The 62,723-nt window shown below is 44.0% G+C and overlaps 2 long non-coding RNA genes across 2 annotated transcripts in view; one reads left to right on the forward strand and one right to left on the reverse strand.

Moving 5' to 3' along the window:
* Nucleotides 1–18,528, forward strand: part of LOC309352267 — a 19,143-nt gene extending 615 nt beyond the window's left edge. Inside the window, exons 2-3 of the long non-coding RNA XR_014161213.1 lie at nucleotides 513–652; nucleotides 18,450–18,528. This is a non-coding gene — a long non-coding RNA (uncharacterized lncRNA). The remainder of the gene's footprint in view (nucleotides 1–512; nucleotides 653–18,449) is intronic.
* Nucleotides 18,529–40,595: 22,067 nt separating this feature from the next.
* LOC309352256 lies at nucleotides 40,596–59,192 on the reverse strand. The gene is made up of 3 exons (XR_014161202.1): nucleotides 59,022–59,192; nucleotides 50,268–50,372; nucleotides 40,596–40,712 (listed from the first exon to the last, which is right to left on the reverse strand). It is a non-coding gene; the product is annotated as an uncharacterized lncRNA (long non-coding RNA).
* Nucleotides 59,193–62,723: the final 3,531 nt, after the last annotated feature.

Below are 62,723 nucleotides of genomic sequence, written 5' to 3' on the forward strand. Positions count from 1 at the left end.
CAAAAAAAAATTTATTAATTGTCAAGGCGGGAGTTGTGAGCAGGTCAGCAATAACTCACAAGTTGTCAGTGAAATTAACTCTTTATTCAAAGAAACAAAATAGCTCAGGCCTGGTGAGCACAGCAACTCTTCCCAGTTAAAAGGGTTCAAATGATAAACTGGAGAGACTCAAACTCTCAGACTAGGTAATTTAATTAAATTGTAATGATTAGAGGAGAATTGTGGACTTCAAAATGGATGCAATAGGTAGAAACAACATAACAAGGACAATTGCATTATGCTTGCTACGATTCCTTTTACATATATTTCAGTCCACAAAATAATGCACAATTCTATTCCAAAATATGGAATTATTTACCACAGAAAGGCTTATCTTAAGATGTGGATGCTTCATAAAGCCATCTTAGATTTTGGGCTACTGGCTGTAAAAAAAACACCCTGCTCAAATTCAACCACAACACGTGGCTAAAAAGTATGATTAATGTATTATTTGTTTCTGTAAAAAAAAAAAGCAACCCACTTTCATCCTGAGGCCTTGGAGGAAGAATGATGCGATCGTCCAAAGATGGCTGTGTGCTACCCACTGACGACCATCAGCCTCTAACCCTGACAGAGCCTTCACTGACTCAGCCAGGGTTTTCTTCTTGGATTGGTAAGAACTGCTTTTCTAGGCACCTCTGGGAATATAAATGGCGTGAGAATTGGGTTTTCCTATGACATCCTTTGCTGAGTGTGTTTGAAATGATGTAGTTATCAGGTAAAAGTGATAAACTATCAGCCCAACTAGTTTTGTGTTATTAAACAAAACTGTTCTTGGTTGTCAGATTTTTCAGTACCATTAAAAAGACTGCATGGCTGTCAATTCTTGTTGGTAAACATGGCAAGCCGCCTGTTGGGGGAATTCCAAAGGAAATCCTAATGAAGCCTCACTACATAGCATGGGGATATGACACAAATCCATTAATCCCTTCCCTTTAGGATACTATAAGCTGTTCGCAGCTAGATATGAATCCATTGATCCATCTTGCCAAACATTGTCTACCCCAACTAATTGTGGGACCTGGGATTTCCTGTGTGCAAAACATCCTTCACCTGTGTCTTTTCTTTCCCCCAATTTATATGACTTTCTGAAAGCCCTGGAAGCTCACAGGTCCCTTTGGGACCATTTTATTTTCATTGAAGTTATTCCTCTTCTTATTACTATTACTATTGTGACACACTCCCTCAGTGGAGATGGGAGTGGGGAGCATGGCCGAGTCTGGGGTAATTTAACCTTGGTCACGCTCTGTCTCTAACAACCAAGAATTCAGTGATTATCTGTGTGTGGTAGCATATAATCTAAACCCTCAGCAAGGACACTTGGTGTTGGATGTTTCTGTGTCAACTTCTTCCCTGAACTAGATATAAATTAGAGCCGAATCATGATGGAAACAAAAAAAACATATTTTTTTATTAACAAACACTCAAGGAGGGTTAACTCATGATGACCACTCCAATAGCTTCATGCAGATGTTAAGTAATCTCAGAGACAGTATGCCACCAGTGGTAGCACCCCATACCTGAAGAGTCAGGGGGCTGAGAAGCACTCCAATCCCATGCTTCCTTCTGGAACCATTCCTGGTTATAAGACTGGAACCACTGCAGAACAGTGCCCCTGATTTTCCATTTCCCATAGATGGTCCAGAGGGATACCATGGTCAATGGTATAAAAAGCTGGTCCATTAAGCACAACAGGGTATAAATTGCACATTTATATATTTCTGTGTACCTAGGGAATGCCCTATCCTTCAAAGTGATAAGCATGTATGCTATGAGACAAAATTTAATCTATGTATGGACTATCCAGAATTCAATAATGATCATGGTTGTAGTCTGCAAATGGAATGAATGTGGTTCTGGGCAAACAGAAAGTGTCCAAAAGAGGGAAGTTGGATACCCATCCACCCATTTTCCAGTTATTCTAATATACTTTGCTTTTTTGCTTCCCTGAGGAGATTTATTATCTAGACATGCATGTGCGAGTTTGCTATTTGGGATGTTAAACTGGAGATATGTCACTGTTATATATACATCCTCTTTCTTTGCAACATCTATAGTATCTTAATTTGAGTTCCCTCCATCTGTGGAAAGTCTCTTATTTTTAGTAACTGGTTTCTTTTATATTTTGGAGCCAGTTCCCAGATATACATAGCACATAACCACCCTGAGGCTTTATTTTATGCCCAAAGATCACAAGTTCTCTTTAAAAGCATTCCCAGCCAGTGTTAGTTCCCTGAAATGGCTCCAAATTGACTCTGTAGCTCCTGAGGGGAGCCAGATGGCATCGCAGCTTCGAGTCCGTGCTGTAATGGGGCAGCCAGACAGACAGCAGACTGGCACTTCCTTTTACTGGGGAGCTTGGCCAGTGTCTGCACGAGGGGACAGAAAACTAGCCTGCTAAAAGTCCTAGCACATTTTCAGTGAGATGATAAGGGTGCAATCCTATACAGCAGTGGTTTTCAACCAGTGTGCTGTGGCATCCTGGGGTGTCATGAATGATAGTCAGGGGTGCTGTGGGGCAACCGTGGCCTGTGTCCCTCTTTCCTTCCCTCCGTCTTCTGATGCTCTCTCCCATCTCTGCCTCCCAAAGGCTTGCACAGTTTTTTACTGCAGCAGCCCTGGCTATAAGCTCCGTAGGTGAATGGTGCCTCTGAAAGGCACCTCTCTTTTGGGTGGGGGGCAGCTCAGAGACCACAGGCAGCAGCAGCAGCTGCCTGGAGGACTCCCAAGGAGAAGGGAGAGGAGAGGAGGCTGAGGGAACGCTCCACAAGGGAGGGTGCTTTTCAAAGGATGGCTGTGTTTCTGTTTGCACCTTGCTTTGGAAAGTGTGAAATAGACATGTTCACCTTGAAATGCAAACTGAATTGAAATTCTCCCCTGTCCCCATTTTCTTGCTCCTCTGCACTGGCAAAATCTCCCCAAGATATAGTTTTGGTTTCTCAACTACAGCGCATCTACAGCTTCCTGGATTTATTCCTATAGCCTGGGCCTCATCCCCACTAAGGGAGCAGCATAATTAGCTGTATTTAAGTCTGGAATGCGGGTGACGCTGTGGGTTAAACCACAGAGCCTAGGACTTGCCGATCAGAAGGTCGGCGGTTCGAATCCCCACGACGGGGTGAGCTCCCGTTGCTCGGTCCCTGCTCCTGCCAACCTAGCAGTTCGAAAGCACGTCAAAGTGCAAGTAGATAAATAGGTACCGCTCCGGTGGGAAGGTAAATGGTGTTTCCGTGCGCTGCTCTGGTTCGCCAGAAGTGGCTTAGTCATGCTGGCCACATGATCCAGAAGCTGTACGCTGGCTCCCTCGGCCAATAAAGCGAGATGAGCGCCGCAACCCCAGAGTCAGCCACGACTGGACCTAATGGTCAGGGGTCCCTTTACCTTTACCTAAGTCTGGAACAGGGGCGGCCCATCCCATTTCATCACTTGAGGTGAAATGGGAAGTGCTGCCTTGGCCTGCTGCTACTACCATACTCCTGTGAAGGCTGTGGGGCTGCTGCCTCAGTCCACCTAATAGCTGAGGTGGCTCCGTGTGGAAATCACATAAAACAGTGTGACATCACAGGCTGAGACATGGAAAATTCAAAGAGCCTGTGAAATATTTTTAGCAGTTAACCTTTAGCACTGGAGCATAGCAGATACGTTTCTTTGCTCCAGCATCAGCCCAATGGGCATTGTGGCCAGAATTTTGCTGCAATATGATTTGGAGGAGAATGTGAAACAAGGGTGTAGGGAGCTATAAGAGCCATAGCCACAAGTCATTTTATTATCTTTTTAGGAGGGGGGGTGGAATCTGAGTGTGTTCAAACTTTGTGCTCATTCTCATGAAAACGGCAGGATTTATTTATGAGATGACTGCATGGCAGTAATGAAGTCTTGTATAAATGTCACTGTTGTAATCCATAAAAGCGGACAGTTAGGGTAAAGGATTAGCAGGCTCCTAATAAAATATAGGGATGAAATATGAAACCGGAATGTGTGTCTTATTTAAAGATGACTCGGGCTGTTCAATAATGCATATGCTCAAGTTCATTTTCTTACTATAATATGGTACCTTAGGGTACTTGATATCCATTCAAGAGAATATTTCTTATTTGTTAGGCTTCAAACTCGGCACCCCATAGGCAAAAATATGCCTCAAGCTGGACTCTTTCCCTAAAATAGTTTTGTGGGGCTGTTTTACTGTAATCACACAGCAACATTCCATATAGAGGTGGAAAATGGGTACCATAAATTACAAGATTTGGACAATGTGGCTAAAATAAAAAGTGGTTTCTTGGGTGGATTGTAATGCTATCAACCAAATATACTCAGGTAGAATCACAGAATTGTAGAGTTGGAAAGAATGCCAAGGGTCATCTAGTCCAGGGGTCTGCAACCTTTAAGACAAAAAGAGCCACTTGGACCCGTTTCCGAAGGGGAAAAAAAACTGGGAGCCGCAAAACTCATCATTATAAAAATAACTTTTTTGTCACTTTTTTATTATTTCTTTGTTTGACCCCCTCAGAATTACTCCTCCTCATAGAAATAAACGTTAAATTAACAAGTTACCTTTTGTGTGTGTGTGTGTTCTTCACTCCGCTTCAAAACAGTGACCAGCGTACATGCCCCCTTTCAATGCAGTGACCAGCGTACATGCCCCTTACAGTGTAGCGGGCGGGCGGGCGGGAAGGTGACATCGGGATGGTGCGTGACTAATGCACGCACCGCTGCCATGCGATGTCACAGCCAGTACAGCGCCCGCCACAGTGGGGAGTGTCAGGGCGCACAATGCGCCTCCTCCCCTCGCTAGTATCCACCCCGGAGCCGCGGCAAAGGTGTAAAAGAGCCACATGTGGCTCCGGAGCCGCGGGTTGCAGACCCCTGATCTAGTCTAACCTCTACAGTGCAGGAATCACAGGTAAAAATTCCCTGACAGATGGCCATCTAACCTCTGTTTAAAAACCGCCAGTGAAGGAGAATGTATCACCTTCCAAAGTAGTCTGTTCCACTGTCAAACAGCTCTTACCACCTGAAAGTTCTTCCTGATGTTTAGTCAGCATCTCTTTTCTTGTAACTCGAAGCCATTGGTTTGGGTCCTGCCCTCTGGAGTGGGAGACAACAAGCTTCCTCCCTCTTCCATGCGACAGCCATTTAGATGTTTGAAGATGGCTATCGTATCTCCTCTAAGTGATCCTCTAATCCAGGCTAAACAAACCAAATCCCTTCAACCATTCCTCATAAGGCTTGGTTTCCAGACCCTTTTATCATCTTCATTGCCCACCTCTGCACACATTCCAGCTTGTCAATATCCTTCTTAAATTATGGTGCCCAGAACTGGACACAGGTGTCCAGGTGGGGTCTGACCAAGGCAGAATAGAGTGGTAGTATGACTTCCCTTGAGGTAGTGATGATTTTGTGGATACCTTGATATTCTGTTAGATATGCTACTTATAGAATACTTGGTAAAGTGCCTTTTACCTCACAGTATATTTCTTCTTACACCCTACAGCCATCTTCACTCACCCCACCCCACCCCACCCCGTGGGACCCTTCAGAACAAATATGGGGAGATTGTGAAGGCTGGAGAGGAAAGGGGTATCCCACCAGGAAAGTAGAAGTCCTCTTGTGCAATGATGGATATCATCACCAATTATTGTTAATACATTGTTATTTGCCGGTGGCAAGAAGCTAATCTAAATAAGCATTTTAGATGTCCCAAACATACATGATGCTGATTCAACTCTTCTTTTTAGGATATGTTGAAGGAACACAACTGGAACTGCAGCTTTTTAGAAGCCCAGGTTTATTCCCCTCTCTTGTTACCAGAGATGAACAAAAACTTTCATAAAGTAGAAATCTTACCAGAATTTTCTACAGCCCTTCTTTTTCTGTCTGCTCTTTCTCAATAAGTCATCACCTGTAATTTGGGAAACTACTGAATGCCAATTACAGTGGGGATATAAGTGGTCTTGAGTTCCCTTCATTATCCTGCTTTTAGAATTCTTCGTAAAGAACCTTGCCCTTGACACATCTTATCACATCACTTTCACTGACTTTCACAAAAGTTGTTCCTGGTACTGCAACAAATGTGAATCTGCTGTTTCTAACTAAAAGGATGTCCAGGCCTTTCACTGAGGGTATGGCCCTCCAAAAATTGCTGAACTCATCAGTACCAGCCAGCATGAGCACTGGAGAGTCAGGGGCACCCTATCCCAACAGTACATAGTATTTCAGACTGCTAATTTCCTGTAATGCAAATGGACAAGGGAGATTGAAATCCAGAAACATTCCATATATTTCACAGGGTCTTCAAATATATAAAGGCAGGCATAGGTAAACTTGGCCCTCCAGATGTTTTTGGCCTGCAACTCCCATGATCCCTAGTTAATAGGACCAGTGATCAGGGATGATGGGAATTGTAGTCCCAAAACATCTGGATGGCCGAATTTGCCTATGCCTACCTTTACCTATATGAAGACCTTGTGAAATAATTTCTGGACTATGGGGTTGCGGTGATCATCTCGCTTTCAGGCTGAGGGAGCTGGGGTTTGTCCACAGACAGCATTCACTACAACGCAACAGTAACAACTTTCTGTAACTATCCAATCACTGAACGTCACTTTCAATTCCTTATTTGCATATGCGGACCTGAGTGAAAACTATCTACAGTATCCCCCTGCTGGCCCAGGGTGAGAACTTCAGTACGTAACAGTGACAGAAACCAGAGAGCACGGAAACGTCGTTTATCTTCCCACTGCAGCGGTACCTGTTTATCTACTTGCGCTGGCATGCTTTCTAACTGCTAGGTTGGCAGGAGCTGGGACCGAGCAATGGGAGCTCACCCTGTCGTGGGGATTTGAACTGCTGACCTTCTGATCAGCAAGCCCAAAAGGCTAAGTAGTTTAGACCACAGCACCACCCGCTTCCTCATATGCCTACTACACACTCTATGCAGTACTATTTCCAATCCTCAACCTTGTCCCTGACTCAGAACCTTTTAAAAAGAACATGATGCTCATGTGCTACTAAGAGATAGACCTGCTAAGAGCCAGATGCCAACAGGATTCATTGAGGTCAAAGGAAAGGTGTGCACAGGTCTTTCTAAGCTCATCCTTCCCAATGGTCCACATTAGCCCTTTTCTCTTGAACTGACATTTCTTGTTTGCTTACTTTTCACAGAGCATCCAAATCACATTGTTGTCTGCCATTGCTTCCCAGGGCTTTCTGTGTTCTCCCATATTTTCCCCAGACCTGATTTGTGGTGATTTGTTGTGTGTGTAATGAAATGCAATTGCAGACCAGCTTTCCCAGGCTTAAGGCTTAGAAGGACTCCTGTGCCTTTAGTTTAAAAGCTTCTTGCACGTTTTATGGATTTATTTGATTGTAGCTGGGGGCCTAGTGGTGAATTTCCCTCCTGAATAGCCTTTCTGAATTTCTCAAAAGTCAGTTTCCATTCCTAGGGGGAGGGGGACAATACTTTTATTACTCATTTACTTTTCTTCCCATTTTCCCCCTTTAGAGATATATAGATAGATATAGATATACACACACACATAAACACACACACACACACAGATTATATATATATATACACACACACACACACACACACACACACACACACACACAGTGGTGCCCCGCAAGATGAACGCCTCGCAAGACGGAAAACCCGCTAGACGAAAGGGTTTTCCATTTTGGAGGCGCTACGCAAAACAAATTTCCCTATGGGCTTGCTTCGCAAGACGAAATGTCTTGCGAGTTCCTGCGGGTTTTTCCCCTTTTTCCCCCCCTTTTCCTGAGCCGCTTATCAGCTGATCCGCTGATAAACCGCTTATCAGCTGATCCACCTAAAAGCCGCTAAACCGCTAATAGCGCTAATCCGCTAAGCTGTCAATGGGCTTGCTTCGCAAGACGAAAAAACTGCTATACGAAGAGCCTCACGGAACAGATTAATTTCATCTTGCGAGGCACCACTGTGTGTGTGTATATATATATATATGAGAAAAATGTGGCTGTTTTTGGAGCAGCATACTTTTTCCTCCAACCTTCCACTGTGCCAGATGCACATTCAGTCTGGGAAAGAGAAGAGATATCCCCAAATTTCTGAGAAGCACCCTTTTTAATGATGGTAATCATCCCTTTTATGTCTGAAGGGAAAAGTCAAAAGGCAATTAATTGTATCCAGAGATCCTGTCAGTAGAGTTCAACCGGTGGCATGATCCCACTGATGGAAGGTGGGAGGAATATTTTACTGGGTGGTATTCAACTTTTATTTACAGTAGGCCTATTAAAATGATTTAATTTTTTTAACTAATGACAAATAGTAATTTTGTCATGTCAATCAGTTTCAGTGTGTCAATTCTGAGTAAAATTATGTGAAACATCACCCACCAATTTTCCCTATAGACTGTTGCACCCCACCCTCAAAATCTGTTCTATTATTATTATTATTATTATTATTATTATTATTATTATTATTATTATTATTATTAGTTCCCCACCCATTTGACCGGGTTGCCCCATTAAACATTAAACATAAAAAAAACTCCCTATACGGGGCTGCCTGCAGATTTCTAAAGGTTGTATAGTTAATTCTCTCCTTGACATCTGATGGGAGGGTTTTCCACAGGGTGGGTACCACCACCGAGAAGGCCCTCTGCCTGGTTCACTGCAACCTCACTTCTCGCAGTGAGGGAACTGCCAGAAGACCCTCGATACTGGATTTCAGTGTCCAAGAAGAACAGCAAAGGGAGCGATGGAAGGGGGATGAATTGAGAATTGGGAGAATATTGTTCCTGCAGTTCATGGGGGGGGGGGGAGAGAGAGAGATTTGCCCTCCCTTGGGAAAGAAGCATGAGAGTTTCTACTCCTGTAGGGAAGGGGTTGAGGAGATGGACATGTGACAATGGACAAGTAAGAGGGACTCTGGGAAGGTTCTATGGTGGTTCTTCCTGTCCCAGACCACTTCCTCTTTGCTGTGTGACACACACACACACACCCCACAAACTCATTGAGCAGTGTGGGCACTTTAGGAAAGTCAGCGGTATCCTGGGGCTAAGTAGGGTTTTTTGGTGGGCTCCCTAATTCAGTGCCCCTCTCTTTTAACCTGCTTCACACTCTTGGGCTGAACTGAATGGGCTCTTAGGGAGAGGTACAACTTATCCCACAGTTTGCATTGAGATTGGGCAGGTGAGGTTGTGGGGGGAGGGAAATCCTAGGTTTACTTAGGCAGCATTGCCAATGCATTGTGCCTGGGGTTGGGATGCCCTTTGAGGCCTGGCATGTGGATTTTGAGGGATATTGGTTAGCAGGGGTGCATGTGAGAAGCACATGCCAGGCTTTCCAGCAAAGGAAAGAGTCTATTCATCCCAGTCCTTAACAGGAAAGCCATAGCACAAAGGCTGCAGCACATTCCCAGGGGTTGGATTTCCCTCTTTCTGAATTCGAATAAGTCCTTACCTACCTGTTTGATCCTAACTTGTTTGATTGTATCAGCTTGGTTGATTGGAATGTAGATGTTCCTCTTTCATTATATTTTAATTAATATAGCCATAATCCAGTTGCACATCTCACATCTTCTTTCCAGTTGTGAGGAGTAAATTGCCTTCTCAGTCCTTTCTATCAACACAAGCCTCCATTAGCTTAGATGCCCATGTGTGGATGGAAGGACCACTTCAGAATTGCAGAAAAGCAATTCTTGATCCAACTGGTATTTTATCATTTTTAAAAATCCAATGTATTTAATGAATTCTTTAATGGATTCCAATATGCAATATTTTAATCTAAAAGGTTGTTCAAATGATAAAAGCAGATGAGATAGGATTACACACTGTTACCACAAGGAAAACAAAGTATCGATTATCCATTGGAATAAAAAATTGCAGTGGAATATCATTAGTCCTGCTCATTAAAATTTGAACATCTTTGCCTGAGAACCGGATTATAAAATATTTAGAACAAATTAGAATGCCACGCATTGATGAGTCGCAGCACTGATACTTTGTTCAAGGAGATATTTGAAGGATCACTTTTGAGATTAAGAATTCCGAGAGGAACCCAGCCTCTTGAAAGATAAGTGACCATATAAAACAAAGCAGGCTTCTCAAGGAGTGCAAGGCAGAGTCTTTGTACAGTTTCATATTCCAGTTCTTAAAACAAGACTGAATGTACAACAAAGAAAGATAATTAGGAGTCAGATTTACATACTTGGAAGACTCTACAAAGCAATTATTATTTTGTATAGGTGGGTTGAGTCTTCGGTTTTTTATTTTTTATTTTTATTTTTTTAAATAATTTTTATTAACTGGCCAATCACATCAAATTAAATCACATCGCTTAAATTCCAAATTACAAAGCCAAATTTTTAAATTTTGTTGGGGGAACCCATACTTCAAGATCCAAAGGGGGATTCAGGTCATCTTCTTATTACTGCGTTAATGTCCAAATCAGTCCCAATCAGTCCAGACAAAGTTCATAATTCTATCCAGTCTTATTTTGGTGTTTCCACATCATATCTTGTTCATATAATTTCTCTTTTTCCTTTACGATCTCTTCTGTTAGTCTCCTTAAGCCGATAAGCAAGTATAATGATCCTGTGTGGATTTCCCGTTCCTCCAAACTAAGTCCAGATGGTTTCCATATATCTCCTTCGTAGATAACATCGCTTTTTCCATCATAAATTAGGCATTGTCACTCTTAAGTCCCACCAAGAAGTTGATTTCTCTCTTTCTCCTCCCAGACCCAAGAGCTCCATCAATGCCTCTCAAAATGGCGACGGCATTTTTTAACTGCGTCATTCCAAAACTCTTAGCTTTCCAGCTTCGAGCTTGAAACATTGCTTTGGTTCGAAAGTTTATCTCCACACAGTCTTAAATCCACAGCTTAAGTCCTTAATTTCTGACTCATTAGGGGAGGGGATTCTTGTTTAATCACATAAAAAAAAGGAAAGGCAGGTTTTTCCCCCCTCCCCCCTCAGTCATTTGTCGTACCGTATCTTGATGTATCTTCTCATATTTTATTCTTGTCTTGTTATCAGAGATCTCTTCTGTCAGCAGTCTTTACTCCCCCTTTTTCCTTGAAGTATCTGCAATTTATCTCATCCAAATTGTTTCTTTTGAAGATTGTTGCAACTAGAGGCGCGGATCAGAGACAGCATCAAGGAGTGCCGGAATCCCACAAGAGGGCTTTGTGCCTAGTGCCCCCACCCCCACAAATTCGGGGGTGGTATAGGGCACAGCAGGCAAGGGCCATCCCCCCCACAATCCGGGGGGGGGGGGTTAAGGAGGCTAATTACCCCCATCATAGCCTCCAAATTACCTCGTGAGGGTCGGAGAGATGTTATTGTCAGCCATTTTCCAATGCGCCACCTAGTGGCCCCCCTGAGTCTTCGGTTTTTTAAAAAATGCCATTAACCTATTAAAGATACCAGAGAGGTTCCCCAAACTCAGGCCCCAGAAATGAACTTTGGAGACTCATAAAGTCTGACTCAAATGAGAGATGGGCCTAACAGGCCTGGGAATTCTTCTCCAGCTTGGATTTTTAAAGAACGATTGAGAGAAAAAATCCTGGCTCCCACTCCCTGCACCTTCCCCAAACACTTCCCTCTTCTTTTTACAGTACCTTTCACTGAAGCTGGACAGTACAGATAGCAGCAGCAGAAGTAAATGGCAAGAATATATTATTCCCCCCTCTCCTATTCTGCCACCATGCTCGGCACATGATACAGGGGAGATAGAATTCTCACACAGGCTCTTGCAACTCACAGGCTCCCTTGAGATAACTGCACCATAGTAACACCACCCCACACACATGTTGTTACCCAGAGGGAGGACTAAAATCTGCCTCCTGGTGAAATTTCCTCTTCTACGCTAGCAGTAAATGCACAGGAGCCCTGTCCTCTTTTATATATGGCACCCTAAATAGATTATAGCTTCCTTGAATGCTGGCTTATACTTTTCAAAAGTGTCTAAAAGTATCTCCTGGCTCATTTAAAAGAGTGTCTTGCCAAATGCAAGGTGGTCCTTTTAAAATAAGATTCAGAGGCAATACAAACACAAGTGAGAGAGAATATTAAATATTTTATACTAAACAACAAGCAATATATGCATACCAAGCGAGCACCTCAATCAAGCCCCTCAATTTGCCACCTGGAAGCCCTCAAGAAGTGGTGAAGTGACCCCCCCCCCCGGTAGCCTCAGGTTCTTAAAAAAAATGCCCAATACCATCTGATTTATAGATAGATAGCCTGTTAGCCAGTTTGGCTTGCCAGACTAAGTACAGATTATTCATTAGCCACCTCTCCCAGTGCCTTACATTCTCCAATGTCTAACATCAGAGAAGTTACCCAGCAATATCACTTCCTTCCAACAGATTAGGACTAGAACATTAAAGGCTGTTCTCAGCCATCAAAGAGCTTAACAAAAGATAGGGGAAAGGAAGGAATGGGGCAAGAAGAGGGCAGCTGAGTAAATACAAATATCTTCCAGATAGATTGCCCATTCAAAGAAAATAGCCACTCATATCTGACTTCTTCACTTGTAAACAAAGGGCAAGATTCACCTAATGAATCCCCTCAAGAGAATGCATGAGGGCTCCCACTGGTGCAATGTGTTTCATGTGACAAGGTATTTGAGAGCAGAAGCCGTAAAGGAAGCAGTAAAGGAGTCTAGAAATGTTGTGAAATGCTGAAAAGCTGCAGAATCATTTAGTTTCTGAATCACTGTGATTCATTTTGAGGATGACTCATTCTCTGTACAGTGGTACCTCAGGTTATATATGCTTCAGGTTACAGACTCTGCTAACCCAGAAATAGTGCTTCAGGTTAAGAACTTTGCTTCAGGATGGGAACAGAAATCGTGCTCCAGCAGCGCGGTGGCAGCTGGAGGCCCCATTAGCTAAAGTGGTCTTCAGGTTAAGAACAGTTTCAGGTTCAGTTTCCGGAATGAATTAAGTACTTAATCCGAGGTACCACAGAATAAGTATTGTATCTGCTGGCAGGCAGACTCAGTGTCAGTCAGTGAGTCAGTTAGTCAGGGTGTGTGTGAAGGTGAAAACTGTGCTCTGTGAAGCCTGTGCTCAATTGAGACTCTGTGTGACTCAGTAACTCTGTATATGCTCTGAAGCTAGTTTGATCTTCTGTTCACTATGCTGCTATTTGCAAACAAGTTTATTTTAACACAGTAAAGCTTTTATTCTTTTACTGAAGAAGACTCTGTATTATTAATTTACGCTGCGTGACAATGGGACTCCCCACTTGCATGTCCCAAAACGTGCCTGGGGAACAGGACACAAGGCAAGAAGAGGCAAGGTTTGTTTCATCTGTTGAGCTGAAATGCTTGAGTTGACGGAATGATGTTGGATTCTCCTCTTCCCTGTGTGAGTAGCGTCTGAAGCTGGTGTGTTGCTGATTGTTAAAGGGAAGGGAAGGGAAAGTTTTGTGCTTGTTAAATGGATAGGTCAAGCCATTGCCTCAGAGCAGATCTATTTTTCACAAGAAAAATAATTTAATTAGCCTATCTCTAATTGGCATGTGAACTTCACAATTATCCTTGGAGGAAATTAAGAACGGATAAACATTTCTTGATAAAATAAAGCCAATGTCCCAAATCACTTACTGTATTGTGATATCAGTAATGTCAACTGAGTTACTTTGGAGTAATTGATTTGAGAGCTGTAATTTAAATCTTGAATGCTAGAATGGTTCCCCGTGGCCCAGTCAAACATCCTATCTTTAACTGCTCCGGGACCCTGAATATTTGTATTCTGTGGAGTGGCCTTGTTAGGAGGGTCTTCCCTTTTCCATGAACAAAATCAAACCCAAATCCTTGAAGAACCAAGTGCCAACGAATTAGTTTTCCCTTGTAGCCTTTGGTAGGATGCAGCCAATTTGCAGATAATTCATACGCGCACACAATTCCTTGTTGTAGTGCACATTTATCTTCTACAGGAAACAAGCAAAGCTATTTATCCCAATTTTCATAACACCAAGTTGTGAAAAGCAGAAACAAAAGTAGCAATTCCTTTACTCAAAAGACAGCTCCCTGGCACAGAAATTTGTCCATTTTGCTGTTGTTGTGGAAGCTTTATATGCCAATAGACAATAGGTTTATTCTCTCTCACACACAACATAAGTGGAAGAGCAACAGGAAACTCCTAATGCCATGCAACAGAAGCAGCTGATGAGAAGGTGCAGTGTCATAGACCTGACTTCCTAGAGGTGGTCATAACTGTCATTTACTGAGGGGGAGAGAGGAAAGGTGAAGCAGTAGGGAGCTGCATTGGCAAAGCCAAATAGTAGTGCTCCTATATTGTGCTTGAACAGCACTCACTGCCTTGCCCTTCCCCGCTCCCAGTAAGAAGCAGTGATATCAATGCAAGAAGGCCTATGTGTACTGTCACTCATATACAACAAAGTCCAGTGCCACCTAGTGACTAAGCTATATAATAGCATCGTTGTTACACCTGACAACAGGGATGCGGGTGACCCTGTGGGTTAAACCACAGAGCCTAGGGCTTGCCGATCAGAAGGTTGGCCATTTGAATCCCCACGATGGGGTGAGCTCCCATTGCTCGGTCCCTGCTCCTGCCAACCTAGCAGTTTGAAAGCACGTCAAAGTGCAAGTAGATAAATAGGTACCACTCAGGTGGGAAGGTAAACGGCATTTCCGTGCGCTGCTCTTGTTTCACCAGAAGCGGCTTAGTCATGCTGGCCACATGACCCGGAAGCTGTACGCCGGCTCCCTCGGCCAATAAAGTGAGATGAACACCGCAACGCCAGAGTTGTCCACAACTGGACCTAATGGTCAGAGGTCCCTTTACCTTTACCTACACCTGAGAACATTCAAGTCCGCCCAGTTAGGTTCAAGTTAATAATTAAAACTTGCTATTTACCATTTTCTTAAGTTATATACAGCTCTGTAGCTCAATGTCACTCTAGGAGGAGTGTGTCTGCAACATGCAAGCCAGGTAAGTCTATTTTAGAAGCTAGTTTCTTTTCTTGCACCTCGGATCTCACAGAATGTCCAGACGTGCCATAGTTCACTATGGGATTATTACATGTTTTATTACCCAGGTGTCGAACATTTAGTATGGCTCTGTTCTGCTTTGAATTTTGTAGCAATTCACAAGAGACAACTCACATTCTGCATTTTCCCTGCCCGAAGAGTGTTCCTTTTCTTTGCATTCAGAATGGTTTGCTTTCACAACCACACAGGTCTCTACGGCTTCATTACTTTCCAGCAAAGGGCAATTTGTATCTTCAGTCTTGCCCATCTCAGTAGTGAGCCACCTCTGAGACCATTAGCACCTGAGATCTCCTTTCACATTAGCAACATTAGGGAGCATGTCGGTGGAATTTAAAGCAGAAATAATTACACTCACCACTGCATATGCTTGGGTGGGCTCATTTCGCAAGATATCTCCCAATGGAGATAAGAGTGACTTCAGGTATTTTTTGTGGGGAGGGGGTTAGTTTCTCCTTTTTCCAATGAGTGCCTCATCTCCAGAGTCATATCAGAATTGTTGAAAACTCTCTATAATGTAGGCTAGATTTCAGTAAGACCACTGTCTATAAGTCTGAATATACAATTGTTGCTGGCTTTTCCATTTTCAGTAGATGCAAACTCTAGCTCATGTTTTCTGCTTTTCTGCTTTCTTTCTCTCTCTCTCCTCTTCTCTTCTCATGCTCCAAATCAAACCTCCCCACTTTCTTTTCTTGTTACTACACAAATATATTCTGTAGCACCCTCTAATGTAGCTGGATTAGCTCATGTCTTTTGTCAATCTTTAGATGTTGGATCCAGACAACAGTCCAATCTCATATATGTGTATTCAGAGGTAAGGGTCATTGACACCCTAAGTATGTGTGTATAGCAAAGGTGGCAGACATGTGACCCTCCAGGTGTACTGGACTCAAACACCCTTCGGCCCCAGTCATCATGGCCAATTGTCAGGGATGGTGGGATGTGTAGTCCAGCAACATCTGAAGAGCTTAAGGCAGCCATCACTGGATGGCAGCCTTAGTGTCAGGAAGAGTGAGCCAGCAAGAACTCACATGGAGTAAGCCAAGTTAACTCTTTATTAAAAGAAACAGGATCTGCTCAGGAGTGCCAAGCCTATTGAGCACAGCAACTCCTCTTTGGTAGGTCTTGCCCCTATGAGGCAGTTGTGGAGACTGAAGGTCCCTGCCTTCCCACAGCAGCCTAAGTCTCCTCCTTTCCCGGGTCTTTCCCAAGCAATATGAGACTCTGTCAATGCACCTGCCTTTGCTCCTCCTGCTTCATAACTTTCCTGGTTCTGGGAGTTCCGGGTGGGGGGAGGAATCTTGTCCTGAGAGAGACACCATTGTGTCTTCACCAGTCTGACTCATCTCTGCCCCACGCCTCCCTCCTTTCCTGCTTCTGCTTCTGATTCTGGACTGCTCTCTGCCACAGACTCTCCCTTCTCACTTAAACCCTGTTACTTCTTCAGCTTCCAACACTCATCCTCCCAGTCGTCTCCCTCTTCTCCCTCTGACCACTCATCGTCATCCCACCAACAATCCCTGGGCCTTCTTGCCTTAGGAGTTCCCCAGTTGGTGCCTCCCTCTGTGTCTAGCCAGTACATGACGCTTATTTAGTTGACCTTAGGTCACACTGAAACTGTTGGGGTAAATTAATAAAAGTCCAAACTCCCACTGACGTCTACCCTTTCAACACTACCCTTTCAACTAACACTGCTATCCTATATGTTCCTGCTCAGAAACAAGTCATATTGCTTTCAGTGGGGTTTTTTCAGGTATGTGGGTTTAGCCTTAGTTGGATCCAGCAGATATTTTCAAGTTGAAACACTTCCAATTTTATAAAGTAATTTTATTTCTTCCTTTCTCCATAGCCTAATTATTGGATGTAGTAACACACCATCCATCAGATTTTCCTTTGCAAGTGTATTGATGAGTATTCGTCCTTTAGTCTATCTTCTATCTTCTGCTATCCAATCAACATTCAACACACCTTTCTTGGTTCTTTCACCACTTTTCCACTGCATTTTTAGTCTTTCTTTCCTCCTTGTCCTTTCCTTTGCTTTCCCTAAATTTATTTATAGATTGTGGGACACACACACACACACCCCAGTGATGTCCATTCCTTAGTCCTGCTTGCATTTTGACTGCAGTGGATGAGGTTTGAATGACGCTGCTCCCGAGCATCGCTCAAACCTGTTTTCAAAGTGACAAAAAGCCAGAGTGGAAATTTCAAATTAGACAGTGGCCCAATTGAAAAGCAATGTTTTCAGGCACTTATTGTACGAGGGGTAAAAAATAAAAGCAGGTGTGTGGAGCTTTTCAAGGCAGCCCTTGACAGGTGTAGCCCTCCACCACTAGCAGATCTTGATGAAACTTGTGCAGAGCAGGGTAACCTTCATACCAGTTCAATAGAGATGTCAGAAGTGCAGCCTGCAATCAGCAAGCTACAAAACGAAGCTGCTGGAAACAATCAAATCACAGGGAAAATGCCAAAAGCACTTGACATCACCACCCTAACAAAACTGACAGAGCTGCTCAGTGAAGTCCAGAGAGGCCTCTGGTGACCAGGGGCAGCATGGAAGCATTCTCAGAATACCCAAGTAGGGGTAGTCTTCTGTCATCGTAAATCTACAGCCGCATGGGCATCAGTCATAGGCTGGTTGGGATGTCAAAATGCTTAGAATATTCCACAGCACTTATAAATCTCAGATTTAGTACTCAAATCCTGAAACCCACATTAAAAAAAAAGTATCTCTTGATTCCAAGAGCTCTGGTACCTCACCTTCATTTATTTATTCCTTACTCCCACCATCCTAGTCAGATCATCTAGCCCAGGCTTCCGCAAATTTGGTCCAGGACCAATGGTCAGGGATGGTGGGAATTGTAGTCTCAAAACATCTGGAGGGCCGAGTTTGAGGAAGCCTGCCCACCCAGCATTTGAAAACACGTCAAAGTGCAAGTAGATAAATACGTACCGTTCCTGCGGGAAGGTAAATGGCGTATCTGTGCACTGCTCTGGTTTGCCAGAAGCGGCTTAGTCATGCTGGCTACATGACCCGGAAGCTGTACGCCGGCTCCCTCGGTGAATAAAGTGAGATGAGCACCGCAACCCCAGTTGGCCACGACTGGACCTAATGGTCAGGGGTCCCTTTACCTTTACCTTTTTAACCTAGCCCAGTGGTTCCCAAACTTTCCCCCCATGGACCACTTGAAAATTGCTGAGGGACTTGACAGATGGCATATTGATTTTTCTGCCTTTTGCAGCAATTGTAATGTACTGTGCTAGATACAGTATGATTTTTAATTGTATTCAAAATCTTTCATTTCTTATATATTGGATTTAAAAAAAAAATCCGTTACAGTTTGAATTCCATTTAAATTTGAATTTAATTAATATGATGGATGTGCCATCTCTTCTCTTCAGCCACAGAGATGTCTTGGCCCACCTGAAGGGAGCTCACAGACAAATGGTAGTCTGTGGACCACAGTTTCGGAATCTCTGATCAAGCTGATGTGAATTTCAAATCAATTATCCAGTGACTTTTCACTTGCGTGAAAACTCTTGAGAAGTGTGTGTCAAATGTAAATGAACTTTGCCTGCTAACTTTAATCTTGCATAGAACCTCAGTGGGAGGAATCTAATTTAACAGCAATCAACATATTAAGTGACTTTTGTGGAAATTACTTTTATCACATCCACTCACCTGACACCTGACTATAGGAATCTTGTTAACAGTGGCTAATCACAAATTGACACTTAACACTGAACTCATCTTGCTTGGGAGATGATGGAGCCAATGGCCCCCAAAGCTTAACTTCTCCTACTACCCTAGTGTCTCGTGGGCGAGGGGTGAGAGTTCTGCCTTTCCCACACTGTCATTTGTCATGCATCCAATAGAATCTCTATCCATCCATTGTCTGAAGATGTGTGTATGCTTCTTTATAAAAACTAAAGCTTTTGCTCTGTTTTTAGCTTCAGGGGTTTTATTTTGTTGCATTTATTTGTTGCTTTTAAATTGCATGTATATGTCGCATGAATTTTGGTCACACTTTTGTACGCTGCCCTAAGAATACTTTTGATGAAGAGCAATTAAAATGCACTTTATTTTTATTTATTAATGTGTGGGGGTTTTTTGGGGGGGGAGCTAGGGCAACCTCTTCTGATGTCAACCAGCCTGATGGTGACAGCAGTCACGAAATTAAAAGATGCCTGCTTCTTTGGAGAAAAGCGATGGCAAACCTAGACAGCATCTTAAAAAGCAAAGACATCCCCTTGCCAACAAAGATCCGTATAGTAAAAGCTATGGTTTTCCCAGTAGTGATGTATGGAAGTAAGAGCTGGAGCATAAGGAAGGCTGATCGCCAAAGAATTGATGCTTTTGAATTATGGTGCTGGAGGAGACTCTTGAGAGTCCCATGGACTGCAAGAAGATTAAACCTCTCCGTTCTTAAGGAAATCAGCCCTGAGTGCTCACTGGAAGGACAGATCATGAAGCTAAGGCTCTAGTACTTTGGCCACCTCACGAGAAGAGAAGACTCCCTGGAAAAGACCCTGATGTTGGGAAAGACGGAGGGCACAAGGAGAAGGGGACAACAGAGGACGAGATGGTTGGACAGTGTTCTCGAGTCAGACACGACTAAACGACGAAACAACAACAACAACAAAGTTTATCATAGGATCTCCAAGAAGGGTTTTTCTATTACAAGTACAAGAACTTTGAACAAACTGCAATGTGGTGCCATGTAAATTTTATGGGGCAATATTAAGAATTCAGTTAGGAGGTGGTGAAATCTACCTCTCACTCCCAATAATGGCATCATCAGGGATGGTGAGCCAATATAGCTCACATTGCATTGGTGTCCCCAACTTTAATCCTTCACTTTTTCCCCAACCAAAGAATGATTGACAGTCACTTCCATGGGGGGAAGTAAATTGCTATACTTCAGCATAAGATTGCACAAAGGACAGAACCTGTTCAGCAACAAGGAGATGCATATATTATGTGTTGAGCAGGCAAATCCCAGGGTTCCTTGTGGCATACAGGCCACTAACATCCACAAACACCTATCCTGCTGCAATGACAGACATTTCACATGTTAATAATGGCAGGGGGACACTCAGGATCTTTGAAATTAATGAAGCAACAGTCTGTTAATTCCTTACATTCGCTTTGTGAGAAGTGTGTTTACAGGAAGCATAAATAATGTTAAAGAACATGCCCAAAAGAATATTAGTAAAAGGCTATTTAATCCCTTCCTAATGCTCTGAATTTAAGAGCTTAGGCTGCACATTAGGAAGACTGTGTTTTCTTAATGATAATTTGCAGTCACATTAAACTGGTAAATATTTGAGTAGGTTATGTGTGTGATGTTTGTATACATCCAGATAATTCTTTTCAAAATAATTTCAGAAGACGCTGTCCTAGTTTAGGTTCATTTCATAAGTGACTCTTTTGTTTGCATATAAATTGCACGGTTAGTCATCCCTGATGTCTCAGAAGCTCGACCAGCTTCAACTAGATGTTGGGCGTTTAGCATCACCAGTCCCACGCTGTGGAATACTCTTCCAGCAGAGATTTGGCAGACATCCTCACTCCTAATTTTCAGGTGTTTTGGCTCTTAAATAAGCCAATCATTTTTTATGATTATTCTGCATTGTGTTTGTGATGTTTTATGCTTTCTTTGTTTATGTATTGTCTTATACACTGCTCTGGTATTTTGCACAAGGGGTGGTCTATAAATGGAATCATCTTAAAAGATGGTCCTGGTTGCAGGCAGGCCCCCAACCCAGTCCCCCCCCCACGTGGGCGGGGTAATGCCATCATGCCAGGGTGGCACCATGATCACTCCAGCTTCTTGGCCAATCACTTTTGTGTGGGGTGATCATGGGGGGGGGGGGTAATAAAAGCAGCAACGTGACGCGTGTCAGGTACCTGCTTCGTGCTGCCGAATACCCACCCTCCCTCCCTTTATTTTAGGTGTCCTCTGGCCTTGCTTTGGACTTTGGTTGGTCGCCTGTCTTGGGACGGGGGCCAGGTAGGGATTTTTCCATTTGGCAGATTGGCACTGGACACTTGGTTTTCATCTACCTCGTTTCCGTGCGCTGCTCTGGTTCGCCAGAAGTGGCTTAGTCATGCTGGCCACATGACCCTAAATCTGTACGCTGGCTCCCTCGGCCAATAAAGTGAGATGAGCGCCACAATCCCAGAGTCGGCCACGACTGGACCTAATGGTCAGGGGTCCCTTTACCTTTACCTAAGCCAATACCACTCACATTTCTGTAATCAATAAAGTTGGGGCCTAAAATTTTTGCCCATTAACCTTAAACCAAAATTCTGTGTCAGTATGAATTTTATTTTAACGGGGGGGGGGGCTGGTTTGGGGGCCTTGATACACAAGGTCAGGACCCTGGAGAGGAACACAGGTTTCAGGACCATGGACAGCAATCCTACCAGAAGAACAAGCTGTGTCCACACTGCCTTGCACAAACTGCCAGAGCTTTATAGTTTGGCCTGGGGGATCAAGAATGAAGCCCTACCTTCTGAGATCTGCAGCCTGCCAGTTAAAGGACAAGGGTGTATTGGTGAAGCAGTTAGTTTCTTCTAGGCAGTGATGTTCAGTGCTGTAGGGCCTGGGCTATAAAGCATTCCTGATCCCCAGAAGAATAAATACTATGATTCTTGGAGTCCATAGGCAAACATGCATCTTCTGGGTTTGGGAACTGGTCTGGCGTCTAGGACTGCTGTGTCTAAACAAGATGGTCTGGAGACCATCCTCCTCCTCGAAGCTACTATTGCTTAGAAATTCCAAGTCGGAGGATGTGGGGTCTGGGATCATGACATGCTCATGAGTTTGCGTACACAGACACTGTGCTATAATGGGTGGGTAGCTGAGTGGCCACGACTCCTGAACTATCACTGTACTACCACCACCACCAGGTAAGACCATGAGCAGGTGTGATGGGGAGCACAAGGCAACAGGATGCAGATGTGCTGCCACATGGGTCCCCACGGGTAAGTCAGTGTTGGGGTAGAGATGGAGAAAAGGCTTGTTTGGATAGAATTTTAAAGCAAACTAAGCTCATACACAGTTTCTGGACTTATATGCAGATCAGAATGCAGTTGCTAATCAGATTGCATGCTTTTTTAAATTTTGCTGTTCAGTTTTGGGTCAATTTTTTGTGCAAAATGGAATATTTTATAGGGATGAGGTCCACACAAGATCCATATTTTAGGGGGTACATGTGTACAAAATATGTCAAAGTGCATATAATTTAAATACATTTGTTTTCGTTCAGTTGTAAGTCTGTTCTATCGCATTTTCTGCAGTGGCAAAACTGGTATAGGCCCCCAATTGGGGGGGGGGGAGAGATCCAACCTGAGTAGTTTATTGTGGGCTTTCAGAAATCTGGAGCCTAACCTAGTAAATTTAATTTAAAAACAGCTCCCTTCCACTTTGTGTCTTACCTAACCATCACAAGTGATACTTTACAAACAGAAATGTATTATTCCCACCACTTTTGAAAATTAATTGAGGGAATGACCGCTCCCCACTTAAAACGGGGGGCGCCTTTTGCGTGGACGCGTGCAGCCCTGGATCTGGAGTGGCCCCATCAGCATAGGCTTTGCCTTCCCCCAGGTGGGATACCTGGAGGTCCCCGCCTACCCCAGCGAGTTGTCCAATCCCACCTGGGGGAAGTGTTGCCAGGGAAACCAGGCCAGGTAAGGGGAGGGATTACCTGCCCACACAATAGAGGGTGGATCTTAATTGTTAATCCTCACTTGGCTCCAGAGCTTCTCCCACCCTACCCACCCTCAGTTAATGTCTTCTTTTGCAGGTTAACTTTTTTTTTTTTTTTTCATAGGTTTTGCAGGTTAACCTGTCTCCACAGGTATGCGGGCGCTGCTACGATAAGGTCGCTGTTAAAGGGCCGGAAAGGAATTTCCCTGCATTGGCAGGTTTCGCCTTTCCCGTAGCAAAACGTCACAACTTTGGCGGTATCAGGCCTTGGGCGGAATCCTTTAGTCCATCTTCCTCTTTGCGGCGGCGATACCAGGGTTCCCCGTTAAAGGGGTTTTTGAAGGGAGGCTTTGGCCGTACGCCGAAAGGTCGTCATTGCTCTCCCCTGCGGCGGCGTAACGGGGGCGGCTATCTCTGCTTGAACATATGTTCTCCAGAGCCGGCCCATCCCCCCCACACACACTGGATAACCCTGATGCTCCCTAGGTCCCCGGCTGGGGACTAGGGAGGGAGAACGCCCAATGCCTGAGCCAAGGTCTACCCACATTTGAAATTTAATAAAGTTGTGGCCAATTTAATCCCATAGCACGTTGTCTAGAGTCGTTATTCCACATGACGGGGGGACCACTCGGGATCTGGGGACTCCGCCTGTCCACGCAAAACTTTATTGTTCTGAGTTCTGAAGCAAATTACTGAATTTATTGTGACCTGGTGTTCTGTGCCCTGAAGACACAAAAGTCACATATTTGTTTGCTCTAATGTGCAATAGTACTTGATTCCTTTTGGAGCTTGGTATAATTCTAAAAATTAGGAATGCATAACAAGTAACTTCCTTATATATTTGTATGAACTAATATGAGCTTGGGTTCATTACAAGCAATCCAAGTCACTGAACGTGACTTTTTTCCATTGTCAGAGGCATGGTCATGCTTCTGAATGCCAGTTGGTGGAAACCACAGAAATCATAGAATTGTAGAGTTGGAAGGGATTCCAAGGGTCATCTAGTCCAACCCCCTGCAATACAGGAATCTCAACATGCAGTGGGGAAAGTACTCTTGTGTTCAGGTCCTGTTTGAGGGTTCCCCACAGGCATCCAGTTGGCTACTAAGAACAGCTGCCCCAATTCAGCAGCCCCTGCTTATATCCTCATTTTTCTTCAAGGTGCATAGTAAATCAGACTTTAAAAATCCTACTATCAAAAGTGTTCACTGACCAAAAACAAGACCCCCCCCCAAAAAAAAGCAAGAAAGAAATGTGAGATGAGCTAAGAAGAGTGGGAAATTCTGGATATGGACTATGAAATACACCTTGAGAGAATAAAATGTCAGCAGATGTCTAATTTCAAGGATGCTGCCAGCATCCAAAAGTTTCTAGTTCATATTTTTTTTAATATAGGCTAAGACAAAGAAGGTTGTCTTTCATTGCTAAGGCTTGTGAGGTTTTGCAATCCTGCCTGGTTTCCTTGACAGGTTTTATTGGTGTGGCCAGCCAAGCAAAAAAAAGCTGTTCCCACCGGAGAAATGTTGCTAAAAACAGTTTTCCTATTTGAACTCCCCTCCCCTCTCTTTCACCTACTAAACCAGGGAGGGCCATTTGCAGCCTTCGTGGAAGGCAGCACTTTAATCTGCCTGCAGCCATTTTTCTCCCTTTGCCACAAGCGCCATTAACCAACTTCCTGTGCTCCTTAAGTCATTGTCAGTTTACACTGACGAAAATGATGCCATCAAAATTGTAACAGTAATTTGAGCAGAAACAATACCTTGTTTTTAACATCAATGTGACAAGGTATGCAAGAGAAAGAGTTTCTTCCAATTAGTACAGCCCCGAATATCTCCCTCCACCTTCACAGGACCTTTGTGGTAGTGAGGAGAAAATATTATTATTATTATTTGGGGGTGGGGGATATGCAAAGGTCATGGCACTTTTTTTGAAATCATTTTTATTTGATTTTACAAATATAAAATTAGAACAGTCCAAATGCATATCCATATGTAGAGATTACTCTGAATCTCGAGACTTCCCCCCCACCCCCTCCATGGGTCCTATTGTCAACATTTACTACAGAATATTATTTCATAGTCTATATTTTGTATAGTCTATATTTTGTGTCCGGGCTGAACGGTGGGGTGTAGATGCTCCTTCAAGTACACTGGGCCAAGGCCATTTAGGGCTTTAAAAGTCAGTACCATCACTTTGAATTGTGCTCAGAAATGCCCTGGGAACCAATGTAGGTCTTTCAGGACTGGTATTATATCGTCTCGGTGCCCACTCCTAGTCACCAGTCTAGCTGCCACATACTGGATTATTTGCATAACCAAAGCCAGCTGCCTAAGAATGCCACCTCCCTCTACCTAATGGCATTGCCAACCCTGCCTAATGTTAGGTCTAGATTCTGTTTGTGATTCACCTATTCGTTTGCCTACGTAGGCCTGCTGGAAATCCACATCAACCTTGGGGTAAGACCTACAGCAAATAATTGGTCTTTGGAGGAAAATAGCTGTAATTGACTTTGTACTGACCACAGGTCATAACAGCAAAAACTGTACATGATACAAGATCCAAAACTGTACATGATACAAGATCCAGAGTTGTAGATCAACAAGGAAAATTCATAAACAATCAATAACGCTATCAATAAAACATTCACATAGGTGTAGAGCACATCTAAGTCTACAATCAATTGCGCAAGTGTCTAGATTTTTATTTTTCTGTGTTAAGATTCATCTACAGTGTTGCAAAGACAGTCACTAAACTAGTGTCCTTTCCTTTGTCGGAAAATAAAAATCCAGGCACCCCTCTTGAACAGTCAGGACTGATATATGTGGAGTGTTCTGAAAGCCATTCGCTGAATAACATTGCTCTGCGAATTTTGTGTTAGAATGATACATGCATACAGATATCAGCTTCAGCCAATTGTCAGAAGAGAAAATCCGGGTTCAGTGAGTACTAAGATATATAGTTGCACACTTGAGTAATAATAATAATAATTATAATTTATTATTTATACCCCGCCCATCTGGCTGAGTTTCCCCAGCCACTCTGGGCAGCTCCCAATCAGTATTAAAAACAATACAGCATTACATATTAAAAACATCCCTGAACAGGGCTGCCTTAAGATGTCTTCTGAACGTCAGGTAATTCTTTATCTCTTTGACATCTGATGGGAGGGCGTTCCACAGGGCGGGCGCCACTACCGAGAAGGCCCTCTGTCTGGTTCCCTGTAGCCTCACTTCTCGCAATGAGGGAACCGCCAGAAGGCCCTCGGCGCTGGATCTCAGTGAGATCCAGTGAACGATGGGGCTGAACGATGGGGGTGGAGACGCTCCTTCAGGTATACAGGACCGAGGCCGTTTAGGGCTTTAAAGGTCAGCACCAACACTTTGAATCGTGCTCGGAAACATACTGGGAGCCAATGCAGATCTCTCAGAACCGGTGTTATGTGGTCCCGGCGGCCACTCCCAGTCACCAGTCTAGCTGCCGCATTCTGGATTAATTGCAGTTTCCGGGTCACCTTCAAAGGTAGCCCCACGTAGAGCGCATTGCAGTAGTCCAAGCGTGAGATAACTAGAGCATGCACCACTCTGGCGAGACAGTCCGCGGGGAGGTATGGTCTTAGCCTGCGTACCAGGTGGAGCTGGTAGACAGCTGCCCTGGACACAGAGTTAATCTGCGCCTCCATGGACAGCTGTGAGTCCAAAATGACTCCCAGGCTGCGCACCTGGTCCTTCAGGGGCACAGTTACCCCATTCAGGACCAGGGAATCCTCCACACCTGCCCGCCTCCTGTCCCCCAAAAACAGTTCTTCTGTCTTGTCAGAGTAGTGAGTCTTGTCAGGAGTAGTGAGTTTGCTCTTAACAGTGTTAGACTCAAGTGACTTGGTGGGGGAAAGAAGCAGGATACCAAAACAAACTGTTACGATTATAAATTTGCAACGAACTGCAATTTATTCCTCTAATTTGTATATTTGTTTGTGTTTTCTACAGATAAAGGGATTGTTTGGCTGCTGATTGTGCTGCAGAAACTAATTTACAGGTCTTTTTATTAAAAAAAAAAAAAAAACTGCAGTGCAGCTTTTTTCCAAAGCATGAGCTCACTGGTCTCAGAAATCAATTTGTATGCCAACTTCTTTCATATATGGCAGAGCTATAGGAGGATGAAAAATTATGACGGAGAAGTGTTTGAAGAATTATAAGAGAAACAATTGGCTATGAAATCCCACAAAATGCAGCAGCAGTATTTTTACAGGTTATTTAAAAGTACTGTGAGAATGTATTGAAAGCTAATGTTGCTGACAGAATATTGGAAGGGCAGTTTGCTTTCTGGTTTGGACAAAGAGCTGAGAAAAATGTGGTAGAGGGTTTAATAAATAAGATAACGTGTTTTAGACTGCAGTGTTATAAACTTACCTAAGAGTAAGCCCCACTGAACTAACAGGACTTACTTCTGAGTAGACATGTACTATTGGTTGATAATGACTTTTTGAATTCAGGTTAAACCTGAAGAAAATGTCTAGCAGAGTTTAGATTTGATATCCCGCCTTTCACTCCCCTTCAGGAGTCTCAAAGCGGCTAACATTCTCCTTTCCCTTCCTCCCCCACAACAAACACTCTGTGAGGTGAGTGGGGCTGAGAGACTTCAAAGAAGTGTGACTGGCCCAAGGTCACCCAGCAGCTGCATGTGGAGGAGCGGAGACGCGAACCCGGTTCCCCAGATTACGTGACTACCGCTCTTAACCACTACACCACACTGGCTCTCAAAAACTACAGTAATTATTTTGGATTTATTTAAGTGTGGGTGGGTGGGTGGGTGGGTGTGGGTGGGTGGGTGTCAATTTATGAGTACAAGTGCCAGAGGTAAGTAACAGTGGTGATACAAATATTCAGGTACATCTGATAAGTCATAGCAGTTCAGGAACAGAAAAACAATAAGCCTGAAATAGGCAACAAGCTTCTCTCATCCCATCCTCTTCCACTAGACCACTTAAGGACCACTTTACCAGTTCCTGGAAACCAAAAGAGGAGCGAGTGCTCCTGTGCTGCTTGAGGGCTTCGAAGATCATGGCCACTGGGCCCATCACCTCCTGGCAAATAGAAGGGGAAGAAATGGAAGCAGTGAGAGATTTTACTTTCTTGGGCTCCATGATCACTGCAGATGGTGACAGCAGCCATGAAATTAAAAGACACCTGTTTCTTGGGAGAAAAGCAATGACAAACCTAGACAGCATCTTAAAAAGTAGAGACATCACCTTGCCAACAAAGGTCCGTATAGTAAAAGCTATGGTTTTCCCAGTAGTGATGTATGGAAGTGAGAGCTGGACCATAAAGAAGGCTGATCATCGAAGAACTGATGCTTTTGAATTATGGTGCTGGAGGAGACTCTTGAGAGTCCCATGGACTGCAAGAAGATCAAACCTCTCCATTCTTAAGGAAACCAGCCCTGAGTGCTCACTGGAAGGACAGATTCTGAAGCTGAGGCTCCAATACTTTGGCCACCTCATGAGAAGAGAAGACTCCCTGGAAAAGACCCTGATGTTGGGAAAGATTGAGAACACAAGGAGAAGGGGACGACAGAGAACGAGATAGTTGGACAGTGTTCTCGAAGCTACCAACATGAGTTTGACCAAACTGCGGGAGGCAGCAGAAGACAGGAGTGCCTGGCGTGCTCTGGTCCATGGGGTCACGAAGAGTCGGACACGACTAAATGACTAAACAACAACAACATAATGTGAGATGGGAAAACATGCATGCTATGCTTAGAACTACACGGGGGAAAAGTAAAAATGTTTGTGATTTGTCTTTTCAGTAGAAAATCAAGGTTTATCCCAGAGCTAGTGAAAAGCTTGTGACATATTTCATTTATTTGTTTTGACGTAATCCATAAACAGATACCAGTTTTGGCTTACTAGTGGATTCAACTGATTAATTTTGTTCGTTAATTTTGTATACGCGTGTTATTTGATTTTAGAAATAATAATAGAGCATGGATTTTGCTTAAGCAGCGTAAAGAGAATCACATGACCAAGATACTGATGAAAATTGGTTGCTATTTTTCCTAGGGTTTAGAATTTGCCCACTCATTGCTGAGTGCACCTTTCGCAGTGGTCTATTGTCAAACGATTCTGCTGAGCCTTTCAAATAAGCTGAGATGAGCTGCAGCTTAAGTGCAACCTTTTTTTGATCTGAGGTTTTGGATGGGTGACAGAGCATTTGGCATCAGTATGTTAAGGACAGTGGTGAGAATGAGGGGATTCTCTGAGAGCTTAGGATGTGTCAGCTTACGTTTGAGTGGGTACTTTCACAATAGACAACTGGGAAATGATGCTTTTGTTATTTCAAATGTGCTTTATTCTAGTGTAAGACAGCTTATATTTTAGAGTAAGTGCATCATATCAATACCTGCGATCATTTCTTTTAACCATAGATGCTGTTCTGCATTTCTTGGAAAAGCTGAAATAATAATTGTGCTAATATAAGATTGCCCCCTTTTTATGATTGTCTGATAATAGTAAACAAACAACATTTGCTTGCATTAAAGAAAAGAAGAAAGAAATCCTGGGTGCTGCAATTTCAGAGGTGACGTTCATATCAAGGGACTTGGTCATTGGCCTCACCCTCATTGTTCCTTCATCCCTGCATTCCCAGAACGACATAGAATTATGCCATGAGAAAGTGACTCTCATGCCAGTGTGAACTCCCAAGCTCCTTTCACTGCTGCCAACTCACTGTACTCCACCCCTTTCCTAACAAAAGCCCCCCAGAGGATGCCATTCCCTCTGCCCATCCCTCACAAGCAGTGCTATTTTTCTAGAACAAGAGGTGCCGGAACTGAACGCTTCCCTTGATCTCTCATAATGGCAATGGTGCCCACCTGAGAGGTGCCGAAAACTTGGTAGCGCAGGAAGGGGTGTGTGGTGGGTGCGGTCCACCTGGGTGTCAACACTGAGGGGGGTGACCGTGGGGCCTGGCCTGCAGCGCACCCAGGCCACATGTCTCTCCTGCGGAGTGATGCGGTGGCTCGGGCACCTGCAGGCTCCATGCTGCCCGAAAAGGCAACGTGGGGCTTACGGACTCCATGGTGGTTCCGCACAACGTGCTCTGCCCTGGCTTGCCCTGCCCTGGGTACAGGGCATTTGCGCTGCCCCGGCCACTCGAGCAGCTAGCTACGCCACTGCCGGAACTGAGTTCCAGCAAGTTCCGGCTGAAAAATAGCCCTGCAAATAAGCCACCACTGACAATTCCCGAGGCCAGTTTTTCAAGCTTGCCAGATCATTTTGTTGCACCCACTAAAAGTGTCATGTGAATGATAGCTTTCAGTGCATGAGATGGGAAAGTAACGTTCACAGGTAATGCCAGGAGTCTGAGGCGAAACAGGTATGTGCAACCACATTGACCCTGGGCGACAAGTATGGCGACTGGGGCATGAGGAGAAAACATGCCAGCGCAGCTGCCTCAGCTTCCCAAAAGCAAATAAGTCATATATTGGGTGTGTCCACTGAGAAATTCCCTAATCTCTCAAAGAGCATATTGAATTTTAATTTTTTTACTTATTAGATTTGTACCCTTCTTCATAAGATCTCAGGGCGGTTCACAGAATAAAATACAGGATAAGAACAAGTAAATAAGTAAAACAAAACAGCAACACAATACCCCACCCCCTTTCCACAGACACATTTAAAAGGCTTTAGAATATTAATCAGCCAAAGCCCTGCTGGAAGAGGAACAGTTTCACCTGGCATCTAAAATATATATAATGAAGGCACCAGGTGAACCTCAGTGGGGAGAGCACACCACAAACAGGGAGCCACTACAAAGAAGGCCTGTTCTCATGGACCTCACGTGGAGGAGGCAAATGAAGAAGGGCCTTAGATGATGAATGCAGAGTCTGGGACGGTTTGTATGGGCATATTTTCTGAGCATGCTCAGATCCCAGTCTGTCAAAGATTCAGCAGCATCCATTCAAAGATTGTGATTGACTCACCAAGTAACAGGCATGATTGACTAAATGTGATCTAGGCAAAGCAGGGTGTATGTGGCAGCAAACTGAGAATTTATAGCGACTGTCACCTAGGAGGAAGCCCAAGGTTACCGTTACATATTATTGCCTCTGAGAGCAAAATTGTCTTTGCTTTCTAGGCTGTATCGTTTCAGTGCAATTATGTTCTTTTTTTATCCAAAGAATGGCCCATTCACCACATGCTATGCTTTTCCATACAACATCAACAAATTAATTATTTTTCTCCTCCGTCGAGGAGGAAAGATTTTATTACAGGCTTCTAACAAGTTAAGATGGAAGCTGCAGGGATCCGGTTGTGGCAGTCAATGTTAAATCACTATACTAAAGCTGCTAGGTGAGGCGTAATTTACAGCGTACAATCAGGAAGGAATTGGTACACAGCCTCTCTGCCCCGGACCCCCAGATGCGTTGCTCTGCTTGCTGCCGCAGGTTCTCCAAAATTAATTCCCCTTGATGGCAACAACTGAACTGTGAGTTGCATAATGCTGAATTTTGACAAGGTTGGCTTGTCCTGTGCAGTCAGGTCTGTACAAGGGGGTATTTATCCTTCTGCTTCGCGCATTGGGTAGAGTTTGATCTTTTAACATTATAAACAGCACAAATAACTCCTGCACTGTAATCCTGTCAAAGGTGACTGTTGACTCTTTGTAAATCCATTTCATGAGCTGTGGCTTAAATTGCCAAATGTCTTCGCTTTCCGAAGTTGCAGCAAAGAGAAGGCAGATCCTAAGCTCAGGCTTACCCAATTAAATAAAGGGGTGCTCAGACGTGTCAGCCTGATGCAGCCCTACAGCAAATTTCAAATAGATTTTTCTTTCTCTATGTTCATTCTGCAAAAAAAGAGCCCCAGATTTCTCTTCTCTATATTCAAGCAATACCACATGTTTAGTATTATCCTGGGGAAAACCTCAAGGCCAAATACATTCTGAGCGATGCGAGTGTAAGTCAATTCTGGTGGTTGAGGAGGAATTGTTGGAGATCTATACTAGTATCATAGAATTGTAGAGTTGTAAGGGGCCATGAGGGTAATCGAGCCCAACCCCATTCAGTGCAGGAATATGCAGCTATCCCATACAGGTATCAAACCTGCAACCTTGGTGTTACCTGCACCATGCTACAACCAACTGAGCTATCATATAATTGATTAAGTTTTTCTTGCCCCAGTGAGGCAGTTGTGAGGACTGAAGGTCCCCACCTTCCACTGCTCTCTAAGGCCCCTCCTCTCCCAGATCCTTCCCCAGCAGCGCAAGAGTTGTCTTGTCTCTCTTTGTTCCACCCTCTTCATTCCTCTTTGGGACACCATGGCAGAGGGGATCTGGTCACAGCAGGAAGGGGGGACTTTCCTATTGTGGTAGGAAGGCTCTTGCTCTAAGCTCTTTTGAAATGGAATGGAATCTAATATTCCTTGCTAAAACTTCAATAAGTTTGGCGTGATGCTGTGTAGAGTGTTGGTTTGAGAAGTGGAAGGCAGGTCTAAAGCTGCATTCTACTGTAGAGAACTTTAGATAGCCTTAGGCAAGCAAAGCACTTCTCTGTGAAGGCTACCTGCACACAGGTGTTTAGTGAAAAGGGCCTTATGGACAGTGCATTACATGGTATGTCTTTTCTTGGGTGTCGTTAAAAGTTATGCTGATAATTATGGAAGGAATGGCCCGTGTGTTCCTCTCAATGGCTTCCTTATTCCCGCCAGTATTGCAAGCAATCACAGTGGGAGGGGAGCGGAGCTCGAAGAGAACATGGACCGACTAAGACTGTCTCACGATAACATAATTGCTGCACCTTGTCTCCATTACCATTCTATTAACAACCCACACCATTTTCTTGCTAGGCCTTTTGCCAACAGGACCTTTGTTGCACCTCGATGGCATCGGCGCTAATGATCTTATATGTCCATTGTCCATAACCCTCAGCCTACAATTATGCAGCAGATGGTTAAAATTGCTGGCTCGGTATAAAAGGCTTCCCAACTGCTATCACTTTTTGTCATTATGCCTTATGACACCAGCGGATAATTATCAAATATCACGCTGCCTCGGTGAGAAAATTTATGGAAGCAATTTGGAGAGGCACATTTTTGGAGCAAAGAGGGCATCCGCTTAATGATTCTCTGACTTAGAAGGCCTCTTATTTTTCCAAACACACAAAGTGTGCATATCGCTGACGTTTTTTTCTCCTTTCTTATAGCGCCTGCAAACAATGGACCTGCGGCTATTTCACACATTACAGATTTTGAAAATCCACTGCCTGCCTCGATACCACACTCTAAAAAATGTGTGGAGATTGGGCACAGCAAGGAGCAGCGCCTAATCATAGGTTACATCGGCTGTCCTTGCTCTTTTCCCTGCTTTTATTTTTCCGTGTTTGCTCCTGATCTCAAGGAGGAGCTGGGCAGCCTCTGCAGCAGGACACAGACCAGACTGGCAGGGGTGAGTCACATCTCTGCCACCCTAACACTTTCCTGAAAAGGAAACTCAAAAGTTCAGAGCCTTTTACCCGTTATTTTTAAAGCAACCAAAAATTGTTAGGCTGCTAGGTCCAAAAAGTAGTGTGTTCTCACTAGTGTAGATTGCATATTAGGGTAGCATATAAAACTGGCGTTAGGAAGCACCGCAAAAAAGGGAGGCAGCTTCCACATAGTCTGGTTTGAAGTAGCCACCCTGCATAAATCTTTTGTGCGGCCACTGACTTATGGAGAACAATTGGCCATACCATTATGGCACAACTCCGTGAGGACTGTGCAGAAGCAAAGGTGAGTGGATTGTACTCAATTTCAGCTACGTTGCGAGTAGAAAACTTGTAATTACTTTCCTCTGTATTGAGCTGCTTGCATAAAACAAAACAAAACAAAAACAAAAACAAACATTGCCCACAATACCTTTTTGCATATCCGGTTCGTGGAAATGTTAAGACAACAATCATGGATGCAGTAAGAAGCCATATCTGCAGTATTTTATTCTGGTACTTTCCTGTCGTTATTTACCTGGATAGAAACAACATTTGTGCTGCAGTAATGCTGATGCATTATTTTATGTTATGAAATTCTCCTTTTCCTGTTGCGATTTGCTGTTGACACCTATTTACTGTCTAGCTCAGCTACATAATGAAATAGACAGAAAGAATAGGCAACTATCCCCCCCCCCATCCTTGTATTTATAACCTGACTTCAAGACTGACTGTACAAGCAAAATAAAATAAAATAAAAAATAGAATCATAGAATCATAGAGTTGGAAGAGACCACAAGGGCCATCGAGTCCAACCCCCTGACAAGCAGGAAACACCATCAGAGCACTCCTGACATATGGTTGTCAAGCCTCTGCTTAAAGACCTCCAAAGAAGGAGACTCCACCACACTCCTTGGCAGCAAATTTCACTGTCGAACAGCTCTTACTGTCAGGAAGTTCTTCCTAATGTTTAGGTGGAATCTTCTTTCTTGTAGTTTGGAACCATTGCTCCGTGTCCGCTTCTCTGGAGCAGCAGAAAACAACCTTTCTCCCTCCTCTATGTGACATCCTTTTATATATTTGAACATGGCTATCATATCACCCCTTAACCTCCTCTTCTCCAGGCTAAACATGTTCAGCTCCCTAAGGTCATCATAAGTCACAGTAGCTATTGTCTTAACACAGTGTTGTGACCAGTTACTGTCTTTGAGACCAGGGTCCTGGGCAGGTGCAGTGGGGCATTCTAGCATCCCAATTATAGCAGAAACAACAACTACTGGATCCAAGAAGAAAAATGCAGAAAGGATACAGAAAATGCTGCAACTAGTATCTTAATGAAAATGGCAGTTCATGTGCAAAGAGGGAAAGTTCCATGACCAGCTTCCTCACTGCCACGCTGCACCTCCTGTATCCTAAGTGACTGCAGAGGCAGAGGTGGCAGGAACAGATCTCCTGATCAGCCATGGAGAAGGAAGGCAGCCAACAGCAGGTCTGGATTGTGGCAGGGAATGGGGGTGGGGGAGAGAGAGAGAGAGCCTTGGGGTTGATAGGCAGTGGAGCTGGCAGAGCAGGGAGGCTGCTGAGGGACAGATGCATCCTATTCTAGCTGTCCTCCTTGCCTCTCCTGGGCTACCCATCCACCATCTCTTGCAGCAGCACCTGTCTGTGATCAAGCAGACTGCAGTGTGACAATAGCCTTAGATTTTTATTATATATGTCTCTCTTTCATGCGCTCTCTCTCTCTCTCTCTCTCTTTCACACACGTATCACCAAGGACCCTATGCAACTTGGCAGTTGATTCAGCAGAAATGAAGCATTGGATCAGTGGTCGGCAAACTAAGGCCCCCGGGCCGGACCAAGCCCACCTGGGTCCTAAATCCAGCCTGCGCCACGAAGCCGGAACCCACCGCGAAGCCGAGACTCCTGGAGATGGTGACAGGAGGAAGAGGCCAAGCGGCGGCGGCTTTGCCACTCAAATGCCACGCCTTGTTTACCTCAGTGGTGTTTGATTGGCGGAGACATCCCCACACCGCGCTGAGGTAAACCAGGAGCGGGGTTTGATTGGTAGAGCCAGTGCCGCTCCGCCTCTTCCTCCCGTTGCCGCTGCCACCCTGGTGCTCCTGTGGGCCAGAGAGCGGAGCGAACAAGGTTGCACTGCCTACCCACGAGAAGCAGCAGTGGTGGTGGCGGCAGCGGCAGCGGCAGCGGCTGGGAAGGTAAGCGCAGTGGCTGGCGCTAGGGGTGGGGAGGACTACTTGCTGCCCTTGCTTCTTCTTCCAGCCCCACCCGCCCCCGGTGCCGCTTCTCTGGCCCACCACAAGGTCTGAGGGACAGTGGACTGGCCCGCTGCTAAACAAATTTGCCGACCCCTGAATTAGATTTTGAAAGCAAAGCAACTCTATTTCACCCTGAACTTACATGGGGGGGGGACTGTAAGTTGAAACAAAGGGTGGACACTGAGTGTAAATGGTATGAGCCAGTCTTTGCATGCCCCAATTCAATACTGGCACTTGAGCCTCTTAGCACACATGGGCCAATGATAGTGCCCATTAGGGAAGCCTCATTTCTTACAGGTACCAGAGTATATTTATGCTGTGGTATTTGACACTCAGGGAATATATGTTGGCACACTGAGTATGGGATAATGCCAACCAGATGGTTTGAGACAATTCAGGGAGAAAGCAGCTGGACTGCTGCTATATGGGAGCTAGCTAATCTGTTATGCAAATGTGTTTTTTTCTTTGCAGTTCTGAATGTGTGGGGAAACATCTGCAGCTGATCAACTGCACACAGCAGATGTTGCCAAGGATCCTCCTTTATTGACAAATGGTTAAATAAATGCAGGACAGTAAACATGAGTATACACTGGGCACAGATATCACCTTATTGGCAAAATAAGCTGAACATTTCATAGCTAAAAGTTTTTGGAGTACATGAATCCTATTCACTGTTGTTTATTTCAATCACTCTGTAGGCAATTATCCAACTTTTTTAAAAGGCCAACATGTTAAATACACAACATAATTTACAGAAAACACAGTAAAAGCCCAGAGCATGAATGCATTTCAGTTCTCTTTATGTTTACACGGATGTAAATCCCTTTCGAGTTCAGAAAAACTTCCTCCCGAGTATATGTCCATAGGATTGCAGCTCTGGGGTACGATTCTGTAAGGAGGGATTGAGGGAGAAATTTGATTCCGTTTGCATTGCAAGTCAAATCTACCTAATTTGCATTTTTTGACCAAATACAAACCAAAATCTATCCTTTGAAATTCACAGTTCTCCAGCCAAGTAGACATGTCTATACAGGCATATATACTAAGGTTACAGTGTGCATTAAAATGTGCATATTTTTGATAAATATAAATATTAGGGAAAACATGTTTTGCAAAAATGTGTATGTTAGGGGAAATGGCATACAAAAATGTGGCCGTTAGGAGAAATTTGTGCTAAAATGCTGGTGAATTTCCATAAGGCCTTTTTAGTTTTTTAAATAATGTGGAAAATTGCATTTAAGATTAGGAAAAACAAGAAACTGAAATTGATAGCATCTCCCATCTCTACCTATATGCAAGGGCAAAAGTGCCAATTGATTTCCACAGGATTTACTCCTGTGTAGGCCTCGAACTGTTAGTGTATGAATGTAATGAATGTTTAAAGCCATTTGACCAGTGAGTGTTTTGGCCTCTTGGAGCACTGCACAACTGTGAATTGACGTAGTTTGGTTTATAGTATCTTATTTGGCTTATATAGCGCGCACGCTCTCTCTCTAGATATATATATATATTAGTTCCCAGAAGGATCAGTGAACAGGATCCTAGACTTCTGTTGGGCTTTTGAGATTCTTATGGATTTGCCAATACACAAAGATGTGATGTTACACTAAAAGCAACTCAAGTCCTCATGTAGCAATTTGTCTTTTTAATGAACAATTTTAAATGTCATTTTGGAGTTACACAATGGGGGGGGGGAGTAAACCCATAGAATGAAGCATCATTAATATTCATAGAAACAAGCAGAGTTCACATTTTGCAGTGATTTGGAATTTGACTGATCGCCGTACAAAAACTCATCTCACTTGAAAATAAAAAAAAAAGATTTCTTTCAAGTTAAGGATTGATATTTGGCACAGCTCCTCTGGCAGAAAGTGCAGGAAAACTACTTCAAAAGTCTGTGTCATCAGTTTCTACAGAATAAAAAGATCAATCTGTCCCCATTCGTCGAGGTCAGTGATGATGGTCTGAAACAGTAATGTCTGCAAAAGAAAGAATATTCTGTGATGAACAATCAAATAATTTCATGCCCTCAAGTGGAAGAACTCTGCTTTGATAGTTAAATTTGACAAAAATAATAATAAAATAGTGAACTGGGGATGTTGGTTTGTTTTCAAGGGTACTTCTAGATGGGAGCAATATCTCATATAAATGGGTCGTTCCAATCTGATTTTTTTGTGCTCATGATTGACATACAAGATTCAACACACACAGCTTAACACTCTTCAGAGCTATAGCATAGTCTCCCACCCACATCAGCGGAGGGTGGTGGTCCTTGAGATAATGTTTCCACGCTACCAGGCATTTCGTTCTTGACTACTACTTTGTACTTGTGCTCATGTTTCTATATTCTCATACTCATGACTTTTTTTCAGCTGGAATTCACCAGAACTCAGTTCCATCACTTCTCAGATGGGCTCCATTGCCATTATAAGAGAACAAGGGAGGTGTTTGTGATGAATTCTGGCACTTCTTTTTCTAGAAAAATAGCACTGCTCATACTAAATCTTCTTGGACAGAGACAAAGAAAATTACATAGCCAGTTTGGGGGCCATTTTACTACCCTGAGCCAAATTCCAGTGTTTCTCAAGGTAGCAAAATATCCCATGTGCTGTGACAGGAAGAGGACACTGGAATCTAGTGGTTAACATTGGCTGAGACAAAAAAAAGGCACACCATCAATACACTTCTAGATTTGTTTTTTGTTTAGGGCATTTTATGTGTATAGAATGAAAGTCATTCCTTGTATAGGCAAATATGGGAAGGACACAAAATGCGTGCAACAAAACAATGGGATGTAACGTTGAAACGGCCTTGCTAATGCTCTGTTCAGCTGCAGATTTTAGTCAAGGATGCACCATTTAGGAAACAGATGACATATCAGTGGGAAACTTAATTTACAACAGTGGCATCAATCAACCCTTTTCCCTGCTAATGAAAAAGCAATTCATCCTGCCTCTGAGCATATGCAAAGTGCCATCCCTGCACCACTGAGGAGCCCTCAAAGCCTAGCCCCACACTCACTTCAATGGGACATATACAACTAACTTGTTCCATCCATGGATTTCCGCTTGCGCAATGGAGTGTCTTCCCTGCCTCCATCCCACATGCTCCTTAAATCTGTTCTGGGGTTCCGCAACCCTCCAGGGCAGATTGGGGGAGAGTGTGGTCTGTGCATGGGGAGAGGAGGTGGGAAATCCTGTTGCGTGCAGCTCAAAATCCTAGCGCTGATAGAATGAGTTAATTGGGTATCGCCCAATGGTCATTTTGCCCAGAGAAACTTCCTTAGAGGATGCCGACCATTAATGCTCCTTCCTTGTGTAATCAGTACTTCATAATGGGGCTGGCTTGTGCAACACAGACCCATGCTGAGTCTGAATTTGAGCTGCACTGTGAATAAAAGCTACTCTCGTAAAACTATACTGATGCTCTGACAATTCAACAGATGCTCGTTTCATCATCAACAAGGCAGGCTTTGTTTCTTTCCAGCAATTTGCATCAGGAGCTCCACTCCCCCTTGCCATTTGGAGCAAACGAAGCACTGCAAGTCCTCTTCGGCTTCCCGTATTTAATTCGAGGACTGGGGCTAATTTATGGCACTCCTTTGAAATATTTTTATATTGGGCCACTCCACTAGGACAACATAAAGCAGAGAGTAATTTATTTCTATGCAGTCGTTACAACAGCAAGTGCCTTGATGGATAGGGCTGAGTGCCGTGATGAGATATTTAACGATCACTAGTGATCATCATGAATAAAGTCCATTTGAAGCTAAAGCAAACATCGCCATCCACTGCAATCAATGACCCTGGCAATCAGCTCAGTAGTCCAAATGAAGTCAGCAGGAGTCTGGCATGAGATTTCCCAGAATTACAGCCAAGAATCCAGAAGCAATGTTGTCAGGCGTGGAGAGTCCTCCCCTCCCTTCGGCAACTTCACAGATATGAATTAACAAGCAGTTGATAAGATTTATGGTCCGTTTATTACAGCATCATGTTGCAAGCACAGATACACAGCTCTCCGCAAGGAGGGCAGTTGGCTAGTCTAATCCCCCTTCCAACTTCCGCAGCATTTTGGGCACCAATGGGAAGTTCCTCCCTCCCTCTAACTCCTTTGCTCTCTCATACGTTTGGACCTCCGAGTTCATGGTGAGGGAGGGGTCCCCCATGCTCTCAAGTGACATCTCAACTAGCTGCCCCCTCCCTTCTGGTTCTGTTGTCATTATCTCATAACTGGGTAACTCCTCCCTAAGCTGTTCAGCTCCTGTCTCTCTCTGTGCTTCTGAACATGCTGTGGACTTGCCCCTCCAGCTCTCCATTGGAGAGAAGCTGGTCTGCCATAGAACACATTCCCCAATCCTCGTCTTCTGATCATTCCCTGACAGATGTTGAGCATGAAGAGAGGCCAGGCAAGGGCTTCTTGCCCTCTGGTATACACAGGGAAATGACCCGTGACTCCACGTAAACTACTGTTTCTCTGCCTGCAACAAAGTCGAGCAAATATATAGCCATTTTGTTAACTTTTGTTGTTTAATCATTTGACCGTTATTAATAATAATCAACAAAACTCTGCTCCAGATGAAATTACTTCAGATCATAATATTCTGCAAGAAAATATATATATATAAACATTAAATTATGTTAATAATCTCAGAGCTGTTGATTTTGCTAAGCAAGGTTTGGGTCAGCTGACTTTCCAGATGTGGAGATTCTCCACATCTCGTATAACTTAGGAAACTGTACTGAAATATCTGTAGGGAAGTTTTCACATCAAAGAGGATGCAAAAAAAGGTTCCGAGGGTTTGCTATTTTTCCCCTCTTGAAACAGAGGCAGCCTATGGTTCTGTCCCCAAGCATGATCTTCCATTTTAAAGTCAGTATGAAGGAATTAATAGTTGCCTCCAGTTTTTCTGGATGATGACTTGGGTAAATATTAATGATGGGCAAAGCTCAAGAGAGTTGAGGGCTTGGTTTGGAAGAGTATCCAAAACCTAACTAAAAGCGTGTACCGTCTTTGATGTGGAAATCAGGCTGGAGATCTCAGAACAAGCTACTATGAAATTAATGCTGATTCTTTGCTTGATCCAGATCTGAGTTACCTTGAATGTTGTTTGGAGTGTGAGAGCAAGATGCCTTTGCTGTTGAAAAGTGTTGCCAAGGTGGAGTTTAGCAAATTTTCGAAAGTTGTTTTCTTTGTCAGGTAATGTTTAGACTTTGTGTTGTAGCCTGAAGAAAATAAAAATCACATTGGTAGCTTTACATGTTTTTTTTAATGATAGCTGAATATTTTTCCTGCTCTCTTTCACTTGATGTGTTAGGTCTGGCTCAAGGATATTTAGAAAACAAATGTTTAAAACTACCCAAAAAGCAAAAACTCCAAGCGTTATTCTCTACATTTTTTTTCCCCAACCCACCATTCATTGCAGTGGTTGGAGAGAGAAAAAACTGTGTAATATGTTTAAGACTGAGTGCAAGTCAGGGACTTTTTGCACATTATGCACAAGTCTCTGGATTAGAATCTATGGAGCTGGTATGGCATAGCATGCTGTGAATCAGAAAGCCACTGGTTTAACTCTCACTTCTGCCATATGCCTACTAGTTGGCCTTAAGGCAAACCATTTTCAGCCTCAGTTTTGCCATTTGCGATTATAATACAGTGGTATCTCAGGTTACAGATGCTTCAGGTTACAGACTCCGCTAACCCAGAAATAATACCTTGGATTAAGAACTTTACTTCAGGATGAGAACAGAAATCGCACGGCAGCGGCATGATGGCAGCAGGAGGCCCCATTAGCTATAAAGTGGTACCTCAGGTTAAGAACAGTTTCAGGTTAAGAACAGACCTCCAGAATGAATTAAGTTCTTAACCCGAGGTACCACTGTACTTTACATGCAGTGCTTTTCCCCCAAGAAAAACAAGTGCCAAAACTCACCATGAAGTTGTTACAGTAAGTTGCCAGACAACTCGGGGCAGCCCTGAACAGATGCTGGTTTGACAACAGCCACATTCACCACCTGCAGAGGGGCTAAGAACTACAGCAAGCTGTCTCCCTGTCTGTTTTGGGGGTCACCCCTAGTTCTGCTGCAGGACAAATAAATGCACTGCTGCGTCCCTCATTGTCTTAGATTCAGGCAGATGGCTAAGGCAGCCATCTAAGGGCCCTCACACAAACACAAGTGTGTGCAATGATAGAGGCCTAGCTGGAAAGTTTAAGTGCACCACTGGTACACAGGAGATAGACTGAAGAAAAAGAAATATGAATTGGCCCCATTTCATAGCTTGACCAATTGTGGTCAGGAGTGGCTAGGAGCTAGATCTAAAAAAAAGTGTAGACTCACACATGCTGGCCAGCTTCTGTTTTGACTTGAAATACAGTGGACGCTCGGGTTGCAAATGTGATCCATGTGGGAAGAACGTTCGCAACCCGCAGTGCCACATGTGGGTTGCGATTCAGTGCTTCTGCGCACGCGCAAGTGATGAAACCTGGAAGTAACCCATTCTGGTACTTCTGGATTCGGCACAGTGCGCAACCCAGTGGCGTAGCGTGGGGGTGCAGGGGGGGCCAGCCGCACCAGGCGCAACATTGGGGGGGCGCGCTCGCACTCGCAGCTCTCTGCCCCTACCTGGGTCACTCACTCTCTCTCACTGCAGTGCTGGCTGTGCGAATCCGATCCGAGCTGCCGGGTCGCCGCCCACTGTGGAGGGGGAGGGTGCCAGGCGTGCGTTGCGTTGCGTTGCGGAGCGGAGAGAGAGCGAGGGAGGGACTATCTGGGGGAGGGACAGTGCAGCGGCCGCCCAGCGCAGCGCTGAGCGCGGGAGAGAACCACACCCGACCAGCCCAGGCAGCAGCAAGAAGAAGCTGGCAGCGGCGGCGGGTTAGGGGCACAAATTACTTGCCTTGCCCCGGGTGCTGACAACCCACGCTACGCCGCTGGCGCAACCCAAAGCATCTGTAACCCAAGGTATGACTGTATTCGTTTTGGGCTTCTCAGAAGTATTTACATATAAGAAGCGGGCTGGGGCAGCACTAGCCCTCAATGGCCCTCACCTGAGAGGTGCTGGAATTGCACTCTGGCGCAGAAAAAAAAGCACTGTTTACCAGATTATTGTAAGGATTGCAACTAAATAGTCACAGGAAGGGAGCGAGATTTGGAGCTGAGATGCTGCATAAATGGTGGTTAGCCCTTTCTCTGACTACAGCATCCCACACGAAATGGTCCTTAAAACAACTTTCATACACTTCGTCCCAACAGTGTTCAAAATGCAGACGTTCATTTTGTAACCCACCACAGCGGGGATGAAAACAGCCTGGAGCCATTTGGAATGGGGAAGATATGAATGGGAAAGGGTTTGGCACCAGCCCATTGTTTTTAAAGAAGTCCCTAAGTGGCTTGCTTTTTAAAATAAATAAAAATAATATTTGGCAGACACGTGTGTGCATAATATTTGCTTGCACACTCTGAGATGCAAAAATTCCCATGCTCAATTCTTCAGCATCTTCTGGTAGGGCTGGGAGGGTCTGGTAGGGCTGTAGTATAGACACTATTGAGCTATATGGACCAACGCCCTGACTCAGACTGGATCTAGACACATTTAAAAAAGTGTTTCAAGAAAGCGCGTTGTAAACCTCATATTGGGAAATCACATTTGCAAAAGGCGGAACTCTACAGCGCCATCTGGTGTCAATGGTGTTATAAAGCATTTAAAACTATTTCTCTACTAATGTAGCTGATTCCTCAGTAAGAGGCAGCTTCATAAGTTCTATTGTTTTTAATGCATATCTTAGAGTTCATTTATACAATCATAGAACTGTAGAGTTGGAAGGGACCCTAAGGATAATCTGGTCCTTGCAATGCAGGAATATGCAGCTGTCGAACCTGCAACCTTGGCATTATCAGCATCATACTCTAGGTAAAGGTAAAGGGACCCCTGACTGTTAAGTCCAGTCATGGCCGACTCTGGGGTTGCGGCGCTCATCTCGCATTGTTGGCCGAGGGAGCCGGTGTCCAGCTTCCGGGTCATGTGGCCAGCATGATGAAGCCGCTTCTGGCGAACCAGAGCAGCGCACGGAAACGCCGTTTACCTTCCCGCCAGAGCGGTACCTATTTATCTACTTGCACTTTGACGTGCTTTCAAACTGCTAGGTTGGCAGGAGCAGGGACTGAGCAACGGGAGCTCACCCCGTCGCGGGGGATTCGAACCGCCAACCTTCTGATCTGCAAGTCCTAGGCTCTGTGGTTTAACCCACAGTGCCACCCGCGTCATACTCTAACCAACTCCTTATCCAGGCTAATGCACATCTTAAGCCATTTTCCGGCCATCCCAAACTTTGTTAATATTGGGATGGCTGTTTGTAATGTAGTTGGTGGGTGGTAGAGTGTGGGAAGAATGAGAATTTCTAAAGGAACATCTTTGCCAAGGTCTGTTGTATGTCATTAAAATGCATTTAACGTAACAGTGCCCTAGGCTTCGTGCTATTCAAGGAATCTCTCTCGCTTTTTGATAGGTGAAAAGAAAAGTGGCCTTGAAGAGCTTAGAAACAATCCGCCTTCCTGCCGAGCTCTTCTTTCAACATCTTAACTTGAAATGGTGCAAATCACTCGTAGGACGGAATGGCAGGGAAAGGCGGGGAGGAAAGTACACAGCGAGGAACTCAGGAGGGGAAAATAGACATGATCAGCAGCAGCAGGGACTTGGTGTGGTAGGACTAGATTGGGGATGGGGCACTTTCAGCTGTTGGTGAAATCCAACTCCCATCAGCCCCAGGCAGCATGGCCCAATGGTCAGGGCTGATGGGAGTTATAGTCCACCCCACCCCCCATCATTCAGCCCGGACACTGAGGTCCAGCTCTGGTGGTTCCCTCACTGCAAGAAGTGAAGCTACAGGAAACCAGGTGGAGGGCCTTCTCAGTAGTGGCACCCACCCTGTGGAACACTCTCCCATCAGATATCAAGGAGATCAGTAGCTACACAATTTTTAGAAAACGTCTGAAGGCCATGTAGGGATGTTTTTAATCTTAGATGTTTTGTTATGCTTTTATATGTGTTGGAAGCCCACCCCCCAAGTGGCTGGGGCAACTCAGTCAGGTTGGTGGGGTACAAATAATAAAATTATTGTTATTTCTTCAGAAGTAAGCCCTCTGAGTTTGATGGAGCTTGCTCTGAGGTACATGCATCAAGGATTACAGCCTTAGCTGGCATTTCAGCTGATTGCAGCTGTATTTTACAGGCGGGGAAAAATCCAGTTTGATCCCACGCTAATTATATACCTGCATGATGTTCTTTTAAGAAATGAAATTACGGTAAGTGTTTTAAATATTATGAGGTTTTGAAAAAGCCAGTAATGGAAGGAATAAATGGTTTTGGAAACCATTAAAGCTTTTTGACAAACACTGACAAAAGCAAAGAAATGAAAAGCGATGCTGAGTCCTTGTAGCCTGCTGTTTGTCATTTGAGGTTTTTCTTACTTTCGCACTACCACTCAGCATAATTTAAAGTAAAGGGGCCGATTCGATCAACAATTCATGATCGTTTCATTGCACAAGCCCAAGGGAGGAACCTCTTTCTGTTAAAAAGCCTCAGCTTAGTGCTAGGTGTTCCGAATCAATGAAGCTTTCCTAGAATTGTAGACCTGGAAGGGACCCGAGGGACATCGAGTCCAACCCCCTGCCATTTTTCCAAATTCTGTATGAAATGAACAAAAATGAACAGAAATGAACAGAAGCTAAATGCAGGTGCTTTGCGGGGCATTATTTGAAAAGGACTTTAAAAGTTACTTCATGAAGTAAGAGCTGTAAGGAAATCCGCTCCACTTCCTAGTGGGGAGGCGTTGCGGTAGCCACCCACTCCCCCCAGGGGCGGGGGATGAAGTCCCGCGTTGCCCTGGGGATCCTGGCCGCATCAGCACACAGCCAGCCAATCCGCCTGCTGGTGGGGGCGTGGCCAGGACCATTTAAGTGAGGGCGCTAGCCGGGGGGCTTCTTCTTGGTTCACTTCCTGAATCTCCCACCCTCCCTCCCTTTTGCAGGTTTTCATTGGCTTTGCTATGGACCTCGGTTGGTCGGTGCTGAGGGGCCTGGTAGGAATTTTTCCACTTGGCAAAATTGACACGGGCCATTTTGTTTTCGCCTACCTCGTAGCAATCGTCACAGCTTTGTGAGGTTCTGCGGTTAGCCATTGTTTGACCTTTTGATGGGGAAGGGGAGGTGTGGCCATCACCTGCCCCTCCAAGTTTAAGGGTATTCTGTTAAAGGAATCTAGGGGCGTGGATCTTGTCCGAAGCCTGGGGCGGGGCTAGGGCCATGACACGACCCCGTCGGGAACACGTAGGGGAGCTCAAGTTTCTCTGCATCGATGGGGCTCCCCCTTCTGGTGGTTTACTGTTATGTACTGAGTTGAATAGGATCGAAATTGCAGCAGTCTGATTGGTCCTAGAACAATAGGATTCAGAATGCAGTATTCTGTATTCAGTTAAATCAGCTATGATTAAGTGGGCACAAGATGTTGGTCATGATATTATGTTTGCTGACTGGGAGCAGTTATGGACCACAGGCCTTAAATTTACGGCATGTAGTGCCTTGAAAGAAAACATAATGAAAATGATCTATAGGTGGTACATGACTCCAGTCAAGCTTGCAAAGATATATCATTTGCCCAATAATAAATGCTGGAAATGTAATGAATGCGAAGGAACTTTCTATCATCTTTGGTGGACCTGCCCAAAGGTTAAAGCCTACTGGGAAATGATCTATAATGAAATTAAGAAAGTCCTTAAGTGGACATTTGCAAAGAAACCGGAGGCTTTTCTCTTGGGCATGGTCGGCCAATTGGTACCAAAGAAAGATAAAACCTTTTTTATGTACGCAACCACAGCAGCAAGAATTCTCTTGGCAAAGTATTGGAAGATGCAAGAATTACCTACTCTGGAAGAATGGCAGACGAAGGTGACTGAATTTATGGGACTGGCAGAGATGACCGGCAGAATCCGTGATCAAAGGAGAGAGACGGTGGAAGAAGACTGGAAAAAATTTAAACTATATCTTAAGAACTGTTGCAAAATTCCGGACTGATAAAATGTTAAGGGTCAAGAAATAAAGAACTATAGCTGTAAATAGTTAAGTTAAGAAAATTTTAAGGGAAACGAAATATTGAAAAGGAATGAAGGATTGCTAAAAATTTCTGAAACAGGGGTGCAGTGAAGGGGAGGCGTGGGGAAGTCATGTGTTGTTTATTTGTGTGTTTTTTGGTTTTATGAAAATTAATAAAAATTATTAAAAAAAAAAAAACAGAATGCAGTATTCTGATTGGTCCTAAAACAATAGGGTCCAGAATGCAGCAGTCTGATTGGTCCGCAGGAGCCACCCAATCCAACTCCAGGTGGAAGTGAATCCGCAACCTGATTGGCCTACAGGAGAATCCTGGAACTAGCCAAGCACGTAGTGCCTATTGTGTAAATAATGTATATAAAGCAGGCAATTTGGGGGAAATTCCATTCCTCACTACTATGAACTGAATAAAGAGCATGAAATCCACACTCAGCTCCGAGTATATTTCATTTACCCTTACCACTACGGGCAGGAGTCAGATATAGTCTGGTCCATTCAATGCCTAAGCCAATTATCACTCACATTCTGTAATCAATAAAGTTGTAGCCAAAATTTGCCCAATAACATTAACTTAATATCTGTGTCCTGGTGTGTTTTATTCTTCAATGAGGGGGTGGTTGTGGGGTCTAGACACACAACAGACTCCCTTGGGAGGCGTTGGACTCTTCTTCACTAGGAGTTTTTAAGCAGAGATTGGATGGTCATCTGTCATGGATGCTTTAGTTGAGATTGCAGGGGTTGGGCTAGATGACCCTTGAGATCCCTTCCAACTCTACAATTCTATGATTCTATAAGAAGAACTTTCATAAAATGAGAACTGCAAAAAGCATTATCACATCCATATTGTAAAAAATGGAGCCTGAGTCAAATTTCACCAAGTTTGATCATTTAACAAAGTTATAAAAAGAATTCCTAATTTCTGCATTTAGGTTTCAAGCTTGAATTTTGGAAGTGCCACTTTTTGATTGTTTAATAAGGTAGCTATCAATCTCACAACTGTCAAATAATACACACACACACACACACACACACACACACACACACACCATTGCATGTTGTCTGTCTGGGGCTGTCACACACTAAATATCATTGCATGCCACCTGTTCCACAGTCCAGTGCTAAATATCACTGCAAATCAATGATAAAAGGCTGTCAAGTACTGAAATCAAATGTCACCTGGTTTCAAATACTGATGATTCACGGACTACTTGAATATTCAGAATATATCAAGTTATATTTGACATTAACACTTGCTGTATAAATTCTAAAGGTAGTTTCTGAGACCAAATCATTTCTGTAAGATATGGGATAGATCCCCATATCACATGGCAACTCATTAGAATCATGGAATCACAGAGTTGCAGAGTTGGAAGGGATCCCAAGGATCATTTAGTCCAACCCCCCGAAATGCTGGAATCCCGCCCACAGCTATCCCTGGGTGGGCTTGGACACAGGTAGCTTGCCACGCAGAACCCGTTACCACAGGAGGCAATTTAAAGTGGCTTCAACATGGCAACCACATCCTGTGTAAATGCCCTTATTGTAGAAGCCTTCAGGATTGTGTTAAATAACATACTTAATGCACACAGTGAGATCCCTCTGAAATACCTATTTTATATGCTTTTAATGGCCTGTGGTCCTTCTGTCAGCTCAGAAGATGCATCACATTGTGCTACAAATGATATCTTACTTTGTGCAACAGAAATTGAATCCTAAGTGAATTGGTTTGTGCTTTCAGCTTCTTTGGTTTTTACTTGCAGAACTTGTTGCAAAGCAGCACTCAAACTTAAGGTAACACAATCTGATCCTAATTCTCCTGTCTTCTTTTCTTCAAGTGGCGATGCAAAGATTATGTTGCAAAAATGTGTAACTCTCATTCGTGGAATAAGTTGCGTAAAGAAATAGAACCCAGCTAGCCCCACATTTCTTAATCTGCCTTTTTTAAGTGTAAGAAATAATTCACACATTATGTTTAGCAGTCAGGAGACATAGCTGTCATCAGGCAACCATGAGACATTCTACTAAGCTGTCTTGTGAGCTGTTGCTTGGTAGGGGAGATACAAATATTTTAAATAAATAAAAATACCTAATGTTACAAATTGCTTAGGTTGATATGTAGCTTTATTGATGAGCTCAATGCATTATTTATTCCATTGCTATTATAGACCCATAAAAATACTACAGGAGCCTGCAGTGGGAAGCCATTAAATAAAACAGTTTTAATATGTGAGTAGGGAACCTGTGGCTCTCAGATGTTGTTGGACTACAGTTCTTATCACCTTTGGCCATGGGCCATGCTGGTTATGGCTGATGGGAGCTAAAATATCTAGAGAGCCACATGTTCCCCACCTTCCTTTTTATAAAGGTAAAGGTAAAGGGACCCCTGACCATTAGGTCCAGTCGTGGCCGACTCTGGGGTTGCAGCGCTCAGCTCGCTTTATTGGCCAAGGGAGCCGGCATACAGCTCCCGAGTCATGTGGCCAACATGACTAAGTCGCTTCTGGCGAAACCAGAGAAGCGCACAGAAATGCTGTTTACCTTCCCACCTGAGTGGTACCTATTTATCTACTTGCAGTTTGACGTGCTTTTGAACTGCTAGGTTGGCAGGAGCGGGGACCGAGTAACAGGAGCTCACCCCGTCGCGGGGATTTGAACCGCCGACCTTCTGATCGGCAAGTCCTAGGCTCTGTAATTTAACCCACAGCGCCACCCACGTCTCTTTTTTTTATGAGATACTCTTACACAAAGATATCTAGCTGTTCTGCAACACCCTTTGCTCCTCTCGCCAAAATTCAAGTGGAGCCATCCCTGACACAAAAACTGCCCCTACATGCCGTCCTCTGTACTCCTTGTTTCACATTTCTGAACTCCAATTCCAGGTGCATCATTTCCAATGAAGCAAGAAAACTCTACAATTGTACCTTGGTTTTCGAACAGCTTAGTTCTCGAATGTTTTGGCTCCCAAACGCCGCAAACCCGGAAGTAACTGTTCCAGTTTGCGAACTACCATATTGTATCTTCTCCTGTCATGTCATACTTCTGGAACATCTCACTTTAGGTCGGTGTCACCCCTAACTTGGGGCGTTGTCCACATTCAGTGTCCCATTTTTGTTTTCTGAAAATCGAAAAGTATGCGTTGGATTTCACAGATAGCCAGACATGCAGATATCAGGGGGCATTCTAAGAAAATAAAATATGAGCTCCAGCAACATTTCCCCCAAATCAGCTCTGCCGTTACCACCATAGAAAGATAAGTCCAGCCGTTCATACGAAACTTACTATAGACGTGAATGACGAAAGAGTTTCCATTTCTTATTTCAGAACCCATGGAAACTGAATAGAATGGTTCCTATTTGACTCGATTTTTCATTCATGGCAAACAAACACTTCCAAATGTAGGACAAACTCTTTGACTGTTGCATCACACTGGAATACACTTGATTTACAACACGCCTGCCCAATTTGAATCCATACATGCTGGCTCAGTAGGGGCTTGATAAACTTCCTGCTTTTCATCTCTGCCTTGAATGGGAGAAATCCAAGTGTTTTCAAGCACCTGGTCGGCTATGCTCCATGGCTGTAAAGTCACAAGTTGTTCAGGAGCAGATTACAGTCTTAAAATTACAGTCTTTATATAAAGTTTCGCCAAACCCCTGCTCCCCTGCACTAGCTTACCAGCAGGACATTTTCCATCTCTTCTTTCCATTCATTTATACCTGTAAAGTGTGCGTGCAAAAACTGTGAATATCATGACTTGGTATTCTGATTTGAATCCACATGCTGCAAGAAAAGAGGCACAAAAACAAAGGGTTTGATAGAATGATTTTTTAGATGATATTTGTTGTTAAACATTTTGCTGCCCTGGGCTCCTTGGGAAGGAAAGGCAAGTTATAAATTATTACTATTTTTGATTAAATTTGTATACTTCCCCTATACCTGCAGGTCTCAGGGCGGTTGCAACGTAAAATCGCAGTATTAAAAACACACAATACATAATAAAAAACAGACCAATCCAATAATGCCCCCCCAACACATGTTAAAAAGGCATTGGGTTAATTGAAATCATCATCATTCAGCTTTCACAGGGCAGGTTATAAATTTTAAATAATAATAATAATAATAATACAGCTTTCACATTCCAAAGATTGGAAAGTATTAAAATAGAAAAGACACAGCCCTCAACTTGTTTTTCTTTATAGCCTTTAAACAAAATGTATTTTCTCTCTCTCCCCTCCCCCCTCCCCCCGCTATTTTCAGAGAAGGAAGAACTAAAGGGCAAATTGCTCCAAAAACAATTATAACTGAAGCATCATCCACCTGTAAACCTACTTCAGCCTCTAACAAGACCAAGATGCTCTCTCACCTCCGTCATGGGGAGAAACGTTCTTCATGCACCATTAGATGAGCAAGAAGCACTCAGAGCAGTTAATGAGGCACAGGTATTCTAAACTTAGAACAGGCAACTGATTATAAGCATAGGCATTGACAGTAAACAAAGAAAAGCGGAGGTCAACTGATGTTCAGAGACGAAGCTAAACACCACAGTACAAGCCTAATCATGTCTACTAAGAAGTAAGTCTTGTTGACTTTAATGGGGTTTACTCCAGTTAAGTGGTGCCTGGGTTGCAGACTCAGACTGGTTTAAAGGAATACTTACAGGTCGGTAGCCGTGTTGGTCTGCCATAGTCAAAACAAAATAAAAAAAATCCTTCCAATAGCACCTTAGAGACCAACTAAGTTTGTTATTGGTATGAGCTTTCATGTGCATGCACACTTCTTCAGATACCAGCACTGCATGTACACGAAAGCTCATACCAATAACAAACTTAGTTGGTGTCTAAGGTGCTACTGGAAGAATTTTTTTATTTTGGTTAAAGGAATCTTAGTGAACCGATGAAACAATTGACTCTGCAGAAATTTGCGTATCGGTAAAAAATTATTTGGAAGAAAACACATCACCATTATTAATATTATTATTTTAAAGAAATAATCTGAATTGTTTCCCCAAACAGACAATAATAAAAACAGAAGAAACGAAACATAATTCCTTGGAAACAAAAACTAATGTACACTGAAACTAATAAGGTAACAATGTGCTCCTCCTATTTATTGAAGATTTGTCTTGATTTGCTTGCAACTCGCTTATGAAGAGGTTAGACAATGTCCAGTTTTATGGAGCATTCACTCTGATTTGCTTGCTCTCACAAATATTATGTGACAATGAACATTCATCCTGAGTTCACTGTGATTTGCTTACATGGTGGTTATACACACATTTACCTGTCACTTTCCTAACCACAAAAAGTCAGTCTGGGTTGTTGTTGCTTTTTGTGGATTTGTTGCATCAGAATGCTTTAATCCACTTTAATTGCACAAACCTATGCGACTGAATCCCTCCCGCAAAATATGGGCAGTCTGGAGGCAAGCAATATGAAAAGTCTTGAACAAATTCCAGCAGCATAAACTTAACATGGAAGGGAACCAGCAAAATATACACTGCTGGGGGGGGGGATTCTTCACCAACCATTTGAAGTAGAGTGATGATATTTCAGTGTAGTGAATATATTTTTCAAAGATCTGTGGGACAACTCTCTGTTTCACTTCTCACTAGAGAGAATGCAACTACCAATATAGGAAGAAGAATTTCATTTTCTAGATCTTAGCTTATACCACAAGGCATATCTTTTAACACAAACAATGGGCAAGTTCCTTCTTCTATTAATATCACAGCATAGTAATTTTAGAGGTGATTGCATGAACACCCTTCTCAGGATAACTAGCTTTTAAGTACATAAAAGGAAGGAACCTATACCACCTGCAATTCTTGCAACTAGAGTGACATAGTGTATCTTGTCTGATCAATTACAATTCAACCCATATGCTAGGAAAAAATTCACTTTATGGGGTAATCCAGATTTGAGGATAGCGAGGCAGATTTTTGTAGAAGGAATCATTGTGGGATATATACATTAGATCAGCTCATAGTTCCAGGTGTAATTTTTTTTTATTATTTTTTTGCCATTTTCCATATTGTGGTTTAAATATCGTTTACCAGCGAGTGCTGAATGGCAATATTGTCAATGACAACGCCTATTACAATGTCTGTTTATGGAACACCTGCTTTGAGTACTTCAATATCTACTGAATTATTTAAGTGAATTATTGGATATCCTAATAAAGCTGAAACCATGACTGCTGCTTATTCAGAGAGTTCTGCAACAGGGAATTAGAATGTGCTGTACAACCTAAACAATGGGAAATTGTTTTGGAATCTACACAGAACATTTCTGTAGAGTTGAAATGTGGGGGTGGGTATCGTTTTGTTTGTATGTTAAATATTTTTGTGTTTTTATACTGTAAACTGACCTGTGATCTATGGATGAAGGGTGGTATATAAATTAAATGGATGGATGAATGAGATACTGATCCACCAGTCTCAATTTGAGTCCACAATGTTTGTACTGGAAGGCACTGTCTAATAATTATACGATGGAGGTCTAATGCTAAAAAGGCCTCATTGAGGCATATGATGTATCTGGAGATATATTCATCCTAGCCTGAAATCATTACCCATATGAATTGTGTACTAGCAAAATCTTCAGTATTGCCAGATGTTCATGTACTTTTGAACTACCGTATATTTCTACAGTATGGGAATTAATAGCAGCACAACAAAAGTGGATGTTGGAATCCCTTATGGTTGACAAGAGACTTGCACTTTGAGCTTGGAAGAATCAATACCCACCATCCATTATGCAGTGGTCTGAGGACCTTACCACCCTTGCTGCATTTGAACATATATATTTTAAAGAAATACCAATTCTGTGTGGATACCTGTTTGGACATCTAGGGGGCTTATATTAATTTATATGTTTAATTTTAGAAGGAAAAGCTTGTGGCTATTACAGTCTCAAATGAACTCATAGTGTGTACTGTTATTGTCGGGTGTGTGTCATCCCCCCAACTTTTTTAAAAAAATCTATTTTTGTTATTTGTTGTTTCTTTGTTAAATTTGACACTTTTTTAAAAAAGGCCAGGTCTTTGCCAACCACCTGAATTAGTGTAGCGATGGGGCATGATGGAACTCGCTCAGCAACACATTTTGGCATGAGGGAAATGGCTGTTTACAACCCATATAATAACCTTGGATGCAAATAGACTACCTGACTGCTAAGAAGCAAAGTTGCTTTCACCTTCCAGTGTTTCGTGCAATGAGTGCAAAAGCACAGGTATAACTCACAACCACTAGGGCATTGTAAAACATCCCACTATATAACCTTTAAACATTTTCTTATTAAGATTTAATGCAATAACTTGAAAAATATCAAAGCCTCTGTTCTTCTGCATTAAGTCCTGTCTCTGTTGGCCTCCTCACCACAACAATATCTGCTGAAGTTAGATGATTCTGATGCATCCTAATTGTTCTCGTAGAACTTAGGAGTCACAACTGCATGTCACAAGGTGCCACGGTTGCTGGCTTAGCGTGTTTGATTTGGAAAGAGCAGCATGTTGGTGTTCACTGCCCAGTCACCCCCACTTCATTCTGTCCCTGGTGTGACGGGGAGAAACAAACCAGGACGCCTTGGCTTCTCATGGCATCTGAATGTGGGATCCTGGTTTCTTCCTCCCAAATTAGTAAGTGATCCTGGATTGTACAGAGAAACAACCACAATCCTGGATTTATATGTCATAGGAAGCTTAACCGGCTTTCCTGTTCATGTACCATCCAACATTCCTCAGATGAAAATAGTGACATTTCTCACTCCCAACCCCCATTTTTTGTCATCTCGCCTGCCTGCAGAGCATTGCTTATCAGAAGAAGGCAATTGCCACCCCTATTTACTCCAACAGGACACAACACACACACTGTCCGCCATCCTGAGAAAACAACTTAATCCCGATTTTATTTTATTTTATTATTTGGTAGATGTACAAAAAAAACTACACACACCAATAAATAGATTTTAGAAAGGAGCAGGATTAGACATAAGTGCACAAAGCATTTTTTTAAAATCTAGATGCATCATGCTCTGCTCCCCCTTTCTTCTTGCCCAGGGCGGCCCTGCCCTCTGCCTGCCCCTTAGAGCTGGCATGTCAAGCCTTGGTAGAAGCAGCCTCTCCTCCTCCTTGCCCAAATCTCCTGCAGCTGCTACAAGGTGCCCAAGGAAGGGAGGAGGCCAGCAGTAAAAGGTAAAGCTAAAGGACCCCTGGATGGTTAAGTTCAGTCAAAGGCGACTATGGGGTTGTGGCGCTCATCTCGCTTTCAGGCCGAGGGAGCTAGCGTTTCTCCACAGACAGCTTTCCGGGTCATGTGGCCAGCATGACTAAATCGTTTCTGGTGGAACGGAACACTGTGGCGGAAACCAGAGCGCACAGAAACATCATTTACCTTCCCATTGCAGGGATTCAAACCGCCGACCTTCTGATCGGCAAGCCCAAGAGGCTCAGTGGTTTAGAACACAGCGCTACCCGCATCCCCTTGGCCGGCAGTGGGGGCTATGGAGAGGCAACAGGATGCTCAGGACAAGCTCCAGCTCATCCTCTTCCCTAAGCTCACTGACAGTGGTGCTGGTGGAGGAAATAGGGATGTTCCAGGATCAAATCAAAAGCCAGGATGGCTTTCATAATTCTGGGACTGTCCCTGGAATATAGGGACACTTGGAGGGTATGTATTCACACTAGGCAAAGTGAAAACAGGGAGCCTGCATGAGCACACTGCTCATTCTCAATAAACCATGATATGCCATTACCTCTTGTTTATCCTGATGTATAAACAATGTCAATCTGTACAGACCTAGGAAGAAAATAGGCTTTAGACAGGAACACAGAGCAGTGACTTAGACTACTGGTACATCTGACTCAGTATTGTCTACCTTTGGTCTTCCTGATGTTGCTGAACTACATCTCCCATCAGCCCCAGCAAACATGGCCAAAGGTCCTCCCCACATCTGGTCTAAACTGACTGGCAGTGGCTCTCTACCTGGAGATGCAGAGGATTATACCTGGGACCTTCTGCATGCAAAGCAGGTGTTCTACCACCAAGTTAAAACCCTTCTCCATTCAAGAGGATGGAATGGAGCAAGTGACCAATGTGGGAGCAGGGAACACCCAGAAAAAAGAACCATACGACAAAGTGTGATCTGGAGTCCTGTAGTTGCAGACACAGCCTCCCCTCCTTGATACAGTGGTACCTTGGGTTACATACACTTCAGGTTACATAAGCTTCAGGTTACAGACTCTGCTAACCCAGAAATATTACCTTGGATTGAGAACTTTGCTTCAGGATGAGAACAGAAATCATGCAGCGGCGGCGCAGCAGCAGCAGGAGGCCCCATTAGCTAAAGTGGCGCTTCAGGTTAAGAACAGTCTCAGGTTAAGAACAGGCCTCCAGAACAAATTAAGTTCTTAACCCGAGGTACCACTGTATTGTTGTATGCACAGCTAAAGAAATGCTGGATAGAGGTTGATGTTTTTTTGAAGTAAAAAGGCCATGTTGAAATAGCAGGAAATACTAGAATTTGTCTACTTTCTGGCCTTTAAGAAATGCCTATTCCCTAACATGACAACATGAAACAAGATAAATATATCCAGATCTCTGCTACTCCATGGAACTTCAGGGCCCTTTGGAATGATGTGATTCAGGATGAATCACATAATATTATTTCATACATTTAATACGTTGAACTCTAAAACTAGGTTAAAGATTCTGCAAGTAAAGTTTGTTTTTCTCTAAACGCTCAGTTGCAGTTTGGTCTAGGTTTTCCCCAAATATTAGCAAGCAGGCAAGCTGGGCAACACAGAATCTCATCTAGGATAGCTATGGGATCATCCTTCCACACTACCATCACGGAGGTCTGTAAAGAGCCTGTGGTTCCACTGTCAAATTTTGGCACTTGGCTAAGGTCTGCCTCAAGACGACCTCTTCACACACCATGTAAAACGACTGAGTTGTTTGCCACACTGAACCAGTGTTAAACTGGTGTTTCCTTCAAGAGATCTAAAGCACGAAAGGCAAATGCGTGAAATATGCTGTAGAGTTGTCCGCAGAGAACTCTCACTCATCTGGGCTGCCTGACAAACCTCCTGGTGTACAAAGCCCCATCTTCAGAATGTATTTAAGCAGTATCATGCCGCTTTAAACTGTCGTGGCTTCCCCTCCCAAAGAATTCTGGGAACAGTAGTTAAGGGTGCTTAGAGTTCCTAAGAGAACCCTATTCCCAGAGATAAATTTAGGAGAATGTGACCAGTTTGGTTGCATAGGCATGGAGCCTTTGGGGCGAGGGCACCGGCAGTGCTGCAGCTATGATATAGAATGGAAGGTGAGAGGCAGGGAGAGCCAAACTTTGGTGTTTCACAGGGTGCCAATGAAATTAAAGACCCCAAGTTCTGCCATTGCTATTCCCCTCTCCTAGCTACAATTCCCAGAATAGTTGGACAGTTCATGCCTCTTCCCAGGGAATTGGGAACTGTAGCTCTGTGAGGGGATTAAGGATCACCTAGCAACTCTCAGCACACTTAACAAACTACAGTTCCCAGGATTTTTGCAGTGGGGCAGTCATGGCTGTTTAAAGTGGTATGTTGTTGCTTTAAATGTACAGGGGGGCTGTGGCAAATTATGCATACAGAAGCACTGCCAGAAGCACTCGTGGAACCATGGCAAACACAACTGCCATGTCAAATGGCCTACACAATTTCGGAATCACTACTCTGACGACACCACAGAAAGTAGTCATGGATTATGGCCGCGTTCTCTAAATAATTGCTACATTTTCAAATACAGGATTTAAGTGGGCACCTAGCATTCTTTGAAGTTTGCTGCTCATGTCTTCATCATTATCCTATTCCGTCCCCCAGGCAAGCTTTGTGTCGCTATTTGCGTGTTGAGGTCCCCCAAAACCCCTTCCCCAATAACTCACACATCACACGTAATTTTTGTTTAAGGTTTTTGGCATAATTTTGGCCACAACTTTATTTGCATACAAATTGAGAGTGGTTGCTTAGGCATTGGTTATGACTATCTGTCACCCCCCGCCATGGGGGACAGCACTGACTCCCTAGTCAGTCCCGGAGGAACACGGGACAGAGTCAGCTGGAGCTGCGTCACAGGCCCTCAGCTACTCCGCGCATGCTCCTTGAAGCTTACGCGGCCCGCACCCTGCCGTCAGGGTTTGGACAAAGGGGATGGTAAGCTTCAGAATTCCTTTAACGGAATACCCGTCAGCAGCAGCATTGGAGGGGCAGGCACAGCCAATCCATACCCCTCCACCAACCAATTTTAACCAATGCCTAACCGCCAACCTTACAAGTTGTGACGATTTGCTAAGCAGTAGGCAAAACCCAAAAGGCACGCACTAATCAGCCGATTGGAAAAATTCCTACTGGGCCCTCGCAACAATGCGAGCGACCCCATGACAGGCAAAGCAAGGTCAAGGCGCAAGCCCAAACAAGGGAGGGCGGGCGGGAGATCCGGTGTCCACAGCAAAAGAGAAAGAGAAAGCTGTGGACCCTGCTTATAAAGCCATTGACCCCACCCCTAAATTGGCAACATCAAATTTGCCCCAGTAACAACATCCACCTATCTGTTCCCAGGCCTCTAGCCATCTATGGCCTAGCCACTAAAATGGGTTTTGTTCGGCCCCAACCGCAACACGTGCTCTCTTTTATGTGAACACGCTTTATCAATATTTACTGGTTGTTCTAGCCAATCAGTTTCCCTACCCACCTCTATACACAAAGGTATTATGTTCATTTTTACATCAAGATCACTTTTCAAAGCAACAACTGCAAGCTTGATAGTTTAATGATACTTTGTTCAAGAACTGGACACAATGCTTAAAAAAAAACCATAGAATTGGGATATAGTGACAGCTGCTCTGATCCTCAGAGAATATCCTAGGTCACTGCTTTGAAGTTTGTTCTACATGTCAGCACCACCAAGCTCACTCGGATAAAACACTGATAAGCACTAGAATTGCAGCAACCCAGAGAGAGATATGTTGTAGGAAACAGAAGTGCTGAAATCTTTGTTGCCATGACAACAAACCCCTAATTCCATTTCCAAGGGGAAGCTATTTCCTAAATGGGGAGGGGGGAACGACTCTGCTTCTCTAAGCAAAAATAGCATGTACACATTTTGGGGGATCAATGGATCTCAGAAACAGAGGGAAAGGGGAGCCATCTATAGGCAATTTTGCCAAAAAACAAAGAGCAGTGTTATTTTTATTATTATTATTTTTTAAAAAAACAAATTACTTGCTGTTATGCAAACATCCCATGTATGACTGAAGCAGAGAATCGTTTCAAGTGTGCCCAGGGGTTGCATTTCAAGAAATGTATTCAGTTCGCTAAAACTTGTTCATTATAAAACCTCAGATAGATCACCAAAGAGACAATTAGAGGAAGCATTGGAAATATTCTCTTTCTCCTCACCCCAAACTGCCATTTTCAGAGGATCATTTCAACAGATGAAACTGTCATAAGGGCGGGGGGGGGGTGGATTGCTGTCCTTGTGAATCTGTTCTGTTCCCAAAACCTCTAAGAAAAGGCCAGTCCATGCTGGTTTCTACCAGTTCACTGCGATAGTACTGTGAATGCAGAGTTTTGCACCTTCCCACTCCTAGTGCAGGGAGGGAGGTGTCTGTATTTTTTCAGGGACACTTCATTTCTGACTGTACTGGATGGACTGCCAAAACACGAGCTGACTAATCTACCCTTAGAGCTCTCAGTCCAAAGCGATGAAACCTCGCCTGGGTTGTGTCAGCAGCGTGAACAATTGGGAAAATGACAAGCTCAAGTATGCAGAGGCTGTTATGTGTTTATTTTGAAGAAGGAGAGGAGCAGAAATGCCAGCTGATGGCAGAGTCTGCAGCACAACCTCCATCCCTCACCCCCATTCTCCCACAAGCATAGAAAAGGGTTCCCCATGCAACTGGGAGCCCTGGGATGAGGAAGCAAACTCCCTTCACTGGCCAATAGCATACCCTCCAACATTTCTCCAATGCAAATAGGGATGTCCTAAGGAAAAGCAGGACATTCCTGGATCAAATGAGAAACCGGGATGGCTTCTGTAAATTCAGGACTGTCCCTGGGAAATAGGGACACTCGTGGGTTCTACAACGGATGGAGCCAGACTAGTCTTTCCTCTTGATGTGATGATCTTCTCAGGTGGCAGGAGGTACTAAGTCCCAGTGGCTCCTAACTTGTGGAAGAAAGCAAAGTGTGCCCCACTTCAGCTCTGCAGTCCCAGTTCAGAGATGACAACAGAGTTCAGGGTAAGGAGAGAGAACTCAAATAAAGTTATTCCAAATTTAAAAGCACCCCGCGGAAGTGCAAGAGGAGTGGTTTTGTAAAAACAGAAATTATTTCTGCTAGAATCCCAGTTTCCCCCTTGAAAGGCATCTTAATTTAGCTGATATAAGTGCCCCCCTCAACCTCCCACCACCACTCATTCTCAGCCTTGTCTTATCTTCAGTTCTTGTTGTCAAAGTCTCCTGACCCAAACTTTCAAAAAATTCCCAAGCAGCAGTTTGAGAAAGTTGCAGAAGGTAAACACGAGACTACCCACAATGCTTCAATCCAACTGACGTGCCCTTTTCATTCCTACTTCGGCCCATGTATGTTTCCACCTCTCTGTTGCCTTGCCCTTTGCTCATTGGTGCCAATCAGACAAGTCCCAGAGTTGCTCATGTTGTGCGATATATATATCTTTCCGAGCACCTTGCTAATTCCATTGGGCTTTTTGACACCTGAAAGGAACCTCCATGAGTCATGATTTGAAGGTACTCTGGCTAATTACAAGGAGTAAAATGTGTAACACAAAAACCAGGGAATCTGTAATTTGAGGACAGAGCTGTTGTGAGTAGGCAAGCACGATGATAAAGTGTGGCACTGAGGACATCTAGTGACAGCTGGAGAGAATTATTTCTTCAGTAAATAGGACTCTGGCGAGAGAAGAAAGAGCAAGCTCTTTTCCTTTGGTCATTAACTTTAGTTAAATCTCTGATAAGGGTCTTAAGTTTGCAAACTGAACTCCATTGCTAAATTTGCCATTTGGCCGATCATTCTGCAGTTCAGGGCACTAATCTTTTATTATACTCATTTGTTCGTTTCCCCTTTAGAAAAAATAAGAAGAAAAGATCTGGATTCGCCCTCAAGGCCTGTCTAGCCCAGCAGCCTGTTCTCACAGCAGCCAACAAGATGCCTTTAGTAAGCCTGCAAGTGAAATCTAAGTGCAACAGACAGAGTGAGGATGCACATTCAACTGCCTAAATGTGGCCGTGTCACACAGGAGATTGCAGCCACTGAGATAAGGAGTCACTCCATTGTCTAGAGAGGCCACTTCCTGTTTCACATGGATAAGCGGTTTTCAATGAAGCCCAATAACGGAAGTACACAGCTATACAGTGGTACCTCGGGTTACATACGCTTCAGGTTACAGACTGCGCTAACCCGGAAATAGAACCTCAGGTTAAGAACTTTGCTTCAGGATGAGAACAGAAATTGTGCTCCGGCAGCGCAGTGGCAGCAGGAGGCCCCATTAGCTAAAGTGGTGCTTCAGGTTAAGAACAGTTTCAGATTAAGGACGGACCTCCAGAACAAATTAAGTACTTAATGTGCGGTACCACTGTAAAGGTAAAAAGTAAAGCACCCCTTGACGGTTAAGTCCAGTCAAAGGCGACTATGGGGTTGCGGTGCTCATCTCGCTTTCAGGCTGAGGGAGCTGGTGTTTGTCCACAGACAGCTTTCCGAATCATGTGGCCAGCATGACTAAACTGCTTCTGGTGCAATGGAACACTGTGGCGGAAACCAGAATGCATGGAAATGCCATTTACCTTCCCGCCACAGTGGTACCTATTTATCTACTTGCACTTTGATGTGCTTTCGAACTGCTAGGCTGGCAGGAGCAGAGACCGAGCAACGGGAGCTCACCCCATTGCGGGGATTCGAACCGCCAAACTTCTGATCGGCAAGCCCAGGAGGCTCAGTGGTTTAGACTACAGCACCACTAGCGTCCCACAGCTATAAAGGTAAAAGATAAAGGACCCCTGGATGGTTAAAAAAAAGGTAAAGGTACCCCTGCCCGTACGGGCCAGTCTTGCCAGACTCTAGGGTTAGGGTTGTGCGCTCATCTCACTCTATAGGCCGGGAGCCAGCGCTGTCCGCAGACACTTCCGGGTCATGTGGCCAGCGTGACAAGCTGCATCTGGTGAGCCAGCGCAGCACACGGAACGCCGTTTACCTTCCCGCTGGTAAGCGGTCCCTATTTATCTACTTGCACCCGGGGTGCTTTCGAACTGCTAGGTTGGCAGGCGCTGGGACCGAACGACGGGAGCGCACCCCACCGCGGGGATTAGAACCGCCGACCATACAATCGGCAAGTCCTAGGCGCTGAGGTTTTACCCACAGCGCCACCCATGTCCCCAGCGCCATCCGCGTCCCACAGCGCCACCCGCGTCCTGTATGGTTAAGTCTAGTCAAAGGTGATTATGGAGTTGCACCTATATTGAGGCAGCACTGGGTGTTGAACATTTTGCACCCCTAACAATTCTCCGCCTGGGGCAACCATCCCCTGTGCTGTCCCACACACATACTAAACCACTGCCAGTAACTGGTATACTTCCTATCATGAGCAAAGGGGGAAGATCCCAATTTCATCATGCATTGTTTAAATTGATAGACGAATTAAAACTGTTGGGATTTGAAGAACTTCCTTGGTTGCAACTTTTAAATTCATTTTCAACAGCACAAAAAGCCTGGCTGAATTATTATGTCTGCAATGTGCTCAGAAGGGAGCATATCTAGCTCCTCTTTGCCCCCCCCCCATGTCTTGACCCTGCCTTTGCAAGAGAAGCAGCTGCAGTGCTGATTTCCAGGTTCTCTCACTTCTCCTGTGTTGGTAGTGGGCCACTGCTGGAACCCACCGTGGCCACATGTCTCTGGTAAGCGAGGCTTGGGGGACGGGGACGGGTGGAGCACCTTACTGTTTTGCCTCAGGCTGCCCCTGGTGCACCTACTGAATTAATCAACCCTGCCAATAAAAACTTCTTGTTTGAAGGGCAAGTGGGGAGTCCAAGTATTGTGTGTAGCCCTTCCCCAGAAGCTGATTAGCTGGCAGAGTGAAGATCTATTCCA

The sequence above is a fragment of the Podarcis erhardii genome (genome assembly GCF_964252035.2).
Source record: "Podarcis erhardii genome assembly, chromosome: 11".
Taxonomy (NCBI): Eukaryota; Metazoa; Chordata; class Lepidosauria; order Squamata; family Lacertidae; genus Podarcis; species Podarcis erhardii.